This window comes from Candoia aspera, chromosome 5 (genome assembly GCF_035149785.1).
Source record: "Candoia aspera isolate rCanAsp1 chromosome 5, rCanAsp1.hap2, whole genome shotgun sequence".
NCBI lineage: Eukaryota > Metazoa > Chordata > Lepidosauria > Squamata > Boidae > Candoia > Candoia aspera.
In genome coordinates, this window is record NC_086157.1 from 116,915,068 (window position 1) to 116,985,021 (window position 69,954).

Below are 69,954 nucleotides of genomic sequence, written 5' to 3' on the forward strand. Positions count from 1 at the left end.
CCTCTGCAAGCGCCTGACAAGCTCCAGGGGAGGCAAGGCCTGAGAAGGGGCTGGCGGGAGGGGGGGGGGGATGTCTAAGCTCAGGACGCCTTTCCCCAAGCAGCCTTGCCCCCAGACTGGCGCGGGGGGGGGGGGGGGGAGATGCCAGGGATGGGAAGCCTCGGGCAGAGGGGGCTGGCATCGCGGCCTGATTCTCCCACTCTGCCCAGAAGTGGAGAGAAGCCAGCGGAAGACGGGGCAGCTCACCCTGCTTTGTCTCCAGCCAGCAGGCCTCGTCCCGACTTTACCGAACAGGGGGCTTCCTGGCCAGTTCTTTGGGCTGAGGGGCAATTTGGCTGGACAGGACTTGGCTCGATCCCCGAGAAGGGGCTCGCCAGCTGAAGCAGCCGCCCCAACGCTACAACGTGAATTAAGTGGCCACGAAGCGCTCCGCAGTCGGTGGTCGAGGAGAAAGTGCGGGGCTTCCTCCTAGCCACACCCGACCCCCGGAGCCTTCCTGGCCGGCGGCGAGGGGGAGGCGGTTTTCTCAGCGCCTCCTTCCTCCGGGCGTTTCTCCCGCTCCCCAGCCCAGCCGACAGCCCGGGCAGCAGCCACCAGGGTCGACCCCCCGAGCTGCAAACCCGGGTAGGCGCTGCCACCCGCTGCGGCCGCGGCCGCCCTACGGGCTGCCCCTCCGCTCCCAGCTGCGGGCGGGCGGGCGGGCGGGGGGGAGCGGGGGGCGCCGCGGCGCGGCCGGCCCCGGCTTGCTCCCCTCGGCACGTCCGGTTCCCGGCCCGGCCCGGCCCATCCTGGTGCCAGCGGCGTGCCCGCCTCGTGGTGACGCTGCCCCGCCCGGCCCGGGTCAGCCCCTGAAACAGCGCAGGTCCAGCGGATCCGCGCACGCCGCTCTCCGCGGGGAGGGAGGGAGGGCAGCCCCTCCCTCCCCTCCCCCGCATCACCGCGGCGCGGGCGGAGGACCGGCCGCGCTTCGGAGCTGCGGGGCGTCCGGCGGCGGCAGGCAGGCTGCCCGCGGAGGGGCCGCGGCCGGCTGTCCCGGCGGGACGGGAGGGCCGAGAAGCCGGGCCCGCCTGGGGGTCGCGGCGCGCGGCGGTGGGACCGCGGAGGGGCAGCGAAGCAGCGGGGAAGAGCCCGCGCGGGCCGAGGGCAGGCGGGGTCTCGCGGGCGGGCGGGCCCACTCTAGTCGGGGCGGGGCCTCCGCGTCTCCGCCCCGCCCCCTCCTCCGCGGGGCACGCCGGGAGCCGGGCCGCCCCTGCTCGTGATTGGCCGGGCGCGGGCGGCGCCGCCGTTTGAACGCCGCCGTCCCGCCCGCGCGCTTCCCCGATGGCGCCCAGCAGGAAGAGGCCGCCGGCCCGGAGCGCGCCCAAGCCCTCGGCCCGGGGCAGGCGGGTGGACGCCTTCCTGAAGGACTTCGACCGGGAGGGTGAGGGGCGGCGGCGCGGGCGGGGCCGGGGCACGGGCAGGGGCAGGGGCAGGGGCAGGCGGCCGGCCCTGGCCTGGCTTGGCCTGACCCGGCCTGACCCGGCCCCCGCATCCCCCGGCTCCGTCCCCTTGCAGTCCGGGCGCGGCTGGAGCAGGTGCGGGCGACGCGCGAGAGCCTGCAGAAGGAGGTGGGCAACCTGTACAACCTGGAGGTGCTGCGGCTGCCGGTGGCCCTGCGCGAGATGAACTGGATCGGCTTCCTGGGTAGGCGCGCCGCGCGATCCCGCGCCCCTCCCCCACCCCTCCGCGCCCCCTCCCGACCCCGCGCTAACCCGCCCCTCCCTCTCCGTAGCCCTGGGAAGCAGCGACAAGGCCCTGGAGAAGGTCGCCTCGGTGAGTGAGTAGCCCGGGGGTCTTCCGGGGGGTGGGGGAGGCGAAGCGAGCGGGCTCCGGGCGCGCCCGGCTGGGGCTGAGGAAGCCCGGCCCGCCCGTCCTTCTGCCGCGAGCTCCCCGCCCCTCTCGCCTTCCCTCCAGGCCGAGCTGGACATCGCGGAAATCACCCAGCTGGCCTCCAAGGCCATCCAGACCCCCCTCCGGACCGCCAGGAAAGGTCAGCCAGGGGCTTGGGGCCGGGCGGGCAGAGAGGGCCTGGAGAGCGCCCCCCCCCCACACTCTCTCTGCCCCCAGCCAAGAAGGTCAAGCAGGCCATCGAGACCATCGAGGAAGAGACGGGGACCCCGCTCCTTCCAGCGGGCAAGAGGTCCAGGCAGGAGAAGGAGCCTGCGGGAGCCCGGGAGGATCCGGAGACGCAGTGCCAGAGGCTGGGGAAGGTGAGTTTCTCCGTGAGCTTCTTCCTCCTTCACCGGGACACTCAAAGACGCTGCATCTGCCTGGGAACAGACAGCTCCCTGCCAAGTCCCCTGCAGCACAGGAGACCTAATCCTAACCCTAACCCTGCAGCCTTGAAAGAGGTGGAGCTTGCAGGCCCTGGGCGAGTCCCCTGGTCACCCAGGACGGTCCGTGGCTGAAGGAGGCTTAGTCACCTCTGCTTGTGTATTCCAGGCGCAGGCCTCAACCAAAAGGGCCCCAATTTCCAAGAGGAGCTGCCCCCCTTCATCCAGGTCTACGCATTTCCATAAAAGGTATTGAGGGCATCAGGACATTGTATTTATCTATCTATCTATCTATCTATCTATCTATCTTCTATCTCACCTTTATTATTTTTATAAATAACTCAAGGTGGAGAACATACCAAATATTCCTTCCTCCTCCTATTTTCCCCACAACAACCCTGTGAGGTGGGCTGGGCTGAGAGGGAGCGACTGGCCCAAGGGCACCCAGCCAGCTTTCGTGCCTAAGGCGGGACTAGAACTCTCAGTCGTCTGGTTTCTAGCCCAAGACATCCTTGACCTTTAGCCCACTCATTGTGATTGATGGAGTTTGTGTTCCCAAATGTCTGGATGGTGTCCCAGATTGCGGGTCTCTCTCTCCTGATGAGATCAGCCTGGATTCTGTAGGGCTTTGGATAAAAAGGTGGTGGGAATGTCTGTCAAGAGCTGCAGATTGGGTGGGTTAAGACGGAAAATCCAAAGCTGTCTTGCTAGAGCAGGTAAAAGGGCTGAAAACACAAGAAGGCAACTGAAGACTTGATAGATGCAAAGTTGTTCACTTGGAAACAGGTCACGTGCAGAGGGTTAGGGAGGGGGTATCTGCTTGGTAATAATGCTTGTGAAACAGATCTGGGGATGACTGAGTGCAAGCTGGGCACAAACTAGTAGTCTGTTATGACGCAGTTTAGGCAGCATCAACGGAGACAGTTTCCCAATTCCACTCTATGATCGACTGCAGTGAGACCCCTCCCCTTGAGGCTTGTTCCAGTTGTGAACTTTGCAGAAGTCCTGGTGAGACTGAAATAGGTTGAACAAGCCCTGCGAAGAGGGGTGGAAGGCACTGGCTGTGTTGACCTTCAGGGACGATCATTGAGGAGGGCACCGTACACTCTTCAAATCCCTTAAAGGATGTCAGGTAGAAGAAGGTCCACGTGGTACTTGCAAGGAAGATCTGGGGTCCTGGTAGCCCCCAGGTTGAGGATGAGGCAGCTGTGTGCTGCAGCTGCCAAACTGGTGGTTAAGGCTCCGGGCTCGAAACCAGGAGATGGAGAGTTCTAGTCCCACCTTAGACACAGAAGCCGGCTGGGTGACCCTGGGCCAGTCCCCCTCTCTCAGCCCAACCACCTCACAGGGTTGTTGTTGTGGGGGAGATAGGAGGAGGAAGGAGCGTTAGGGATGTTCGCTGCCTTGAGCTATTTATAAAAATAATAAAGGCAGGATAGAAAACAAATAAGCCAATGCTGTTTTGGGCTGCCTGCTAGAGGTATAGGGTCAAGATCACAGGAAAGGATAGAATTGCTTTATGCTGCCCTGGTCAGACCCCCTCTGGTATTGTGTGTCCAGCTCTGGTCACCACAGTGCAAAAAGGATGCCGAGGAACTGGGAAGACTGCAGAGAAAAGCAAGAAAGACAATTAGGGGCTTGGAGGCTTACAAAGAACAGTTAAAGGAACTGGGTTTGTTTGTTTGTTTGTTTGTTTATTTATTTATCTATCTATTTATCTATCTATCTATCAATCAATCAAGTTTATCACTGCCCATCTCCCAAAAGGGACTCTGGGCGGTTTGCGACAATTTAGAATTTAGCTTAAAGAAGAGACGGCTCAGGGGGACTCGGTAGCAGCCTGTCTCATGAAGGGATGTCACAATGAGTGGGTAGGTCTGTTCCCCCTGGCAACTGAGGGTAAGGCATGAACCAGCAACAAGCTCTATGGGGAGAGATCCAAGCTTGAACTCAAGAGGAATTTCCTGGCTGTGGCCTATTAAGCAATGGAACAGCCTGTCTCCCGGGGTTGTGTGTCCTCTGTCACTGGAGGGGCTCAAGACTGCAGCCATTTCTCCGGAGTGGGTGGAGGATCACTGCCCTGGGCCAGGGTTGGATAGAAGACCTCCAAGTGCCTTCCTACCCTACGATTCTCCGATCTCTTTCCTTTCCTTCTAGAGGGTAGAACAAAATCACAGATTTAAATTATAGGAAGTCCCTAGTAATAAATGCATCCTGTCCAGGGAACCAGGGCCTAGAGAGGCAGAGGGCTTATCTTCCCTGGCAGCGTTCAGCTATCTTGTGGGGGCGCCATAATTGGAATCCTGTACTGAGCAAGGGGTGGACTTGATGGCCTCAAGGCCCTTTCAAGCCAAGAATTCCAGTCTAGGGCTCTGGCAGCCAGCTTGGAGGCCTGGGCTCAAGCTGGCCATTGAGCCGGCTGCTGCTGCGGTATTTTAGCAGGTCCAGCAAAGTGAACCTCATCACTCCAGTTAGCTGTGGGGCCCCTGCGAAAGCTGCCAGTCCTGCGCCCACGCCCACTGCCAAATTTGACTCCAGGTGAGTCTGGTTGGTCTCTAGGACTCTGCCTGGTCTCTAGGGCTGCCTCGAGCGAGGGCCCTGGGTACTGGAAGCTGGAAGCTCTGGCTGGCCCCCTGATCTTGGCCCCTTCTGCCCCCAGCGTTTTCAAGACGCCTGGCCTGCGGGCCCCTGCCACCCATGAGCGGGTCTTCAGCGTCTCCGTGAATGGCAGCCCCCTGGCAGACAGCAGCGAAGTCTTCCTCACACTGCCTGTTGGCGGAGGAGAGGTAAGAGAGGTCTTCAGGCACCGGGGGGAGGGGGTGTGTGGGCCCACCTCTGCCCTGAGTGGCAGCAAGTGAGGAGGGGCTTTGCCCTCCCAGCTCTCCCCTGGGCAGGAGTGACTTCGGGGGCTGCTGTTTCTCAGGACAGAAATGCCAGCTTTGGCTTGGCAGACAGAGGGAATCAAATAGAGGTTCCTGCGTTAATCGGGTGAGTTGATGGGGCAAACTGGAAGCGCTGGGAATGCTTGCTTGGCCTGCAGAGAAGCTGTCCCATGCCCACTGAGCCCTGATCCTGCCCCAGAGTAACGGCCCTTTGTTCTCTGCGCAGAGCATCCGGGTCAGGGCCAGCGAGCTCTCGAAGAAGGACCTGATGGGTCTGAATGCCCAGACGCTGGGGAGCGTGAAGAAGTTGTCGGTAGGTTGCCTGTTTTTCCTTTCTGTGGTACTCCTGGAAACCCAGCAGCTTCCCCCTCTCCGGATTCCTTGGAACCTTGCCTGGTTTGACCAGCCTTCCCAAACCTCCGGTGTCTCCCTGGAGGTATCCTCTAATTCCCAGGGATGCCTGGATTGGCATTCACTGATTGATCCACTGTAGGCGGCCCCCATCTCGTATAAGCCGCTCTGGGCAATCCATGACTGTAACCATGGAATAACAGCAGAAATAAAGCGTGGCAGCCAGGGCCACCAACACTAATCGCAGTAACTCACAGGCTCACCTAACTGCCCCCCCCCCCAAGGACAGCCAGGTCTTAATGGCCTTCCAAGAGGCTGGCAGGGCTTGGGCCAACCTAATCTCGGAAGAATGGCACCCTAGGTCGAAATAAAGGGATCTGATGCGATGCTGACATTGGGCCTTGACAGCTGCAGAAGGCTTCGGATGTTTCTGGCCTCTGCAGGTTGGCAGATCAGGTGCAGCTTTGCTGGGTAGAAGGAGAGCTGGGGGGGCTTGTTGGGGTACCCCCTCCCTGAGGGGGCTGAGGCTGCATCCCCATCCTCCACCCTGCGCAGCTCCCTGAGCTTTCCTTCTTAAGTGAGGCAGCCCCCTCCATCCCAGCTCCTACCCTGGAGGAGGCAGGAGGGAGAGAGGGCAGCTTTCAGCCCAGCAGTTGCAGCCAGCCGTGCTGTGGGGTGAGGAAGGCCCTCTGGGTGTTCGTGCCAATCCGGCGGCATTTCCTTTGTGGAGGAAAGCGTTCTGATTACCTGCCGCTGCTCCTCTCCTTCCAGAGTCAACTTGCGTACCTCTGTAGCAGTGTGCGGAGCCATAAGTAGAGGCACCCTTCGACTGGCTGGCCCTCAGTTCAGTCCTGGCCCGGCGCAAGGACGCCCTCAAAGGCTGCAGGTGGCAGGAGCCGGACCTTTCAGGGTCTCCAATGAGTTTGGTTTCTTGCAGAACTTCTACGGTGCTTCTTCAAGATCTGTGGGGAGGCCTGCGGATTCTCGTTTTAATTTTCCCTGGTAGGAGGCCCACTGTTTCCTTGTTTCTCCCCCCACACGCCCCCCACCTCTCCCCGGTCAGGCTTTTCATCTTGCAAGAGATGAGTACCCCAGTTTCTGGAGCTGCAGGAGGGCAGGGTGGGTGGCTGGGACCTGCCCTCGGTTGTCCAGGCTTCTCCCGGCCGGGCGGGATGTGCCTTCCTTGGGACGAGGTGGAGCAGCCCCTGCGTCTGTCCAGCTCCTGGCTGATTCACCAAGCAGCAGGCAGGCCCCCACCTTTCCTGGGGAAGAGGCTGACCAGCACTGTCCTTTTCATGCTCAGGCTCCTGCTCCTTTTGTGCAACAGGGTGCCCACCTTCCTTTGTGGGCTTCAGAGTCTTAATTTCTCCAGCTAGTCAGCCTGGAACAGCCCGGAAGCTCTTCCTGCTGCGTCTCAGTTGCTTGGGTCTGCGTGCAGGCGGAGGGGGTGGCAGGCGTAACAGGCAGGTCAGAGGCTCTGAGCTGGAGTCGCAAGGCCTCGGTTCTTCACAGCCCCAGGTGGGGGCTGTCTGGGAACAGAGTCTCCCTGGGTGAATGCCTGCTGCTTATTCTCTTTATCCAGGGAATCCTTCCTTCCTTCCTTTCGAAACCCTTCTGTTGCTTTGTGTTCGTCGTCTTCCACAAAGGTGCAGCCTCACCATTTTATAGGCTGAATAAAGTTTGTTGTCTTGCTCAAGGTCTGTGTGGCTTCTTGAGATCATTCTGAGCCTGGGGACACCCCTCCTCCATCACTGCACCTCAGCTGGTCCCGCCCACCACTCAGAATACGGAGGTGCTCTTTCTCGGGCCCAGGAAACCTGCCCAGCGGCACAGTCTTCCTCAACAGGGTGGCCTCCCTGACCCCCCCCCCCATGCCATGGCGGCAGACCAGCATCCTGGAAAGCGGCAGATTGGGGAAGGGTGAAGTTGCTCATTGATTGGGGGGGGGGCGGTGCTTAAAGAAGGCAGATGAAATTGCGTCACCTAAATGGAACAAGTCACATAGTTTGCATTTGGCTTACTCGTGCGATGCGCTTGATGTCACTGCGGCTCACAGCAGAAGCGTTTGGTGGGCAGCCAAAGAAGCTGAAATTGTCGCTTTTGTTAGGAACAGAGCAGCAGTTTTGGCCTTTGCCAAGGCATACATTAATTTGGCTCTGTGAGTCCAAACTCCTTGGTGGAGGGCAGACAGGCTGCCACGTCACCCAGTCCTGGTTGGGTATGTTCAGCAATAGCTGTTTTCCAGCTGGGATGAGGAGGCTGCTCCACCCCACATTTCTTGGCTTCTTGTGGCTGAATGTGGGTCTTTGCCTGGTGAGCTTGGACCCCTCCTCACACAGTGTTCGAGAGGGTTGTGCAAGAACCACAGCCCAGCTGGTCTGGCATCAGTACATAAGGTTCTAGAGCAGGTCAGCAGGTCCCTTGAAAACGAAGTGGTGCCTACCAAAAGTCAGCAGGGATTTATCATGAACAGTGTTGTCAGGTAGTCTGATCTCGTGTTTTGCCAGAGAACATCCTAGTAGATCCTGGGAATGCTGTAGACGTATTTTGATCCTCGGCAAACCTTTGCCAAAGGCCCACCATGTGTTGATTACAAAGACGGCTGGATGGTATGGAGAGCGTATGGAAGCTTGATTCATTATGTGCCGTCAAGCAGATGCTGACTCTTGCCACACAGATTTTTGCCGTGACGATCTCTCCCTTTAGGTGTCCCCATCGCTATAACAGTCTACCCACCTTGCCGCTGGTTGTCCTCTTTCCTTCCAAAAATGGAAACTTGGCTCAAAATGATGCTCAGAGAGTGCTCATCAGCAGTTCCTCAAAGTGGCCCCGAGCGGGGAGCCAGAAACAGGTGGTGGTTGCTGGCCTGGAGAAAAGATGACTGCAGGCAACCATGATGCCTGGCTTGATAATAGTACTAGTAACAAAAGTCTTGGAATAGTAGTCAATTTTCAACCTCATATGAGTCCACAGTGTGAGGTCCATGAAAGAAAGGAAATGCAGTTTTGGGTTATATTAACAGATTTAGAGCTTCCAAATCATGGGAATTGCACTTTCAGACTTGCAAGATTCTGTTAATGTAGCTTTACAATAAAGTAGGATTAGCTTATCTTGTTTCCTGTCTGGTCTACCTGGTAAGGCTGACATCAATCTTGCACGTCTGAAAGGACAATTCTCCCCCTGTCTCCTTTACAGCCCGAGAAACGAGGGAGGGTCCCTTAGGAGCCCCTTGCCCCGCTCACTATCCAGCTGCGGGCTCTGACCACTCTTATCTGACCACTCCCTGGGCAGCATCTCTCCGCCCCGCCTCCCAAGGTCTTTTCCACATATTACAAATGCTGAGACTTATGTACTTGCATCAGACATGAGCAGGCTCATCCTCCTGACCTTTGCATGATGAAAACCCCTGCACGTGTTTCGTACCTATGGTGTCATTGTGGTTTCTGGAGGATGCCTCCTCCAGCTTTATAATTCTAGGGTTGCATGAAATTGGGCAGCCTTCATCCCTTTGCAGAGGCACGGACTCTTCATCAAATGCAGCAGGCCAAGCAAAACTAGGTGCTTGTTGATCAGCATGCAATCATCCCATCAGAAGGAGCTCCTCTTCCTCATGCAGCTCACCCAGTTCCAGCAAAGAAAATGGGACCAGTGCCTGATGCCCTCCTTGTAACCAGGGCTGGGGACAGTCAACGATCATCTGGATTCGTGGCGTATGGCAACTTTTGGCATTGGATTAGACTTCCTAGGCTTGGCAAAACAGGACAATTGGAGTCTCTGTTCCATTTCTGAGGGCACCTGATTACTCAGGCTGAGCAAGCAGGTTCCCTGGTGGATTGTTTTTCTTTTTTCTTTTGGCCCAGGCCAAAGAGTAACCCTTTGCAAAATTGCCTGCCCAATCCACAACTGGTTTAGAAGACTTGTGGTGGCTAAGAGCACTTTCTCCCCAATGTCACCTGGTCCCCAGCAGAGTCAGTCATCAAGAAACTCTAGAGGACAGAAGGGCAGTCAGTCAGCCAGTGGGGCATGTTATCCCCCCACTCATAGGAAGCAGCTGCCCTCTTGAAAGCCTTCCTGCGGGACCATACAAGCGATCTCTAACTGAGCACCTGGGAGGCTTCTGGCCTTGGAAAAAAACACCAGCGGGCATGGACAGAGTTGAAAAGCAGCCACACGGGAGACTGAGGTGTGTTCAGCTTCTCCATCACTTGGGGCAGAGGGAGCTGGTCCTCTCTTGCCGATTTCTGTCTGAAATGCCCTTGGAGTTCCCATGAAGGCTGGATAAATAATCTCCTTCCTTGCACTGCTGAACCCTTTCTCCGCACAGAAGAAGCTCCTCAACTCCATTCGAGAACTGCATCTCCCATTGCTGGTGAGTCATTTCTAGCCAGTGTATTGCCTTGGTGACCTTGGAAACACATCAGGCACCATCCTAAGAACCGATCCTGTAAATCAAAGGCTGATTTTCTTTGTGCCTGCCAGATGCACAAAGGAGATGATAACTCGGAAATGTTTGTTTATTGGACGTAGCAGTAAAATAATGTTTTACAAGGACTGGGGCAACCATGGTTGGAATATGGGACATCACTTTTCTCCCTTCCAGGCATAATTTCATACTCCTGGAATCTAGACAAGAGAGTCTCACTCACCTAAATAATCTATAGGAATCTCCGACGCAGGGAGATGCCTGTGTTTTTATGGGATCATCAAATGCAGTGATAGAAAGAATGTAAAACAGAAACTAGTGAGATTGTTGTTGTTATTGTTATTATGCAAAATAATTTTTTATAAGTGAATACTATTATTATACTATTCTTAAGAGCATAATAAGGCCAAAATTGACTGTACTGGTAATGGCAAAAAATGAAAGCTTTTCAAAATTTTGGGAAGGGCTGTTGAGAACCTTTACACCTGTGGAGAGCAGCCAAGAGGCCAGCGGCGTTTTCATTCTGAACTCCCTGAGCAACGAGCCTAACAGTTACAGGCAGGATTTTCAGAAGTCAGCAAGCAGGCAATTTCTCTTCTTTGGTCCGTATCTCCAAACAATAGTTTTTTGGGGGAAGAAATGAGCTCTGAACAAAACCCATCTTGGGTTTCTCCTCTTGATCATGGTATCTCTGGTCTAACTTCTTTATTAGCTGCTTTGAACCACTTCTCAAAATATCACCTCTTTTCTTCACTCGCTACAGCATCATATGGTAGAAATACTAGCAACATAATTTTTGCTGATCAAATAGCTGCCTTCCTTTTGATTCCCTCTCAATAAAATCTCTGGCCACGGTTAATCTTGAGATCTTGAGGTGGCCCCACTGCTGAGGAAGTCCTGTGTGTGTAACTTTTTTTTTTAGCATGACTGTGTTTGACACGTTTATTGTTTTATACTTTTTTTTTACTGTACACTGCCCAGAGTCACTTCTTGTGAGATGGGCAGCCATATAAACTTGATAAATAAGTAAATAAACTACAGTCCCATTACTTTGGCTGAAGTCACTGGGCCTTACTTTCAAGCCAGGATGTATAGGGCTGCACGGTCAGGCAAAAGGAGAATCGTTTAGGCAGACGGCTCAGTCGGTGAGAATGTTTGTAAAAGTCGAGAGCCCCAGCTGGACTGGGCTGGGGGACTTGGGGTCCAGCTCACCCTCTGCCTTGGCTGCTGCCTGAGTGGTGGGGGTCGAGCCAATCTCTCTCTCTCTGTCCACAGGGGGGTTGTTGTGGGGGGAAAATGGAAGTTAAATGGCCAGGTACCTCACCTTTTGCTTCCGGAGGTATAAATCAGGTGAATAGGTAAGTGTGTGGCTGATCATCTCTAGCAACCATTCCAGGAGTGTCTTGGAAAAGTTACACCTTTGGTAGTCTTACATCAGCTGAAGGATAATGCTTCCAGATGCAATTAGTTTCTATAAGTCATATTCTGCTACTTACTTCAGAAATATTTTACTGGGTCTTGTAGCCTTAGGTCTTTTTATATTTCTACTCCTTCATTATTCACCTTGTTTAATAGGTGTATCTTCCATTCCACTTTCTGGCCACTTTCTCCCCAGAGGGCTCTTTTCAAAGGATCTTAGCTGGCCATCCCTGCATCTTCTGATAGGGAATTCTACCTGGTTTGAGCCCCGGCTTAGAAAGGAATCCTGGATTGATGGCTGCCCAGCCTCCACTTGAACACATCCAGGGAAGGGGAGCCCACCTCCTCTTGGTCTATTGGATCTACTGTCCAACTGCTCTTCCTGGCTGGAAGATTTTCCTAACGTTCAGTCAGAATCTGCCTTCTTCTAACTTAATCTATTCTTCCAACAAATCTTCGTCTTCTATTGCAGTGGTTCCTAAACTTTTTGCCTTCACACCTCCTTTTACAGTAATCTTAATGTATACACCGCCCATAAAAATCCAAACACCAACATGAACACAAATGAACAATGAGAACAATACACTGAAACTTTGGAAAAGGTGGGTTTATTCCAACAATGTAACTGAAAGGTTCTTCGCAAGGGAGGTCCCCCTCACTGTTTGGGAAACCCTGTTCAGTGGTGACACCCTTTCAAGTATGTGCAGGATTCTCTCTTCCGGTCTCATGCTTCTTTTCCCATTGCTAGACATTCCCAGCTTCTCAATCGCTCTCCGGGGGACTTCGTTTCCAGTTTTTTGAACTTCATTCAATCACCATCTCTTTGCCCTTCTCTGAAGCTGCTCTGAAATCTTCCTAACTCTGGTGCTCCAAGCTGGGGAGAGTCCCTGAGATACTTTCTGACTAAAGGCACCAAAGTGAACTTTTTACTTCCCTTAACCTGGAAGCTATTCTCTGCTGATGCAAAATGAAGTTGCTTTTTAAAAAAAAAAAAATCAGCTGTGTCACCTCGCCCTCTCGTACTGATTACACAGACATACTGTAATTACTGGGTGTAACAGCAGGCACCACACATAAAAAAGAACTTCGTTAAATTTCATTTGGGTATTTATTTCTGTTTTCTAGAGTCTTAGTTAACCAACCTATCAACCCAATTTTGGGTCATCTTCAAATTGGACATGTCTTTTCTCCACCTTTTCACCCAAATTTTATTCATTTATTTAAAAGACTTGTATGGCCACCCATTTTAGAACCACAACTCTGGGTGGCTGACAACAGTTATATAAAACCAAAGATCATACAAAAAATAAAAACAAAGAACCAGAAACCAGAAACAGAAACAAAGAAATCTGGGGCCACAACCAATCTCCCTTGATGCAGCCAACAGCACTCTCTTCCAGCCTGAATTCCACCCTATTCCAACATCTGGGGGAAGAGCCAGCTCTTTACAGCTTTTAAGAGGGTGGGGTTCTGCCAGGTACCAAGGGGAAGGGTGTTCCATAGGGCAGGGGCTGCCACAGAAAAGACAGGCTGCCTGGGTCCCGCTAGATGGCAATATGTAGGGAGAGGGACTGGAACGTGCCCATTCTGTCCGATCTGGTGAAATAGCCAGGTACCCTCAGGGAGAGGCAGTCCTGCAAATAACCTGGCTCCATGCCCTCTAGGGCTGTAAAGGTGATAACCAGCACCTTGAATTACACCTGGAGAAAAACTGGAGGCCAGTGCAGCTTGCGCAGCAGAGGTGTTTCATGGGCAAACCTAGGGTCGCCAAGCACTGTGGGTGCTGCTGCACTCTGGACCAGCTGTAACTTCTGGGTGGCAGCCCCATGTAGAATGCATTGCAGTAATCCAACCAGGAAATCCCAAGGCATGAGTGACTGTGAGCAAGGCCTCTGGACCCAGGGAAGGGCACAATTGGTGCACAAGATGAATTTTTGCAAAGGCCCCCCTCTCCACGGCTGCCACCTTCTCTTTGAGCAGCAGCTGCGATTCCAGGAGGACCTTCAAATTGTGCACCAGCTCAGTCCAACCCATCTAGAGTCAAAGATGATGCATCACCAGCCCTGGCAAAAACTCAAAGCTACTCCATCTCTCCAGGATTGAGCCAGTTCCTCCCCATCCAGACCCTCACAGCCTCCAGGCACTCGGTCAACACTGCCACAGCATCACCTGCCCAGCTGAAGATGCAGATGTATAGCTGGTATCATCAGCATACTGATGATATTGTGTCCTGTTGGACTACCTCACCAGCGGTTTCGTGTAGACGTTAGAGGAGAGGTGAAAGACCTGAGCCGTGGGGCACCCCATATTGCAGGGGCCTAGGGCTCGACCTGTCCTTCCCCACTAGCACTGACTGGAACCAGCCATGGAGGAAGGAGAAGAACCTCTGCAAAACAATGCCTCCCACTCCCAACCGCAGAAGCCGGACCAGGAGAATATCACGGTTGATGGTACTGAAAGCCTCTGAGAGGTCAGGGATGGAAGCACCACCCCCATTCTGACTTTTCCAAAGGTCATGTGCAAGTGCAGCCAGTGCTGTTTCAGTCCTGTCCCTTGGCCTGAACCCAGACTGAAAAGGATCTAGATAACCTGCTTCACCCAGCGCCCTTTGTAGCTGAGCACCAGCCATCCTCCCAACAACCTTCCCCAAAAAAGGGAAGGTTGGAGTCTGGATGGAAGTTGTCCAACACTATTGGGTCCAAGGATGGCCTCTTAAGAAGGAGGCACCCACCACCTTCTTCAACTCGGGCGGTACCAACCCCTCCCACAAAGAGACAATTAAGTACCACTTGGACCTAACCACATGCCACCTTCAGGAAACCTTAACCAGTCAGGATGGGCAAGAGTCCAGAAAACAAGCAGCTGAGCTCACAGCCAAGATGATCCTGTCCACTTCCTCTGGACTGACTGGCTCAAACTCCTCCCAGATAACTAAGCTCAGACATGTCTTGGTCACTTCCAAAGGGCCTGCCCAGTCAGAGTCTGACTCTGAGTAAAGTTGAGCAACTTTGTCTAACAGTTGCTGAGAATATTCCTCACAGCAGACCTGCAAGGGCTTCCCTGGCACCACCTCACCTTGGAGGGGCCTGGTCATCCAAAACAAGGCCACCAGCCAGCTCTCTGCAGACACAATTTCTTCTTCCCACATCCCATCTCTTATCCATAAACAAATCCATAAAGCCTCATCAGTCCTGATGTCAGCAAAAGTCATGTGTATGTATGTATGTATGTACGTATGTAAGATAAAAATTAATCCAAACTAATTTATAGTAAGGAAGAAAAAAGAAAAAGAAAGAAATCAAAGAGAAAGCTTAAAGTGCAAGAAAAGAAACAAAAGTAAAAGAAAAATACAAAAGAAAGAAAAAAGATACAAAGAAGTGGCTTCCGATATTCTTCACAGCAGTTATAATCTAACCTCTCACTCTAAAGGTGCATTATGATTCTCTTCTTTCTGTAATTTATCTTATCTAATCATTAAAGCCATAAATCACAAGCTCATTTTTTTTTCATTTTTATGCAAAATGTCCATAATACAGTGGCTAGAAACTAACCCTAACCCACGCATACGACCCAAAGTAGGGATCCGGTACGTGGATGACACTTTCGTCATAATAAAGAAGGAGCAACTGGAGGAAGCACGCAAAACCACCACCAACGTCTTCAGTGGAATAGAATTCACAAGGGAAGAAGAAAACAGCCACGCACGACCCTTCCTGGACATCCTCATCAGCAGAGGGAAGGACGGCAAGGTAGGAACGCCAGTCTCCCGGAAAGCGACCCACACCAACCAAGCGCTCCGTTCCCAAAGCAACAACCCAACCTCCCACGAGAGGAGCTGCGTAAGAACGTTATTCAGACGAGCACGAATGCCCGGCAGCAACCCGGAACCCCAGAAAGAGGAAACGGACCGCCTATACAGCCTCTTCCAGCAAAATGGATACCCCCCCGCAACTTTATCAAAAAGATCTGTGGGCATCCATTTTGCTGCAAGCTGCTGTATAGGTGGTCTGTTTCCTTTATGAAAAAGCGCCTGACCCCTCAACCCACCACAGCCCAACCAACACAAGCTTTGAGAAGGATAACACTGCCATCCATCAGAAGTATCTCAGAAACCACCAACAGACTGTTACAACCACATGGCATCACCGTAGCACGCAAACCAACCAAAGCCCTCCAGAGCATCTTCAGTAAACCGAAAGACCCAGGAGCCCAAGAAGGAAAAACAGGCGTCATCTACACCATATGGTGCAAGGACTGTAGCAGCCACTGTGTAGGACAGACAGGCGGAAGACTAGCAGAGCACATCCATGAACACCAACTAGCAGCCAGAAAACAGGATGGAAACTCCTGAATCTCACAACACATGGACAGAGTCAATCACAGTTCCAGCTGAGGAACTGTGAGCATCCTAGACCAAGATGTCGATGAAGATTCTCAGTCATCCAGGTGGAATTGTCTGTAGGTGTAATGATTGCCTATTCTAAAGTATCATCAGACTCACAGGCAGAAGTTCAAGGATATCTGATTGAATAAAGAACAGCATGCAGGATCACAAAGAAAGCTAAGAATACTAAAAGCACGGGCAAATTCAAACTAAGAACCCTCGGTGAAAATGAAATCCCTCCCCCCTTAGAATCTTCTCAAGTCCATATCCACAGGTTCTCCTAACAGTTCCTGATGGTCTGCGGGAAAAGGCCTTGAACAGGCAAGATAACCCAAACACATTCCATTGTACTGATTTCACATACAGAGCTTGGTACAAGGTCTCACAGCAGCTCCCTCCCAAACAGAAACACACGTCAGCGCCATGGCATGGGAAACGTTACGATGTTTAAGATACATTGAAACAGTGAACATGACAGTAGGCTGAATCATGGCAACTGGATTTCTTTCTTTTGGGCTGAAATGTTTTGCTGCTTGTCCAAGCAGCTTCTTCAGTTGGTGAGGGGACCCCACATATGTCTTCCAGGGTGGCTGCATTGTCCCTGCACCTGAATGGCTGTTGATTGGGCCATGGAGGTGTGGATTGCCTTTGGGACGTCTTACTCCTAAAATCCCTTGCTCATCCCCAAGTGGATCATTAAGTGTGGCCTTCCTGGTGAACTTGTGAAGTGGTCTTAATCTTCCTGGGGACTAATGAAAGGGCAGCATGAAAAATGGGGGACAAATTGTGTCTGAGGCCTCTGCCTCTGTTGAGGGAAGGATTTTCCACTTGGGCATGAATGGATTCCTTAACCCCTCTCTCAAACCACCTATCTTCTCTGTCCAAAATGTGAACGTTGTTGTCCTCAAATGAGTATCCTTTTTCTTTTAGATGAAGGTAAACTGCTGACTCTGGTCCTGTGGTGTTGCTCCTTTTGTGTTGGGCCATCCTCTTGTGTAAAGGCTGTGAATTCTTCAAGTGAGCTAAGGCTTGTGTGGCTGAGTCTTGGGGCACTGGGTGGAACCACACTTTCCATTTGTAACATGTCCATCTTCTTTCTCCCTCCCTCTGTAGAGTCCTCCACCAGAGGATTGGACCCTGGACCTGGGTGCAATGAATCAACATGCTTCAGGACCCCCAACAGTCCAGCAACCAGACCAGTCTCTCTCCCGCTTCATTCACCCTGGTTGGCATCCCTGGCCTGGAGGAATACCACAGCTGGATGGCCATTGCCTTCTGCCTGATGTACCTCTTTGCGCTTTTGGGAAACCTCTCCCTGCTCCTCCTCATTAAAATGGAGCACAGCCTCCATAAGCCCATGTATCTCTTCCTGGCCATGCTGGCAGTGGCTGACATGACCTTATCATCCTCCACAGTGCCCAAAACCTTGAGTGTCCTCTGGTCCCATTCCAAGGAAATCTCCTTTGATGCCTGCCTTGCCCAGATGTTCTTCACCCACATTAGCTTCATTGCGGAGTCCACAATCTTGCTAGCTATGGCGTTTGATCGATACGTTGCCATCTGCAGGCCACTGCAATATGCCTCCATCCTCTCTCCCTCTGTGGTTGCAAAGACTGGGTTGGTGGCTCTTGTCAGGAGCTTTTGCGTGATGTTCCCAACCATCTTCCTCCTCAAGAGGCTGCCTTACTGTGGGCAAAGGGTGATGCCCCACTCCTACTGTGAGCACATGGGCATTGCCCGCATGGCCTGTGCAGATATTGCTGTCAACATCTGGTACGGTTTTGTAACCACCCTTTTGTCTCCAGGCTTAGACATTGTCCTCATTGCTGCTTCTTACCTCCTGATTCTTAGGGCTGTCTTCAGATTTCCTTCCAAAGACACCCGCCTTAAGGCTCTGGGGACCTGCAGCTGTCACTTCTGTGTCATCCTAATGTTTTACACACCAGCCTTCTTCTCATTCTTTGCCCACCGGTTTGGCCATGGCATCCCTCAGTCTGTCCTCATCCTCCTGGCGAACCTCTACCAGCTCCTGCCTCCTATGCTCAACCCTGTTGTCTATGCAGTAAAAACCAAGCTGATTTGGGAAAGGCTCTGTCAGGCCATTAGCAAGCGAGGCAGGGCTACTTAATCCCAGATCCCTATTGGACTGAAAAAAAGGGGTGGGTTGAGCATAGGGAATTCAATCAACTCGCATTTCTGTTGCTTGAATAGCGTTTTGTTTTGTTTTGTTTTAACAAGAATTTTATTAAGTTTCAAGCAAAGATAAAAGCTACAGAAAAACAAAAAAACTACAAAGAAAAAAAGAAAAAACTAAAAAAGTGTGGAAACACAAGATAATTTTTTTAAATTACAAAATTAGGTGACTTCTGACTTTCAACAGCAAGGATATACAACAATTTTCCTAATCAATCCCTTACTCTATATTAAACCAAAATCACATTATTTCTATAAAACATTCCATTGGCACATTATAAAAACCACTAAATACAGTTGCTTCCTCCCCTTATATTAAAAGAATATTAATGATTACTATAACTCCTAATCAACTTCCCCCCCAAAAGACAGCATTTATTTATTTCCTTCCTACTACTATTCTATAGATTCCTGTCTACTATAATAAATTGTCTGCCATTATACTTGATAATACAACAATTTTAATAATCTTAATGATATTAAAATCAAAACCAGACATTTATTATTTTTATTATACCTTAATAATCTTAATCCAAATTGTTAAAGGTAAATGAAGTCAGCCAAACCCTAAAAGCAATCCAGATAAATATTCTTAAACCCTTATCCTACTTCAAAATAAACCAGAGCATTTACATATCCCCACAGAGCACACAGAGCTTTCTTCTTTAAAAAAACTGAACAGCCCAACTGCCCCCCTCAAAAACTCCGACTTCTCTTCAGGAGACCTCCCATACATAGTAACCCCTTCTTTTCCATGGTATTCCATCAGAAGATCAATTTCACTTATGGCTTGCAACTCGATCTCTCCCTTTAATTTCTTCAACTCAACTATCTGATCTTCATCCAACATTTCAACAGAAGTTGAAGAGACATTTCTGTTGCTGTTAAATTCCTCAATTTCATCCATGACATCCCCAACCAGATGATACATTTTAGACCTCATATTTTCCATGATGTCCTGAATGCCTTGCATAAAAACTTGATAGAAATAAAAAATAATCTGTTTAAAATCTTGGTGGAAGTCAGAGAAAGTCTGTTTAAAATCTCCATGTCTCACGCAGTAGATTATGGCACAGCCTAGGAGCTTAGCCAGCAAAAGTTGAAGATATGAAAGAGTTCCAGAATGCATTTACACAAGCAAAAGTGAGATATGTAGACAGTTCCCCAGAGAAAGTAGAAGCAGAAAGCTGAAGGTTCAAATCAGCCCATTCAACGTGTAGGAAAATGCTAATATCTTCAAATTTGGTACAAAAATAATAACAGGGAGACAATTATTTACTCTCAATCCTCCTTAATATTTGGATGGAAAACAAAGTCCAAAACTTAAAAAGAATTTTTTAAAAAATCAATCCTCCCAAAATAACGATTAGCACCAAGAGAACCTGCTTCTCCTTGCTGTAGAAAGCCTCTCTTAGGGTATGCATCCTTAAAAGAAATATAAATTGGGTGATTTAGAAATGGGGTGGCTGGTCTTAGTGCCTCTTAAAGGCTGCAGTGCGGCTTGAAAAATGTGACTTCCCAGCCTGCTGGCTGCTCTTACCAGTTGAGCGTGAACACTGTTTGCAAACTTCTGGCTGCAAGCAGCCATCCAGAAGACAGATGGGGTGATTCCAAGTGTTTTCCTTTTTCTGGAAAAACATTCCTGGGCTTCAGGAAAAACCTGCCTGAGCCCAAAAAACTGCCATGTTGTCAGTTCTGTCCGCTGAGCCCACGGGCACAGCCGTTCAGTCCACCATTTCCCTACTGGAAGTCTGCTTGAATGGCATTTTGCACCATGAGAAAACCACTCCAGATGCACCCCACTCCATCATCTCAAATGCATTTTTATTGTCCTCTTCCTTGAAGTTTTTTTTTCCTCGGAGTTAAGGGCTGATAAATAATATGCTACATTTCTGCCAAACAGGTGATATTTCTTTGTTTTCTCTTAAAATGATGAGTCACTTTTTTCCTTTGCTTGCTTTTCAGTATTCAGAGTACAACATTCCAAAAGATTTCCAATTTTAGCTTTGAAAATGAAGCTTTTGAGGTGTTCTAAACTGTTTATTCGGATGCTGCTTTGAGGACTGATGCACGCTCTCCAAGATTAAGGCACGTTCACAATCACTGCTCAGGCCAAAACCAATTGTTCACAAATGTGTCCCCCCTCCCCTGCACCTCACAAAGCCATGCTGGGGAATGCAGAGGAGTCACAGATGCCAAAAGGAATCTCTGTTTGGACCCTGGATTCCAACTTGGCATCAGGCTGGGTTCCCTCACTCTGCACATCAGCCCGTCTGGCCAGTTGGACTCTGAGGAGACGCTGCTGGGCCTGGTTTCCAAGGGGATAGATGCTTCCAAGGTCCAAGGAGCAGCTGCAGCCCACTGGTAGAGCTCTCAAACACAACCAGATTCCATGTCCACTTCAAACATTTGGGTCTTTCTCAGAATCCCTGGGACTGATCGCCTGCTTTGGCCCCAAGTGTGTCAGCCTGCCAACCAGGAGAGCTGATGCTGGAGGCGAGGTGAGTCAGTGCTAGGCTGAAACCCTCCAAGATGGCAATTCCTGGCTCCTTTGCAAGTCGGAAGGAGGGGAAGGGGCCCCTGACCAACAGGAGGGACTTTCTCTCCCTTGGTACTGAGAGGAGTGCCACGTTTCTCTCTCTCCTGGTGGAGGTGCTTTATGGCCCAACGTGGCCTCCGGGAGACTCACTGGGATGGCCACAGAGCGCTTCCAATTCAGGGCATGTAAAGTAGTTTTTTGCCATTGCGTTGCACAACAATTCCCATAAAGCCCAACCAGACTCACATACGTCTGCTGAGGACTCCTCTCCCCTCCTCATTCAATCTCCTTCCTCCCTGTCCCCAAACCTCTCGCCCTACTTCCAGGTCGGCATATTTCAGGGATCAATTTCATTTTATTTTTAAGTCAATCCTACCTGCATTTTTTTTTACCCAGTATTTAAGGTCGGCCTTCAGTAAACCTTAATCCGACAAGCTTTAATTTGGCCTGGAATCTCCTTGCATTTTGCAAACCCTTCATGACTGAGCTGTTCCAGCCTTTCACCTTGGATTAAGGGGTTTGGTCTTATTATTTATTGCTATTTTATGATACTGTATTTTGTGCTGTTTTCTGTGTTTTGCTCCATTGTACACCAGCTAAGGTCACTACGATTGGGGTGGTTTATAAGTATGGTAAATAAATGATAGTACCAAATAGAAATTCTGCTTCTTTATTCCCAAAAAAGGATGCCTAATTTCAATACCAGCTGCTCCTGACTTGGACATCCACACGATCCCTTGAATGTGCCCGGCTGAAGATCTGAGTAGCCACCACTGGAAGACAAGTCTGATGTCCCCCACCCCCACCCCCATTCCAAGGAAAGCCCCTCCCCCATCCTGGACCCCTTACATGCTCTGAGCTTGGGTTGTTGTCCTGCAGTGGGAGAAGCCAAACCAGGAAAGGTGGTTTGCCCTTTTGGCACAAAGACCCTCATCTCCGTTCCTTCACCAGACCTTCTGGTTCAGTAGATCAGGATGGGGTAAGCAGGTCCTGAAAGCTGGCGGTCTTTTCGTGGACTGAGCACAGTGCATCTGAGCAAGCATCACGCAGGGTTTACCTTTACACTAGCCCACAAATGAGCAGAAGAGTGCATTTATTGGTATCAACAGGCCTCGTCCCATCCAAACATCAGCATAGGACATGGGCAGGCCTTCCAAACAATTCAGAGAAGAATGAAGCTCTGATTCAGAGTACTCAGGCAGGCCCGCAGCTAGGGTCTGTGTCACCTGGGCCAAACATGGATTCCGTGCCCATTTTGGCACCCCCCCACCACTCATTTTGGTGCCTCCCTAGCGCGGCACCCAGGGAACATGGCCCACTTGCCCCCCCCCCCAGTTGCGGCCCTGTACTCAGGTCATGTTTAGAAGCCACAAGTTTTCTTTGAGCTTTAGAGACATTGCCAAGTTCCTCCTTAGCCCTGTTTCATCTGAATGGGACCACTCAGAGGACCCATACAGGCCCTTTGCATATTTATTCGATCATAGAAGGAAGAGAACCCACCTTTCCCCATTGAACTGAGATAACAGGCCACGATTGCATAAAAAAGCCAACTTTGATTCCCTATATTTTCTCTTTCTACTACAGAGCAGAGCTGTTCCTGAAGATAAAGGCACAACTTGTTCTTTTTCTGATACAAAAAGGGATTTCTGTACCTTCATAGCCTATACCGCTTCAACATTAAACTTTGAATTGCAATTTTGCTTTGAATGACAGTAATGCATGAACAGCAGTTCATGGAGGATGTAAAATCCCATATCACAATTTTTGGAGTTCAGACTCCCATCAAGTTCAGGTGCTCACTGTACCCTCTCCTTCTGAAACCTCTTGAGGATCCGTGTGCGGATCTGTTTGGTTTTCACACTGTACACAATGGGGTTCATCATGGGAGGCACCAGCAGATAAGCATTGGCAATGAGGGTGTAAGCGATGTGGGGAGCGTGCTTCCCGTATCGATGGATCATGGTGAGGCCAAGCATGGGGATGTAGAAGCTGAGGACCGCACAGAGGTGGGAGATGCACGTGCTGAGTGTCCGAAAGCGTTCCTCCTTGGAGGCAACTCCCAGGACAGTTTTAAGTATCAGGAAGTAGGAGAGGACCAGCAGAAGTGAATCCACCCCTGTGGACAAGAGCATTGCTATCAGGCCGTAGACATTGCTGATCCTCCTGTCTGAATGAACTACCTTTAGGAGATCTGGGTGCAAACACATAGAGTAGGAAAGGACATTTATCTTTCCATATTCCAGATGCCTCAGAAGGATGGAACCTGGCAGGACAAGGCAAGCTGCCCGGATTGCAACCCCCACCCCGATCCTGATCACTGTCTCATTGGTCAAAACACTTGTGTACCTCAGAGGGATCTGGATGGCCACCAAGCGATCAAAGGCCATAGCCAGAAGAATGCCAGATTCCATAATGGAGAAAGTATGGATGAAGAACATCTGGACCAAGCAGGCATCAAAATGGATCACACGGTGGTTGACCCACAGGACGCTCAGCATGGTGGGCAAAGTGGCAAAGGATAAGCCCAGGTCTGAGAGCGTCAGCATGGAAAGGAAGTAGTACATGGGGGTGTGGAGAGATTGGTCCGTCTTGAGGACAAAGAGGATGGTGCAGTTGCCTGTGATGGCCACGAGGCACATGCAGCAGATGGGGAGGGAAATCCAGGAGTGGTGTTTTTCTAGCCCAGGAAAGCCCGCCAGCAGGAAAACCGGGGAGCTGAATTCCGAGTGGTTGCTGAACATATTTCTGTTATTCCTGGACTGCTTTGTTCACTGGGAAGCAAAGATACAATAAGTCAGATGGGCATGAGGACACATTTTATGAATCTGCACTCCCATCAGGTGCTTTTTCCTGGGTGCCAGATCTCCACTGCACAGTGTCCTGCATCTAGATGTGTTGGATTTCAATTCCTATAACTCCCACCTAGTTTGGCCAATGATGGGGGGATTCCATGGATTCAACTCCAACATGTCTGCAGGTCATCATCAGGTGTGGCAGGCTGCCATACCTTCTTAGTTCAGTACCTCCCTGTCTGGCTTCACTGCCTGATTAGACAGACAGGCATTCATGGACGGAAAGAGAGAACACCTGAGAAACGTGTGCCACAATGCACACACTGCCTCTTTTGTGCTTGTATCACAATATCATATACAAGTACTTTAGGGGGTGAGCTTGTGTCATGATGTCACAATGCACCCTTCAGGATTTGGGGGAAATCTCAGCTTGCTGCAGATGCCTTTGCACACATAAACCCACCAATAAATGTGCAGCAGTTGTTTTGAAAATCCACTAGACACACCTCTCTCCCCACAGATTCTTTACTGTAAAAATTCATCTCTCACCCTGGCCCTACCTTTTCTTTTTCATGAATCAAAGACTTGCCAGCAAAAGGCTCTTCTGGGTGCCTAACAACAAAAGGGTCTCAGGGCTGTGCCTCCCCCCAAGTTGGGCAATGCACAGACCCAAAGAGACACCTTCAAAGATACCCTTTTAGGATCATGTGAATGTCTCTTTGTTCCCCCAGACCTTTAAAATCTTGCTGTGTAATTGGATGCCCCTTTTATTTTGGATTCTACCTCCTTGTATTCTACCTAACTTTATTGCTGTATTAACTGGGATTTTTCACTGTCTTTTTTTTTTTTTTTTTTGCTGCTGTTGCTGCTACCAGTTCCCTTTGCACACCCAGTGCCCTGCCCCACTCACCAAACTGGAAATCATCCTGCCTGTTTGCCATTCTTACTTTCTGGCACCAGGGGCAGAATATTTATGGCTCATGGTTTCCTTCTCTCCCCGCCCCAGCTCTGGGGACAGCTGACTCAGCCGTGGTTCCTTGGACTTTCTCCCTCTGGATTCCCCCAAGCGCATCCCTCTATTTTCCTGAGCTAAATGGATGCTCTAGCATGGAAGCTCAGCAGTGGTTGGGAAACTCCAAGACATCTTCCCCGTGAGATGGAGGTACCTTGGAGTTCCCCAACCACTTGTCCCTGGAATCCGTGACCGCATGTGGGTCAGCACCATCTTGGCTGTGGGCCTTGTGGGGCAAATCATCAGAGCCATTGATGGGTGGGGCCTGGGGCCACAGCTCTTTGGCCAGAGAGCTCCCATACCTTCTGTCAGGGAGGCCATGACTAAAACCAGGACTGAATGTCTGGGCCTTGGAAATAGTTCCACTTCTCTGGATTAAGGGAGCAATAAATCTATTGGGCTTATCCCAAAGACATAAAGTTGGTCTGAGTTTGGTAAATGCACAAGCAGATAGCCTAGCGGACTTTGATCAAAGGGGGAGCAAGAGATCTGAAAACCAAGCAAGTCCGATATCCAGGGAAAGATTTGGGCTGTTTGGAGCTATAATTCAGAAATCTAGAAGGTCTTTTAAAATTAATTTTAATTGTTTTATAATTAATAACAGAAAAAAGAAAAAGAAAAAACAAAACACAATAATATAAAATACAATTAAAAAGTGCTATTACAAAAAAGTGAAGAAATATAACAAAAAACTTGTCATAGTATATCATTATAGTTACAAACCTATCTGTATATTTATCTAATGTACAGTAAATATTATTCAAATGCATATATATTTCTAATACATTTATATGACTACCATACACACACACACACACACACAATATATATATATCCTGCTGCATTTTGTATAAACGAGTCCCATATTTCATTCTACTTGCCAATACAAAATCTACACCTATAAGCAATCCGCTCATAAGTAGCAAGGGCAGCCTGATCTTTGATCCATTGAATAAAGGGGCCATAGATTTATCTTTCCAATGCTGAAATATCGATCTTTTGGCCACAGTAAGGGCATGGGGAATCCATTTACATTGTCCAGATGTCAAATTCCACATACTTGGTATATAGTTCAAAAGATTATCCTCTGAGAATAGGAATCCAGAAGGTCTTCAAAGATAAGTTGTGTATTGGCAGCCTCACTGAATCCAGGCAGCTCAAAAAAATACCAGGAGCTTCTATGTCGTGACTGTACACTCAAGCTTTCATTCAGTCACGACTCATAAGAGTTGCTTATAAATCACTTTAATGAAGCAAAGCATTCAGTACAGGGTAAAAGTTGCGAATGGCGTTTCCCACGCGTTCTACAATTTAAAATCACAAAGCTCCAGTCTTTCCCCCCCACTGCCCACCTAGGAATGCACCCCTCCTCCCTCTGTGCCAGCAGATGGCTGGAACGGTTTCTTTCCTGATGACCTTGGGGCAAGGAGCATCTAGCCCAAACAACACAATTCATTCTCCAGTCCATCTCCCCCTCCCAACTGGTGACTCGCAGGTTGACATGGGTTTTTTGAAGATGGATGCAAATCTGATAAGGTGTTCTGGGAACATTTGATCGGGGAGCGTGGCATTCTAACCCCTCTCAGGCATTGCTGGGATGGATGGATGGATTTGACAATATTTGTTGACCACTCCAGCCTCTGGGTGGCTTACAGCAAGGAGTAAAGAAGAATTGCGCTACCACAAACAGTACCTGTGTGCAATTTGGGAGTCCGCCTGGGCTCACAGCTCTCGTCTGAGAACAGTTGGCAGCCGTGGCCAGGAGGGCCTCTGTGCAACTTCATGTTTTGCACCAGTTGTTCCCATTTCTGGACTGAGAGGCTCTGCTCACAGACACCCATGCCTCGGTCACTTCTGAATGGATTATTGCAATGTGCCCTACATGGGGCTGCCCTGGAGAGCATCCGGAAACTGCAGCTGGTGCAGAATGCAGCTGCACAGGCATTTATGCATGCCCCTCCATCAGCTCACGTGACATCTCTGGTCTGTGAACTGCACTGGCTACCGGTATGCTTCCAGGCTCAGTTCAAGATGCTGGTGATGACCTAGGAAGCCCCACAGGGCATAAGGCAGGGCTCTTTGAGGGATCGCCTCTCCCCAGTTATATCCACCCATCCCCTTAGGTCCAGAGGGAGAGGCATGCTCTGGGCCCTGTCTGTTAGGGAATGCCACCTGGTGGGGCCCAGGAGGAGAGCCTTGTCTGTTGTGGCACACAGCCTGTGGAAGATCATCCCCCAAGAAATCAGATTGGCCCCAACCCTACTGGCCTTAAGGAGGTGGCTTTGCCCCAGGCCTGGGGATCCAGTTGTGCAGTACAGCCTGAACGACGGTTACGCTGAGTGTTGTGGACTGTTTTTTTTTTAATACTTCGGCTGTGGATTGTGTCATATGGGTTTTTTTTAAATATAGTTTTATATGCTTTTTATATGTTTTTACATTGTGCTCTGGTTTTTGTCTGGTTTTTAATTATTGTAAGCCATCCAGCTTCAGCAAAGGATCGTTACCGTGTCGTGGTGCTGGAGCTTGAGCACCTCAATGATGCCATGAGCTAAACCGTGAAGGGCCACCCAAGACGGGAAGGTCATGACAGAGAGGTCAGACTAAATGCGATCCCTGGGGAAGGTAATGGCAACCCACCTCAGTATTCTTGCCGTGAAAACTAAATGGATCAGTACAACCAGAGATATGTCGGTATACCATCGGAAGATGAGACCCCCAGGTCAGAAGATGGTCAAAATGCTACTGGGGAGGAACAGAGGATGAGTTCAACTAGCCCCAGACGTGATGACGCAGCTAGCTCAAAGCCGAAAGGACGGCTAGCGGCCGACGGTGCTGGTGGTGAACGGCGAATCCGATGTTCTAAGGATCAACACACCATCGGAACCTGGAATGTAAGATCTATGAGCCAGGGCAAATTGGATGTGGTTATTGGTGAGATGTCAAGATTAAAGATAGACATTCTGGGCGTCAGTGAACTGAAATGGACTGGAATGGGCCACTTCACATCAAATGACCACCAGATCTACTACTGCGGACAAGAGGACCACAGAAGAAATGGAGTAGCCTTCATAATTAATAGTAAAGTGGCTAAAGCAGTGCTTGGATACAACCCAAAAAATGATAGAATGATCTCAATTCGAATTCAGGGCAAGCCATCTAACATCACAGTGATCCAAATATACGCCCCAACCACAAATGCTGAAGAAGCTGAAGTAGAGCAGTTCTATGAGGATCTGCAGCACCTACTGGACAACACGCCTAAAAGAGATGTTATTTTCATCACAGGAGACTGGAATGCTAAGGTGGGGAGTCAAATGACACCTCGAATTACAGGTAAGTATGGCCTAGGAGAACAAAACGAAGCAGGACACAGGCTGATAGAATTTTGCCAAGACAATTCACTCTGCATAACAAACACTCTCTTCCAACAACCTAAGAGACGGCTTTATACATGGACTTCACCAGATGGACAACACCGAAATCAGATTGATTACATCCTTTGCAGCCAAAGGTGGCGGACATCTGTACAGTCGGTAAAAACAAGGCCTGGAGCTGACTGTAGTTCAGATCACGAACTTCTTCTTGCACAATTTAGGATCAGACTAAAGAGATTAGGGAAGACCCACAGATCAGCTAGATATGAGCTCACTAATATTCCTAAGGAATATGCAGCGGAGGTGAAGAATAGATTTAAGGGACTGGACTTAGTAGATAGGGTCCCGGAAGAACTCTGGACAGAAGTTCGCAACATTGTTCAGGAGGCGGCAACAAAATACATCCCAAAGAAAGAGAAAACCAAGAAGGCAAAATGGCTGTCTGCTGAGACACTAGAAGTAGCCCAAGAAAGAAGGAAAGCAAAAGGCAACAGTGATAGGGGGAGATATGCCCAATTAAATGCAAAATTCCAGAGGTTAGCCAGAAGAGATAAGGAATTATTTTTAAACAAGCAATGCGCGGAAGTGGAAGAAGACAATAGAATAGGAAGGACAAGAGACCTCTTCCAGAAAATTAGAAACATTGGAGGTAAATTCCAGGCCAAAATGGGTATGATCAAAAACAAAGATGGCAAGGACCTAACAGAAGAAGAAGAGATCAAGAAAAGGTGGCAAGAATATACAGAAAACCTGTATAGGAAGGATAACAATATCGGGGATAGCTTTGACAGTGTGGTCGGTGAGCTAGAGCCAGACATCCTGAAGAGTGAGGTTGAGTGGGCCTTAAGAAGCATTGCTAATAACAAGGCAACAGGAGACGACGGCATCCCAGCTGAACTGTTCAAAATCTTGCAAGATGATGCTGTCAAGGTAATGCATGCTATATGCCAGCAAATTTGGAAAACACAAGAATGGCCATCAGACTGGAAAAAATCAACTTATATCCCCATACCAAAAAAGGGAAACACTAAAGAATGTTCAAACTATCGAACAGTGGCACTCATTTCACATGCCAGTAAGGTAATGCTCAAGATCCTGCAAGGTAGACTTCAGCAGTTCATGGAGCGAGAATTGCCAGACGTACAAGCTGGGTTTAGAAAAGGCAGAGGAACTAGAGACCAAATTGCCAATATCCGCTGGATAATGGAAAAAGCCAGGGAGTTTCAGAAAAACATCTATTTCTGTTTTATTGACTATTCTAAAGCCTTTGACTGTGTGGACCATAACAAATTGTGGCAAGTTCTTAGTGGTATGGGGATACCAAGTCATCTTGTATGCCTCCTGAAGAATCTGTATAACGACCAAGTAGCAACAGTAAGAACAGACCACGGAACAACAGACTGGTTTAAGATTGGGAAAGGAGTACGGCAGGGCTGTATACTCTCACCCTACCTATTCAACTTGTATGCAGAACACATCATGCGACAAGCTGGCCTTGAGGAATCCAAGGCTGGAGTTAAAATCTCTGGAAGAAACATTAACAATCTCAGATATGCAGATGATACCACTTTGATGGCTGAAAGTGAAGAGGAACTGAGGAGCCTTATGATGAAGGTGAAAGAAGAAAGTGCAAAAGCTGGTTTGCAGCTAAACCTCAAAAAAACCAAGATTATGGCAACCAGTTTGATTGATAACTGGCAAATAGAGGGAGAAAATGTAGAAGCAGTGAAAGACTTTGTATTCCTAGGTGCAAAGATTACTGCAAATGCTGACTGCAGTCAGGAAATCAGAAGACGCTTAATCCTTGGAAGAAGAGCAATGACAAATCTCGATAAAATAGTTAAGAGCAGAGACATCACACTGACAACAAAGGCCCGCATAGTTAAAGCAATGGTGTTCCCTGTAGTAACATATGGCTGCGAGAGCTGGACCATAAGGAAGGCTGAGAGAAGGAAGATCGATGCTTTTGAACTGTGGTGTTGGAGGAAAATTCTGAGAGTGCCTTGGACTGCAAGAAGATCCAACCAGTCCATCCTCCAGGAAATAAAGCCAGACTGCTCACTTGAGGGAATGATATTAAAGGCAAAACTGAAATACTTTGGCCACATCATGAGAAGACAGGACACCCTGGAGAAGATGCTGATGCTAGGGAGAGTGGAGGGCAAAAGGAAGAGGGGCCGACCAAGGGCAAGATGGATGGATGATATTCTAGAGGTGACGGACTCGTCCCTGGGGGAGCTGGGGGTGTTGACGACCGACAGGAAGCTCTGGCGTGGGCTGGTCCATGAAGTCACGAAGAGTCGGAAGCGACTAAACGAATAAACAACAAAAGCCATCCAGAGTTAGGTTTTTGACATGGGCAGCTGTATAAACTGAAACAATAAAGAAATAAAAGAAATAAATTGAACAAGAACTAGAAATAAATAAACAAATTGAACAGGGTCTGAACTTCTGGAACACTGTGGACAATTCTGGTAAGCAAATCTCCATGCAGTGGAGCTAGAGAAGGTGCAGACCCGAGCAATGAAGAGGATCAGGGGGCTTGAACATCTTCTGCATCAGGACAGGAGGCACTGGCTGGGGCTACTTAGATTGAGGGAAATGCACTTACTAGGTGATGTGATTGAGGGTTATAAAATTAAGTGTAGTAAAGGAATGGTGAACAGGGAGAACATCTTCTCCATGCCCCATAACTTTAGAGCTGGAAGTCACCCAATGAAGCTGACTAGTAGAAGATTCGGAATGATGGGTGGATTTTTTTCCTTTTGCATCGTGTAAATAGCTGTGAAATGTCCGGCCACAAGAGGTGGTGATGGTGGCTAGTTTTGTTGCCTTTAGAAGAGGACTAACCCAGTTCCTGGAGGACTGGTCAACCAATGGCTCCCAGCCCTGAGGAGAACCAAGTGCTGCCTCTGTCCCTTTCTACTAGGTGTACGGGAGCAACGTGCAACAGGAACCACCTTAATCTCCTAGTGGTGGGTTTCACTGACTCATATGGTGGACTAGTGTATGAGACAGAATGCTGGTTAAAAGGGCCTTGCCTGTATCCCACAGGGCTCCTCTCCTGGTCACAAACCAACACCCGGGATCCATCCCATCTACATGTCAATCCTGGTTGAATCAGCAGCTGCAGAAATACTCAGCTGCATTGTTGAAACCAGTAAGCAAGTACGTGAATACACTCTTGTGCTAAATCTCACTTTAAGAATAAGTGCTTATGCTACAAATTTCGCTGGGAAGTTTTCTTAAAGTGCCCGCTTAGAGCTTGGAGAAGGGTAGTAAATGCAGGAGGTGCAGTGGCCTCACTGGGGGCTTTAGAGTTGGGCCAGTTCTATCTTCACAGCACAACTAGCAGGCCTGCATCAGCTTTGCCCCAGAGTAGTTTTTCCTACCAGTCAGTTACCAAGAAAGACAGTGGGAATGATCAGAGGTCTGGAAACCTCTGAGGAGCATGCAAAGGAACCGGGCATGTTGAGGCTTGGGAGGAGAAGGCTGAGATGGCCCTTTCCTAGACCTGCTGCAGAGCTGCCCTGCAGAAGGATGCCAAGAGCTGCTCTCTTGGGCAGGATACGAGACCACGGTCTTATCTGACAGGAAGGCAGATGTCAGACAAAGCACGTCAGCCTTTTCTGGAGGTGGGGAAACTTCCGCTTTCCTCTGCTCATCCCGCATGTCGTTGCTTCTTCGGGATTTCCTAGCGACACAGAGTGCATCGAGGTTTAGCCAGAATATCAGCAGGAAGGAGCGCTTCTTCTCACCTACCATATTTGAGATGTGTGGGTTTCCCTCTTCAGCATGTACACAACTTGTTTTCCATTGCATTGTTCTCTCCTTTTTAAAGCGCAGGCCACTCAGAGTCATCGGGAGTTGGGCAGCGTCTGAATCCTATAAACGAGCCAGCAACCGTTTCCCTTTATCTGTAGCCAGTCCGTCGCATTCGTTTGTTTCTTGCTTTCCATTTTTCCATACTGTGCAAAATGTCTCTTATCTCAGCTCCTACTCACCTTTTCGCTAAGCTAAAAAGCCCTGAATTGGGTAACTTTTCCTCCTTCCCTTTTCACAGTTTCCAGAGCTAGAAAGACACATCATTTACTGGCAACATGGTAGGAGGAAAGCTCTGTTATTCTATGGCAGCTGAAAATCAGAAAGAGCCTAGCAGCACCTTTCCCAACTAACCCATTTTATTAAAGGCATAAGGCCCCTCTTTTTTACCCCCCACCCCCGCACCCCAGTTCAAGTCCTCCATCAGTCCGGCCACTCCACACATCTGCTGAAGCAAGCCACGGTTCATGAAAGCATCTGCCTTTCCATAAACTTGACCAGCCTGCTGCCAAACTCCTCCTGAATTCTTGGTGGGATCACGTTAGGGATTTGCACCACTCCAGATTTCCTCATAATCTCTGAGCCCTTTTCTGGAGTGTGGATATTGGCCAGGACGGAGGCGTGGGCTGCAGCACGGTGGGCTTTGCTGTTGGAGCTGGGACTGTGAGAAAAGTGAGGGGCTGTTCCTCTGAGAAGGAGACGTTCCCCATCGGTGTGACGAAGGAAAGACAGGTGTAGCGTTGGAAGGGGAGATCAGGACAATCCCAGCCAGAAGAAGGTGGCGTGTTCAGCTGCGCGACCAGCAAAAACCCCTCGGTGGAGCCCAGCACAGCCACAGCGGCCGAGACACGTGAGGCTCCCTCTCCACTCCTTTCTCCCTCCCCAAGAAGAGTCCAGCAGCTGAGAAGGTACTGATAGTGGGCCAAGGAGGGTGGGGGCCCAGCCTTGCCTAGCAACAAGCTGAGGGGTCTGACTGACAGAGCAGTCTCTCACAGGGGAAGCAGAGAAGCGAAGGCCTGAGATAAGCAAGCGAGAAGGGAAGGTTTGCAGAAAGGGAAGAAACAAGTCAACAGAATAGAATTGGCAAGAGCAATGGAACTTGGAGCACTGGACACAATATTTCAGCCACTGCTGTAACACTCAACCCCACAAGTCTCTTGTAGCCTGCTGGGTTAGTAAACACGATTGCCCCACCAGATTTACCCAAGACCCCCACGGGACAGTCACCGCCCCTAAAATGACCTTAAAAACAGACCACAACGCGGGTCGATATCCTCCTTTCTGAGATCGCTTCCCCAGCAGAGCTACCCTAAACAAGCAGCACACTGAGAGTGTCTACTTACATGTTACAACACAAAGACAGACAAAATAACCCTAACCCTCTCCCCACCACCCCAGTGTATACCAGCCTGATGGGAAGAGTCATTTCAGTCCTGGAAAACAGTGTGCATAATGAGGTAAGAAAAAGGGAAAGACTTCAAATCCATTTGAAGGTCCCAACAAGAGTCCAGAATCAAACATAGAAATTTATAAAGGAAGACAAGGGTATCCCGCATCTTAAGGATAGCTAAAAACATAAACCTACAACTGAACTTCCTATTTTTCTATTTTTTTTGTTTGTTTTTTAGATATCATTCCAGATTCTGCTAAAGCTGGAACTGAAGCTACATCCCTCTCAACCTCAGAAGAAACTGAAAAGACATTTGACCTACAAAGGTTTTCTCAGGAGAGAGAATTTCAGAGCCAGCCTTCCCCCAGTTATCTCAAAGATCAGGATTCAATAATTATTTTTTTACCTTTCCTCCTTCTTCTGCAAGTCAGAGCTTTCCCTGAAGCCACATGTGCATCTTGTCCTCTCCCTGAAAGACCTGCTATCTTGCCATGGCTACAACATTTGCCAACATCTCAAACCATATTTTCTGATTGAATTACATGCACACCTCAGGGAGGAGGGGAAAACTACAGCCTATTTGTAACCAATAGTTGTGATTATATCCTTCAGTTTTTCACTGTTCTCTGCCCTTCTGAAACCTCTTGAGGATCCGTGTGCGGATCTGTTTGGTTTTCACACTGTACACAATGGGGTTCATCATGGGAGGCACCAGCAGATAAGCATTGGCAATGAGGATGTAAGCAATGCGGGGAGCATGCTTCCCATATCGATGGATCATGGTGAGGCCAAGCATGGGGATGTAGAAGCTGAGGACCGCACAGAGGTGGGAGATGCACGTGCTGAGTGTCCGAAAGCGTTCCTCCTTGGAGGCAACTCCCAGGACAGTTTTAAGTATCAGGAAGTAGGAGATGACCAGCAGAAGAGAATCCACCCCTGTGGACAACAGCATTACTATCAAGCCATAGACACTGCTGATGCTCCTATCTGAATGAACCACCTTTAAGACATCCTGGTGCAAGCAGAATGAATAGGAAAGCACATTTATCCTTCCGTATTCCAGATGCCTCAGAAGGATGGAACCTGGCAGGACAAGGCAAGCTGCCCGGATTGCAACCCCCACCCCGATCCTGATCACTGTCTTATTGGTCAAAACACTTGTGTACCTCAGAGGGATCTGGATGGCCACCAAGCGATCAAAGGCCATAGAGAGTAGAATACCAGACTCAGCAATGGAGAAAGTATGGATGAAGAACATCTGGATCAAGCAGTCATCAAAATGGATCACACGGTGGTTGACCCACAGGACGCTCAGCATGGTGGGCAAAGTGGCAATGGATAAGCCCAGGTCTGAGAGCGCCAGCATGGAAAGGAAGTAGTACATGGGGGTGTGGAGAGATTGGTCCGTCTTGATGACAAAGAGGATGGTGCAGTTGCCTGTGATGGCCACAAGGTACATGCAGCAGATGGGGAGGGAAATCCAGGAGTGGTGTTTTTCTAGCCCAGGAAAGCCCGTCAGGAGGAAAACTGGGGAGCTGAATTCTGAGTGGTTGCTGAACATGGGGATAGTTCTGGCTTGTTTTGTTCACTGGGAAGAAAAAACACAAGAGGTTATTCAGATGGCCTCAGCATATCTTTGATGAAGCTGCACACCCATCAGGTGTTTGTTTTCATAGCTGCCGGACCTGCAGAAGTTGGTGTCCTGCTCCCAGATGTGTCAAATTTGCCGTAACATGCACCCACTTGGGGAGATTTTCTGGGTTCCGCTCCAACATGTCTGTTGTGAACAGGTTGGGGAGGCTGAGATATATTCTTCTCCACTTACCTCCCTGTTTGACCTCATTACCAGCTTCTGCACAAAGAGGTTCACACACAGAGAGATCCAGATACAGAGAGAAATGCAGATTGCAGGAGATGTTTGCTTCCAACCCCCTTTCCAGAGTCCCCCCGCCCAGCGCCCCAGTCTTTACTGTTCTTTCTCTTCCCTCTGCTGATTAAAGCATTCACGAACCCACAACTTTCCTTCCTGGAGACCTTCAGCTCCAGCTCAGATGCACCAGTTTAGCTCACATTTTGGAAACAATAGTAGTAGCAGTGGAAAACTCACGTGGTCACTTGGAAGAATGCGGGTCTTTTGTCTCTCCTCTTCCCCAGGAGACGAATTCCTTATTCTGGACAGGCTCAGTGGTTCCTGCTGAATGTCCTTTCAGGACCTGCACTCAGATTTATTCTAATTCTACTGCTGCTCTACCTTTCATTACTTTGTGGGCGGGGAGGGCTGGTGGCAGTGGTGGCTGCTCCTGCTGCTGCTGGTAGTTGTCACCGTCCAGGAGAAGAAGCCAATCCAGTCTCCAGCCCCATGCTTGAGGCCAACCTTCCTTGCTCCCTGAAAATGGGAGGATATTTATGGCCGACATTTCCTGCCCTCCTTCCCTGGGGACGGCTGGCTCAGCTGCTGCTCCATGGAGCTCCTTGCTCTCGGCTCCCCCGGGGCTTCCCCTGCACTTGTGGAGATAGATTGGGTGGAAGGGCAGGGATCCTGCAGGCCAGCTCATGCTGGGGACCTTGTGATCTGCCAGTGCTGGACCTCACATGGCAGTTGTTCTCGTCATCCGTCCTACATGTAACCTGCCTCTGCCAAGCCCCACCTCTCCACCCCTCCCTGTTGAAATCCCACTTCGGTTTAGCCGCTCCATGCATCTGATCAAGTGAGCTGTGGTTCAGCAGAGTTTTGAATGCACACCTTGGTCAGAAAGGTGCCACCGGGCTCCTTCTGTGGCCTTGGGAGGGAAGGTGAGTGGACAGAGCCAAGGGGGGAGGGGTGCTCAGAGATGCCCAGTGCTAATGGGCCCAAGGGCACCCACTGCCTCTGCCAGGAGGATTTTTTTCCACTGAGTCTGGCCAAGGTACCCTCCTCACTTCCCAGTAGCCAAGGGTTGCTCATGCAGAACAGCCAAGGATCTTGCTTTCCTGACTTGATTGATTGATTGATTAAAATGTATAAGGCTGCCCAAAATAAAACAGCCATTGTAAAATACACAGGACCTGCCACCTTAAGAGCAAGGCCTGAAGAAGAGACAAGGCTGCAGGAGTCTTTCTGCACTCTAGGGTGCATCAGATGGCACTGATTCATGAACGGGACCTGGAGCATGCCAATTCTCCCTGATCGTAGAAAGCAGACAGAAAGACAGATGATTGTTTATACAACCAGACCAAATGCCATGAATATATCGGTGATGACCAGCACCTTGAATTGCAGCCAGAAACTTCCTGGTAACCAAGGTAGCTCATGAAGCAAAGCTAGTACATGGACATGACATGGCATGCCCATCATTGCCATTGCCACTGCATTCTGGACCAGCCACAGCATTGGAATATTTTTCATGGGCAGCCCCATCTTGAGTGCATTGCAATTGTCCATGTATGAGCTGACCAGAGCATGACTGACTGTCTGTCAAAAGTTTGGCCCCAGAAGTCATAAACCCCTTTCTGGACCTTTTCCTCTGTCATGGGTTGTAAAGGAGGGAGGGGGGAGACTTGATTGATGTGAGAGAGGGCCGGAAACATCACAGAGCCAGCAAGAATTAGAAACTTCACAGACTCAGCAAGTTGACACCAGTATGCTGTGGCTAAAGTGTTGTCTGCCAATAGGCAGTGAAGAATGTTGCTGAAGCCCATGTTGCAAAACAGAAGGCATTTGTAAATATTCAATTTCAAACAAAGGCAGGGATTTGGGTCTGATAAAAGAAGAGAACAGGGGGAAATACAATTACGTGAGTCTTTAGATGCAGAGGGCGATGGTACTGTATCTTTCATTAAACAAAATAATTAACTGAGACCTAACTGGTTCCAGAGAGATTTCTTACTATTGGGATATCTGAACCCATGTTCCTCACACTGTCTGAAGGACCCCTCAGCCCAGGGAAGAGTACAATTGGCACGCCAGATGAACATGTGCCAATGTGCAAGGCCTTCTTAGCCACAGCTGCCACCTGCTCCTCCAGCAGGATCTACCAGTCCAAGAGGACCCAAAACTGTGCACTAGCCTTGCCAGGGGAAGGTCAACTGCATTCAGCACTAAAAATTAAACCTCCCTGGCACAAGGGGTCCAAAACATGGTAGCCACTCAGTCTTGTCCAGATTGAGCTTGAGCCTGTTCCTCCCCAGGTCCTATAGCCACCAGACACTTGGACAGCTCCTTGACAGTGTTGTGTGGTTTGACTGGGGTTTTGATGTCTAACGGGGCATCTTCTACATAGGGTTGATACCTTGGGGTCATGGACGACCTCAGCCAGTGGTCTCCTGTTAAACAGAAAGGGCAAAGCCCCAAGGTATCCCACACGCTAGGGACCTCGGACTTGATCTTTCTCCTCCTGCCAAGAGTGACTGGAACCAGACACAGAGAAAGGAGGAGAACCATCATAGCGCTGCCTGCCTGCCAACCAGGAGCTGATGCTGGAGGCGAGGTGAGTCAGTGCTAGGCTGAAACCTTCCAAGGTGGCAATTCCTGGCTCCTTTGCAAGTCGGAGGAGGGGAAGGGGCCCCTGACCAACAGGAGGGACTTTCTCTCCCTTGGTACTGAGAGGAGTGCCACGTTTCTCTCTCTCCTGGTGGAGGTGCTTTATGGCCCAACGTGGCCTCCGGGAGACTCACTGGGATGGCCACAGAGCGCTTCCAATTCAGGGCATGTAAAGTAGTTTTTTGCCATTGCGTTGCACAACAATTCCCATAAAGCCCAACCAGACTCACATACGTCTGCTGAGGACTCCTCTCCCCTCCTCATTCAATCTCCTTCCTCCCTGTCCCCAAACCTCTCGCCCTACTTCCAGGTCGGCATATTTCAGGGATCAATTTCATTTTATTTTTAAGTCAATCCTACCTGCATTTTTTTTTACCCAGTATTTAAGGTCGGCCTTCAGTAAACCTTAATCCGACAAGCTTTAATTTGGCCTGGAATCTCCTTGCATTTTGCAAACCCTTCATGACTGAGCTGTTCCAGCCTTTCACCTTGGATTAAGGGGTTTGGTCTTATTATTTATTGCTATTTTATGATACTGTATTTTGTGCTGTTTTCTGTGTTTTGCTCCATTGTACACCAGCTAAGGTCACTACGATTGGGGTGGTTTATAAGTATGGTAAATAAACGATAGTACCAAACAGAAATTCTGCTTCTTTATTCCCAAAAAAGGATGCTGTAATGGTTGCCTATTCTAAAACAACATCAGACTCATGAGTAGAAATTCAAAGATATCTGATTTATTAAAGAATAGTATGCAGGATCACAGAGAAATCTGAGAATGATGAAAGCATGCCAAATTCAAACTAAAAACCCTCAGTGCAAATGAAATCCCTCCCCCCGTAGAATCTTCTCAAGTTCACAATCCCAGGTGCTCCTAACAGTTTCTGATGGTCTGTGGGAAAAGTCCTTGAACAGAGGAAATAACCCAAACACATTCCATTGTACTGATTTCACATACAGAGTTTGGTACAAGGTCTCACAGCAGCTCCCTCCCAAACAGAAACACGCGTCAGCGCCATGGCATGTGAAACGTTACAATGTATAAACTACATTGAATCAGTGAACATGACATACTGCCCCCCCAAAATGAAAAATACATTAAGCAGCAGGCTTCAAAGGTTAACTAAATCAGGAGCATTAACATGGTGGGCAGACACCCATTCAGGATGAGGAAAGTGTTTCCATCAGACCAGATACTGCAGGGTGCCCCGAAGCTTGCGAGAATCAACAACCTCCTTGACCTCAAAGTGCTGTTGGCCGTCAATCATAATCGGAGTGGGAGGAGGAGGTTGAGGGTGCCACCGTGGTGAGTGGTGCACAGGCTTAAGCAAGCTGCAATGGAAAACAGGGTGCAAGCGTTTTAAATTGTGAGGCAGTTCCAATTTAACAGTGACTGGATTGACAAGACCCACAATAGGAAAAGGACCAATGAATTTGGGAGCAAGTTTTTTAGAGGGTTGAGGAGATTTGATAAATGTAGTAGATAGATACACCTGATCCCCAACTTTGAAGTCGTGTTGTAAAGAACGATGCTTATCAGCTTGAGACTTGTAAGCAGCCTGGGCATCAGCCAAAGCTTGTTGAATTACTGGCCAGGAATCAGACAGTTTAACAGCCCAGTCAGATGCAGAACATGTTTGGGAAAGGGGCTGTGGCAGTTCAGGGATGGGAGCAAAGTCGTGACCAGAAACCATGCAAAAAGGGGTTTGTCCGGTACTGTGATGCACAGCGTTGTTATAAGCAACTTTAGCAAAAGGTAACAACTCCACCCAATCGTCCTGATGGTAGTTAATGTATGCTCTAAGGAACTGTTCAAGAGTGGCATTTAAAATCTCAGTAGAACCTTCAGTCTGTGGATGGGACGATGTGGACAGTGCTTGTTTAGTGCCAAACAATTTTAAAAATGATTTCCAAAATTGGAAAGTAAACTGTGTGCCTCAATCAGAAATTAAAAGGGAGGGCCTACCGTGGAGGCGGTAGATGTAGTGGAGAAATAGGTGCGCCAATTGTGGGGCTGACGGGATGGATGCACATGGAATGAAATGAGCTTGCTTAGAGAAAAAGTCCTTTACAACCCAAATGACAGTTTTCTTCTGACTGGGAGGAAGATCCACAATAAAATCCATAGAAATCTCGTCCCAGGGGCAGGATGGGTTGGCCACTGGCTGTAGAAGCCCCTGTGGTTTCCCCTCTTTTCATTTTGACATGGCACAAACAGGACAGGAAGCCACATAGTCTTTTACATCATGTCTTAAGGTTGGCCACCAAAATTGACGGTGAACCAAATGCAAGGTTTTGACAAAACCAAAGTGTCCAGCAAGTTTATCATCATGGGAACGCTGCAAAACATCGGTTCTTAACGTTTCAGGCACATAAAGGTGGTGTTCCACCCATGCCAGACCGTTTTCAAAAGAAACCTTGTCTCTATTAGCTAGCAACCAAGTGTCAGGTTTCAGTGCCCAGAGAAAGTCCTTCTGTAACTGACAAGGAACTTGCACTTTCTGCTTCCCAGACTGGGCTGGGGGCGGCGGTGCCTGTGCACGGGTCTGGCTCCGAGTGACAGCAACCAAGCCCAGTTGTGGTTCAGTGAGAACAGTCCCAACCACATCTGCCACCTGGTCAAGGTCCTGAGGTAAACATGACAAAGCATCGGCCAGAAAGTTTTTCTTTCCTGGAATAAATTTTAACTGGAAGATAAAGTGACTGAAAAACTGAGCCCTGCGAATCTGTTTAGGGCTGAGACGTCATGGGATGTGGAGGGCTTCCAAATTCCTGTGATCAGTCCAAACCTCGAAAGGGTATTTAGCAGTTTCAAGGAGATGGCGCCAGGTTTCTAAAGCTGCTTTTACAGCAAAAGCCTCCTTTTCCCAAACATGCCAATGGCGTTCTGTTTCAGAAAATTTCCTGGATAGATAAGTGCAGGGTTTTAAGCGATTTTCTGAACTCCTTTGTAACAAAATAGCCCCAACAGAGGAGTCAGAAGCATCAACTTGGACCACAAAGGGGCATTCAGGATCAAGGTGCTGTAGAATAGGCTCAGCAGTGAAAAGGGTTTTTAATTTCTCAAACGCTGCCTGGCATTCAGGTGTCCAATTCAGCACTGCCCCAGGGTTTTTTACTTTGCGTGTCTCCCCCAAGACCTTGGTATGGACTAAATCAGTGAGGGGCAAAGCAATCTCAGCGAACCCATGGATAAATTGCCAATAGAAATGACTGAAACCTAGAAAACTTTGTAATTGTCTCCAGGTGCAGGGACGTTCCCAACTTAGAATCGCCTGAATTCTTGCAGGGTCCATTTCTATACCCTGGTCAGACACTCGATAGCCCAGATAGTCAAGTTGGGTTTTGTGAAACGCACATTTGGAAACTTTGGCATAGAGTTTGGCATCTCTAAGTTTGCATAACACCTGTCCTGTGTTCCTCCTCGGTTTCAGTGTAAATGAGAACATCATCTAAATAAACCAGGACCCCTTTAAATAAATGATCATGTAATACTTCATTAATCAATTGCATGAACACTCCAGGCACCCCTGCCAACCCAAAAGGGAGGACTTTGTACTGAAACAATCCTAGTGGGCAATTAAAAGCAGTTTTCCACTCATCCCCAGCTTTTATGTGAATGTGGAAGTAGGCTTCACGAAGATCGAGCTTGGAGAAAATCTTGCCCTTTGACAAATGAGCTAACATGTCCTTCATGAGGGGCAGAGGGTACTTGTTGACAATAGATATGGAATGTAACCCTCGATAGTCCATACAGACTTCAGCAAAGGATCGTTACCTTGCCTTGGTGCTGGAGCTTGAGCACCTCAATGATGCCATGAGCTGAACCGTGAATGGCCACCCAAGATGGGAAGGTCATGACAGAGAGGTCAGACTAAATGCGATCCCTGGGGAAGGTTATGGCAACCCACCCCAGTATTCTTGCCATGAAAACTAAATGGATCAGTACAACCAGAGATATGTCAGTATACCATCGGAAGATGAGACCCCCAGGTCAGAAGATGGTCAAAATGCTACTGGGGAGGAACAGAGGATGAGTTCAACGGGCCCCAGACATGATAACGCAGCTAGCTCAAAGCCGAAAGGACGGCTAGCGGCCGACGGTGCTGGTGGTGAACGGCGAATCCGATGTTCTAAGGATCAACACACCATTGGAACCTGGAATGTAAGATCTATGAGCCAGGGCAAATTGGATGTGGTTATTGGTGAGATGTCAAGATTAAAGATAGACATTCTGGGCATCAGTGAACTGAAATGGACTGGAATGGGCCACTTCACATCAAATGACCACCAGATCTACTACTGTGGACAAGAGGACCACAGAAGAAATGGAGTCGCCTTCATAATTAATAGTAAAGTGGCTAAAGCAGTGCTTGGATACAATCCAAAAAACGATCAAATGATCTCAATTTGAATTCAGGGCAAGCCATCTAACATCACAGTGATCCAAATGTACGCCCCAACCACAGATGCTGAAGAAGCTGAAGTAGAGCAGTTCTATGAGGATCTGCAGCACCTACTGGACAACACGCCTAAAAGAGATGTTATTTTCATCACGGGAGACTGGAATGCTAAGGTGGCAGTCAAATGACACCAGGAATTACAGGTAAGCATGGCCTGGGAGAACAAAACGAAGCAGGACATAGGCTGATAGAATTTTGCCAAGACAACTCACTCTGCATAACAAACACTCTCTTCCAACAACCTAAGAGATGGCTTTATACATGGACTTCACCAGATGGACAACACTGAAATCAGATTGACTACATCCTTTGCAGCCAAAGGTGGCGGACATCTGTACAGTCAGTAAAAACAAGACCTGGAGCTGACTGTAGTTCCGATCACAAAAGTCTTCTTGCACAATTTAGGATCAGACTCAAGAGATTAGGGAAGACCCACAGATCAGCTAGATATGAGCTCACTAATATTCCTAAGGAATATGCAGTGGAGGTGAAGAATAGAATTAAGGGACTGGACTTAGTAGATAGGGTCCCAGAAGAACCATGGACAGAAGTTCGCAACATTGTTCAGGAGGCGGCAACAAAATACATCCCAAAGAAAGAGAAAACCAAGAAGGCAAAATGGCTGTCTGCTGAGACACTAGAAGCAGCCCAAGAAAGAAGGAAAGCAAAAGGCAACAGTGATAGGGGGAGATATGCCCAATTAAATGCAAAATTCCAGAGATTAGCCAGAAGAGATAAGGAATTATTTTTAAACAAGCAATGCATGGAAGTGGAAGAAGACAATAGAATAGGAAGGACAAGAGACCTCTTCCAGAAAATTAGAAACATCGGAGGTAAATTCCAGGCCAAAATGGGTATGATCAAAAACAAAGATGGCAAGGACCTAACAGAAGAAGAAGAGATCAAGAAAAGGTGGCAAGAATATACGGAAGACCTGTATAGGAAGGATAACAATATCGGGGATAGCTTTGACGGTGTGGTCAGTGAGCTAGAGCCAGACATCCTGAAGAGTGAGGTTGAGTGGGCCTTAAGAAGCATTGCTAATAACAAGGCAGCAGGAGACGACGGCATCCCAGCTGAACTGTTCAAAATCTTGCGAGATGATGCTGTCAAGGTAATGCATGCTATATGCCAGCAAATTTGGAAAACACAGGAATGGCCATCAGATTGGAAAAAATCAACTTATGTCCCCATACCAAAACAGGGGAACACTAAAGAATGTTCCAACTATCGAACAGTGGCACTCATTTCACATGCCAGTAAGGTAATGCTCAAGATCCTGCAAGGTAGACTTCAGCAATTCATGGAGCGAGAATTGCCAGATGTACAAGCTGGGTTTAGAAAAGGCAGAGGAACTAGGGACCAAATTGCCAATATCCGCTGGATAATGGAAAAAGCCAGGGAGTTTCAGAAAAACATCTATTTCTGTTTTATTGACTATTCTAAAGCCTTTGACTGTGTGGACCATAACAAATTGTGGCAAGTTCTTAGTGGTATGGGGATACCAAGTCATCTTGTATGCCTCCTGAGGAATCTGTATAATGACCAAGTAGCAACAGTAAGAACAGACCACGGAACAACGGACTGGTTTAAGATCGGGAAAGGAGTATGGCAGGGCTGTATACTCTCACCCTACCTATTCAACTTGTATGCAGTACACATCATGCGACAAGCTGGCCTTGAGGAATCCAAGGCTGGAGTTAAAATCGCTGGAAGAAACATTAACAATCTCAGATATGCAGATGATACCACTTGGATGGCTGAAAGTGAAGAGGAACTGAGGAGCCTTATGATGAAGGTGAAAGAAGAAAGTGCAAAAGCTGGCTTGCAGCTAAACCTCAAAAAAACCAAGATTATGGCAACCAGCTTGATTGATAACTGGCAAATAGAGGGAGAAAATGTAGAAGCAGTGAAAGACTTTGTATTTCTAGGTGCAAAGATTACTGCAGACGCTGACTGCAGTCAGGAAATCAGAAGACGCTTAATCCTTGGGAGATGAGCAATGACCAATCTTGATCAAATAGTTAAGAGCAGAGACTTCACACTGACAACAAAGGTCCGCATAGTTAAAGCAATGGTGTTCCCTGTAGTAACATATGGCTGTGAGAGCTGGACCATAAGGAAGGCTGAGCGAAGGAAGATCGATGCTTTTGAACTGTGGTGTTGGAGGAGAATCCTGAGAGTGCCTTGGACTGCAAGAAGATCAAACCAGTCCATCCTCCAGGAAATAAAGCCAGACTGCTCACTGGAGGGAATGATCTTAAAGGCAAAACTGAAATACTTTGGCCACATAATGAGAAGGCAGGACACCCTGGAGAAGATGCTGATGCTGGGGAGAGTGGAGGGCAAAAGGAAGAGGGGCCGACCAAGGGCAAGGTGGATGGATGATATTCTAGAGGTGATGGACCCGTCCCTGGGGATGCTGGGGGTGTTGACGACCGACAGGAAGCTCTGGCATGGGCTGGTCCATGAAGTCACGAAGAGTCGGAAGCGACTAAATGAATAAACAACAACAACCAAACCAATGCAAAGCTTGGTCTGAAAAAAGTGTGTGCATACATTAAACTAAAAACTCTCCCCCTCCCAAACATACAGCCATTCCCATACATCAAACGCCACGTCCTCCCTTTCTTGAATAACTGTCATGAGTACTGATGGCGAGCAGGAGGGGGCCTCTATCCAGGGGGGAAAATGCATGCGTAGTACTGAGGAATTAAGCAGCCATTCAAAGAGACACAGATCAGACCCGCCTTAACTTTCGGGGTTTATTGATCTGGGTTTTTCCCATGCTTCTTCGGTTTGTTAGGATTCTGTTTTATGTAGCAGTAATAAACACTAGAGACCTACTCCTTGTCTCAGCGTGATTTCTGACTGTTAGGACAACAATTCTAACAAACTCCTACTCCCATCAAAAGAGGGAGGAACAAAGAAAAATAAAGGATAGACATTTGGAAAATGTCTTCGGAAAACCAGGAAATTCAGCAAGCCATCCAACAATTGGCAGCAGCCCTACAACAACACCACCAACAAGTAGATCTCCAGATCAACACATTACAAGCTGCCATGCTACAGCAGTTACAACCACCAGGTCCAATTAACCCACAACCGGTGCCATCAGCAGCAGCAGCAGCTCCGCCAGTAGTCTTGAGATCCCAGGGCAGTCTACCAGAGAAGTTTGGAGGAGAAGCAGGACAGTTGAGAACCTTTCTCACACAGTGCACAATGTTTTTCTATGTCATGCGCTGCCTACTACTGAGTAAAACACAGACACTGATTCAGGGAAGAGCAGGTTCAGGTTTATTTCAGCATAGTGCATAGCTAGAAAAAGCTGAGAGTGAAGGGAGCGCGCCGGTGTGGGGTTTAAATAGCCTGCGCCGGTCAGCGCCCCCCCCCCACCTTGGGTTGTGTCATCCCCCCAAGTCCTGTATGCTTCATTGCCGGTAGGTGAGGGGTCGTGGGGCCCCTGCTGGTGCCCCGGGCTTCACTCATAATCGGTTTCTTCCCCCGGCCGGTGATTGCTGTCAGCTGGGCGATATCCGTTGCGTTCCTGCTGACAGCTTCAGGTGTGCCTCGTGATCCGCCCTGTCTTTGTCATTCTTTCTTCCCCCTTTGTGTTCTAATGGCTGGTTCATCTGGCTGGGGTCATTCCCTTCTCCTCGGGGTCTGTGTCTGTTGTTGTGCGTGCTTTGCTTATCTTTAAATCCCTTCCTCTAGTTTCCGAGGTATTGTCATGTGTGCCATTGTGCTGATGCATTCAGCTCAATGGTGCTCATGACATACTGCCCCCCTTTCAAATAGTAACACCCCCCCCGGCATTCCAGTTTTTCCCGAGAGAGCTGTCAAAAGTTTTTTTTTTCCCCCCATCAGAGTGCTTTTACCCCTCCCCTCGCTCCGCCCTCTACCTCGTGTCTATCTTTTGGGTGTGTTCCGAGTGCGCATGCCTCGACCACACCCTGCGAGTGCGCATGCCTCGACCACACCCTGCTTGTTCGTGCTCAGTTCATCCTGAGAGGAGGCGTGGCTGGTCGGGTGCTTTTCAGCTCCAGGTAGGATCCTTATCTTTTTGTTTTGTGCTTGTTTATGTTGATGTTCGTCGTGTTGTCATGTGTGCATCCTGGGTGTTTGCCCCCTGGCGATGCACTTATGACCAATCTTCTCTCCCCAGTGGGCCCGGGGAGGGCGGGGGGAGGGTGAGTCCCAGGGGGGAGGAGGTCTACTCAAGTCGCAGGCTTGGGGGGCCCCTTCCCCTGGGGGTGAGATGGGGGAGGGAGGCCCGAGGGGGGAAGTGTGTTCTAGGGGCTGGTTCGGCTGGGTGCCCCTTTGGTTTGTCAGGGTACATCGTGTGGAATGCCCGGTGCCTTGACGTGTTGGGCCGCCACCCATTCTGGGTGGGGGAAGTGTTTCCATTTCACTAAGTAGTGTAGTGTGCCCCGTTGACGGCGGGAATCGAGTATTTCTTTTACGTCGAAATGTTGTTGGCTGTCGATCATCACTGGGGAGGGCAGAGGCGTGCTTGGGTGCCATCGGGAGGTGGTTGCTGGTTTCAGGAGGCTGCTGTGGAATACCGGGTGGAGTCTCCTTAGATTGTGCGGCAGGTCCAGGTGTACTGCCACCGGGTTCACTATCTGTGTTACTCAAAGTGGCCCGATATACTTAGGCCCCAGTTTCTTCGAGGGTTGAGGTGATTTCATGAATTTGGTGGATAGGTAGACCATATCCCCTGCCTGGAATGTCGGTTGCTGGTGTCGGTGCTTGTCGGCCTGTTCTTTGTAGGCCAACCGTGCTTCCTTCAGCGCTGCCGTGATTATTGGCCATGATTCCGCTATCTTCCGTCCCCAGTCACTAGCACCCACTTGTGGTCCCGGGGGTTGCGGTAGCTCCGGTATGGGTATGAACTCGTGCCCGGAGACGACTTCGAACGGGGTTTTCCCTGTACTCGTGTGAACGGCGTTATTGTATGCGACTTCTGCGAATAGAAGCAGGTCGACCCAGTCATCTTGGCGGTAATTGGTATATGAGCGTATGAATTGTTCTAGGGTGGCATTGAGGATCTCTGTGGCTCCGTCCGTCTGGGGATGCCAGGCCGTGGATAGGGCTTGTTGGGTCCCAATCAGTTTTAGGAAAGCCCGCCAGAATTTTGAGGTGAATTGTGTGCCCCTGTCAGTCACCATGCGTACGGGACATCCGTGTAACCTGTACACATGTATAAGGAAAAGTTTAGCCAGTTGCTGGGCGGACGGGACTGATGAGCAGGGGATGAAGTGTGCTTGTTTAGAAAAGTAGTCTTTCACCACCCAAATGGTTGTTTTCTTCTGGCTGGGTGGTAGATCTACTATAAAATCGATGGAGATTTCCTCCCATGGTCGGGAGGGCTCCGCCACCATTTGTAGGAGTCCCGGGGGCTTACCTGGTGCCTGTTTGGCCATAGCGCATATCAGGCAGGACGCTACGTAGGCCTTCACGTCCCGTCTCAATGCGGGCCACCAGAATTGTCGTCGTGTTAGATGCAGGGTCTTTAGAAACCCGAAGTGTCCCACTTGTTTGCTGTCGTGTGATCTGCGCAGGATTGCCTGGCGCTGCGAGTCCGGGACATATATTCTGCCTTCACCCCATGCTAAGTCCTGTGCCATCGTCACCTTGTCGGGGTTTGCTAGTAGCCAGGGGTCAGTTTTGAGGGCGGTGGTGAGGTCCACGCGTATTCCTTCTGGCAGTCGCGGGTGGCGCCGTCTGGTCGCTGGTTGGCTTGTCGTTGGTTGAGACGTGGGGTTGAGCTGTTTCTGAGCACCGCTCCGGGTGGTCACAGCCATCCCCAGCTGGGAGGCGGATAGGACCATCCCAATCATATCTGGAATGGGCTCTTTGTCTTGGGGCAGTCGGGAGAGGGCGTCAGCCAGGAAGTTCTTTTTGCCCGGCATGAACTTCAGTTGAAAGTTAAAGCGGCTGAAGAATTGGGCCCATCTGATCTGTTTCGGGCTGAGGCGTCTGGGTGTCCGGAGGGCCTCAAGGTTCCGGTGGTCTGTCCAGACCTCGAATGGTTGGGTGGCTCCTTCCAGTAGATGCCTCCATGTTTCTAGTGCCGATTTTACCGCGAACGCTTCCTTCTCCCATACGTGCCAGCGCCTTTCCGTCTCCGAGAATTTCCTCGACAGGTAGGCGCATGGCTTCAGGATTCCTGTAGGGTCCTTTTGGAGCAGTATGGCCCCCAGGGAGAAGTCTGAGGCATCGGCTTGGACCACGAACGGCTGTTCTGGGTCCGGATGTGTGAGGATTGGCTCTGTGGTGAACAGCGCTTTCAGCCTGTTGAACGCTGTCTGACACCCGGGAGTCCAATTTAGTACTGTCCCTGGGTTCTTGGCTCACCGTGTGTCCCCAACTCCTTTAGTTTTGAGGAGGTCTGTTAGGGGGAGGGCTATCTCCACGAACCCCCGTGCGAATGACCTGTAGAAATTCGCAAAGCCGAGGAAGCTTTGGAGTTGGCGCCTGTTACGTGGGCGTTCCCAATTCACCACCGCCTCGACTTTTGCAGGGTCCATTTCTATGCCTTCGCCGGAGATTTGGTACCCCAGGTAGTCTAAGCGTGCTTTATGGAATTCGCACTTTGAGGGTTTGGCATAGAGTTTCGCCCTTCTTAGCTTCTCGAGGACTTGTCTGACTAGAGTTACGTGTTCTTCGTGCATCTGGGTGTAGATGAGGATGTCATCTATGTAGACTAGTACCCCTTTGAACAGGTGTTCATGCAGTACCTCATTGATGAGCTGCATGAACACTCCCGGGGCCCCTGCTAGTCCGAATGGCAGCACCTTGTACTGAAAGGCGCCTAGGGGGCAGTTGAACGCTGTTTTCCATTCGTCCCCCTCCCTGATTCGGATCCGGTAATACGCCTCGCGAAGGTCCAGCTTGGAGAATACTCTACCCGTGGACAGGTGGGCGAGCATGTCTTTCACGAGGGGTAGGGGGTATTTATTGGATAGGGAAGCTGCGTTGAGGCCCCGGTAGTTGGTGCAGAGCCGTAGGGTGCCGTCTTTTTTCTCCCGGAATAAGACGGGCGCTCCGACCGGTGAGCATGCCGGCTCTATGAAACCCCTATCCAGGTTTTTATCGATGAACTCCCGGAGGGTTGTCATCTCCTTCGGGGTCATCGAGTAAATCTTTGGCCTGGGTAAGGGGACATCGGGAAGCAGCTCAATTCTACAGTCCGTCTTGCAGTGGGGGGGTAGTTGGTCTGCCTCCTCTTCTCCGAAGACCTCTGAGAAATCAGCATATTGCTCAGGTAGGTCTTCTGGGGTTGCTGTGTTGTCCTGGGCTGCAGCCTCTGCCCATCCCAATGTGGGGTTGATCCTGCCTGCTGGAACTGGCGCCCGGTACGCGCCGTCGTCGAATTGGAAGGTGCGGGTCTTCCAGTTAATGCGTGGGTTGTTGGTCACGAGCCATGGTATTCCTAAGACTACGATGGGCCGCCCTATGTGGGTTACCACAAACGATGTTCGCTCGGTGTGGGTGCCCATTTGCAGGGTGACCGGCTCGGTCTGCATCGTGGCTGGTTTCCCTCCTGCTGTTGAGCCGTCCAGCTGGTGGAAAGCCAGCGGTGTGGGGAGGGGGAGGCAAGGCAGGTCGAGCTTGGTGACTATGTCGGGGTGGATCAGGTTCTTGGAGCACCCCGAGTCCACTAGCGCCGCGGCCGTGGTGGCTCTGTTGCTGACGGAAAGCCTGATTGACCCCATTATTACGGAGCTTTCGTCGCTCTGTCTATGTGTTTCGCGCCCCTGTCCCACCACCTGCCTCACGGCGCGTTTTAAGGTAGGCGGGGAGCGTTTCCCGCCAGCCGGTCTGGGACTTCGGTGTCCTCCCCCACCAAGTAAGCATCCCAGTCTTCGTCCGGTGTCGCTGTGGCTCCGGTCATCCGGCGGTGGGGGGGCGGCGGTGGGTTAGTTGGTTTGAACGTCGTTTTCGGTGCGGGTTTGGGAGCGCTAGTTAGTGTTCGGTTGGAGAAGCAATCTGCCGCTTTGTGCCCCATTTTTCCGCACTTCGCGCAGGGTCCGCGAGTAAACTTCTTCTTTTGGTACATGGGACCGGCCGGCCCCAAGTGTGGCGCGGGTACCTTTGGGCTGGTGTTTGTTTTGTCCTCTGCCGTCGCCATTAAGAAAGTGCGGTGCACGTGTTCCGCTCTCCCCGCTAGGTAGATCCAGCCTTGCAGTGTCTCCGGGTCGTCCCGGTAGAGTGCCCATTGGAGTATCTCGCGGTTGAAGCCCCTTTTGAACATCTCTAGCAGGGTAGTCTTGGACCAGTCATTAATCTTCCCTGCGAGGGCTTTAAATTCGAGGGCGTAGTCCGCGACAGTTCGTGCGCCCTGTTTGAGGGCTTGAAGCGCGCTTTTAACCCTCTTCTTGGCTAGCGGGTCCTCAAAATAGTGCTTCATCTCAGTGATGAAGGCGTTGAAGTCAGAGAGGGCAGGGGAATTGGACTTGTACATTTGGACGTACCAGTCCACCACCCTGTCTTGTAACTTGATCGCCACGGCTGCGATCTTGTCCGCTTCAGAGTCAAAGGACTGTCCGTGCCGCCCCATGAACTCCCTGGCGTTTGTGATGAAAAACGACAGCTTTGCGGGGTTCCCGTCGAAGAAAATGGGGAAGTCCTTTGGGGCCCTGGTATTCGGTGGATCCCCTCTCCTCGCTTCCCGTCCCATGGCTTCTTCCACCGGGGACGCTTGCTGGTTAGTATTTGGCCTATGGGGGTGCCAAGACCCGCTCGGGGTTTGAATAGGGGTGTGTATCTGCACGGGAATGTTCCTGTGAGGCATGGAGGACATCAGTGACTGCAGCATGGTCCCGAGGTCCCTTAGTTGGGCCTCCATGGCCGTGAGTCTGGCTTGCGTTTCTCGGTCCGAGGTCCGCGCCGCAGCTGTGATCGGACCGGTCGGCGTCTCCGCATAGTTGGGCCACCGGTGGGGTTCAGGTGTTTCCGTCCGCTGGTCAGCTCCCTCGACTTGGGAGCGAATCGGCTCGTTCGTCTCTCTGTCCTCCACCATGTTTGTTGCAGTTGGGCTGAAGCTCCACGCCTGTGGCTGGGGTGTGATGTGGGGTGGGGAGGTCTCCGCGGGTCTCGGGAGGTATGTTGCTCCCTCCCGTGGTCGGGTCACCTCCGCCTCCCTTCGGGGGTGGGGCTGAGGCTCGGGATGGGCCAGGAGGGTGTCCGTGGCTCCTGGGGTCCTCATTGCCTCTGGCCTCTGTCGGTCCTCCTCCGCTTCTCGCCGTGCGGCTCGCCCGTCCTGGCTGTGACACGTCGGCTCCATCGCTCTCCACTCGTGTTCTTCTCGCCGTCTGTTCCTCCCGCGGCTCATTGTTGTCCGGTGGGGCTTGGCGAGGCTGAGTTTATGACTCTCAGCTTTATGTCATGTGCTGCCTACTACTGAGTAAAACACAGACACTGATTCAGGGAAGAGCAGGTTCAGGTTTATTTCAGCATAGTGCATAGCTAGAAAAAGCTGAGAGTGAAGGGAGCGCGCCGGTGCGGGGTTTAAATAGCCCGCGCCGGTCAGCGCCCCCCCCCACCTTGGGTTGTGTCATCCCCCCAAGTTCTGTATGCTTCATTGCCGGTAGGTGAGGGGTCGCGGGGCCCCTGCTGGTGCCCCGGGCTTCGCTCATAATCGGTTTCTTCCTCCGGCCGGTGATTGCTGTCAGCTGGGCAATATCCGTTGCGTTCCTGCTGACAGCTTCAGGTGTGCCTCGTGATCCGCCCTGTCTTTGTTGTTCTTTCTTCCCCCTTTGTGTTCTAATGGCTGGTTCATCCGGCCGGGGTCGTTCCCTTCTCCTCGGGGTCTGTGTCTGTTGTTGTGCGTGCTTTGCTTATCTTTAAATCCCTTCCTCTAGTTTCCAAGGTATTGTCATGTGTGCCGTTGTGCTGATGCATTCAGCTCAACGGTGCTCATGACATTCGACAGCAGACCAGCAGAGTTTCCCACAGACAGAACCAGAGTCACCTTCATTCTAAGTCTGCTAAAGGGACCAGCAGCCAAATGGGCTATTCCCATGGTGGAGAACAACGACCCAATTCTCAACGACTACCAGAATTTTCTAGCAGGGTTCCGAGCACACTTTGACAACACGATCAGAGAGGTCACTGCCAGCCGGGAAATTCGGAAGCTCAAGCAAGGCAACAAGAGAGTGGGAATCTACATTGCTGATTTCAAGCTGTTAGCAGGAGATCTGGACTGGAATGAGAGTGCCTTGAAAGACCAATTCAAACAGGGACTAGATGAAGAAATTAAGAATGAATTAGTGCGCCAGGGAACACCAGCTACCCTAGAAGCCTTATATCAGTTGTCTGTGGTCATAGATGCCAGGCTAGAAGAGCTCAGACAGATGCAGCCAGGGAGAGGCAGGGTCCTCAGGACGCTTCCAGGATTTCCAGCAATTTCCACAGCACTTCCTTACTCAGGACCAGAGGAGCCAATGCAGATCGGGGCAAGCAGGAGGCTTACTTCCGAGGCTGAGAGACAGAGAAGGAGAGAGAGAGACCTCTGTTTCTACTGCGGAGTCCAGGGGCACATGGTGCGAGCTTGCCCAGCGAGAAGCCAAGCAAATTCCATAAGAGCCCCAGGGCAAGCAGCTGAAACAAGAGCCACCTCCGCCTCTACTTCCAACCAGGGAAACTCCGTCGGTCTCCCTCCACAGAGCTCAGCAGGGAGACCATCAATCAATTAAGAAGGGCTCATTCCGAGGATTCCAGGCAATCCTTTTACTCTTTACCAGTAATAATGCACATAAACCCAGAGCACCAGGTCAAGCTAGAGGCCCTCGTGGATTCCGGAGCTTCCACCAATTTTATTGATGTGCAGACTGTACAAGACTTCAACATCCCAACCATAGAATTGCCATGTCCCATAGAAGTGGAGACCATTGACGGCCAGCCCCTCAAGGCAGGGCTGATTAGAAGGTTCACAGAACTGGTGCAACTAACAATGGGAGACCACACTGAGTGGATCCAACTTTATGTTACGGCATCACTTAATGTGCCTATAGTCCTGGGCACACCTTGGCTGAAGATCCACAACCCATTGTTAAACTGGACTACGGGAGCAATCTCCTTCCCAGCTAAGGAATGCCAGCACCACAAGATTCAAGCCGCTCTCCTCTCTCCAGCAACCAACGCAGTCACGGAAGCAGGGGGGGTCCAGTTGCCAGCCAAGTATGCAGATTTCGCAGACATTTTCAGTGAACAAGAGGCCACAGCACTTCCCCCCCATAGGGACTGTGATTGCACCATTGAGTTGATACCAGGAGCCAAGATTCCAGCAAGGAAACAATATCCCATGTCCCCCAAAGAACTAGCCACCTTAAAGGATTACTTGGATTCTAATCTCCAAAAGGGGTTCATCCAATCATCTACTTCCCCAGTGTCTGCTCCTACCTTCTTCATACCAAAGAAGCCTGACCCATTGGCACCGGCAACTCAGGAGGCACCCATGAGAGTGGTCCACGACTTCAGTTTTTTAAATAAACTCACAATAAAAGAAAATTATCCCATGCCATTAATATCTGATCTGCTGGATCGCTTACAGAAAGCACGCATTTTTACTAGGTTGGACCTCAAGAATGCGTACAATCTGATCTGGATGAAAGAGGGGCATGAATATCTGACTGCCTTCGACACCAGGTTTGGTAAATTTGAGTACCTTGTTTTGCCCTTTGGCTTGTCTAATGCAGGAGCCATATTTTCCCGATTTATGAATCAAATTTTCTCTGATTTACTAGATAAGTATCTGGTCATTTATCTAGATGACATATTAATTTTCTCTGAGGATGCTACAACTCATGTAACCCATGTACGTAATGTCTTACAAAGACTGACAGAGAACAAGCTGTTCGCCAAGCTAGAGAAGTGTGCCTTCGATTTAACTGAATTACATTTCCTGGGCTATAAGGTATCAACAGAAGGCATATCCATGGATCCTTCTAAGGTCCAGGCAATTCTCTCTTGACAACCCCCCTGAAATGTGAAAGATATACAAAGATTTCTAGGGTTTTGCAATTTTTACAGGTGGTTCATAAAAATCTTTAGTGACAGGGCTAGACCCCTCACACAGCTTTTGAAGAAAGGATCAAAATTCATTTGGGGGGAGAGGGAGCAAGCAGCATTCCGAGAATCCAAGCAATTCTTTGCATCCCAGCCACTGTTAAAACACCCTGATCCCACGAAGCAATTCATAATGCATTCAGATGCTTCCGATATTGCCATTGGGGCAGTGTTATTGCAATATACAAACAAAATTGAGAATACATTACTTCCTTGTGACTTTTTTTCACGCATGCTCTCACCAGCAGAGAGAAACTATGATGTTTTTAACAAGGAGTTGCTAGCAATTAAAGCAGCATTCCAAGAGTGGAGGCACCGGCTAGAAGGTGCAGCCTTTCCTGTGAAAGTTTGCACCGATCACAAGAATTTACAGCTTCTACAAAATGCCAGATCCCTCGTTGTTGTTGTTGTTGTTTATTCGTTTAGTCACTTCCGACTCTTCATGACTTCATGGACCAGCCCACACCAGAGCTTTCTGTCAGTCATCAACACCCCCAGCTCCCCCAGGGACAAGTCCGTCACCTCTAGAATATCATCCATCCATCTTGCCCTTGGTTGGCCCCTCTTCCTCTTGCCTTCCACTCTCCCTAGCATCAGCTGGCAGAAAGGTTAACACAGCTCTGGGCTGCATCGAAGAATCATTGTATGAAAGACGCATGAAGCAGAAGTGTGTCTTTTCATGGGGGTGGGACAGAAATATGATTGGTTGATTGATTGACTGATTGATTGATTAATAAGTAACTAAGTAAAGCCGCCCTTGTTTCCCTCTACTCAGTGATGGTGAGCCCACAGCTAGAGTAATGGGTATAGCTCTGAGAACCACAATTCCAGAAGGTTATCGACTGGTTGGTTCAGAGGAGGGTGGCAATCATGCAGCTGTAGAAGTGGATTGACTCACCTGCTTGCCAAGGATGGATTAATCTGGGGGGAAATTTGGGATGGCTGTGTCTGACAGCAAGGAAGGACAATGGTCTGCACTTGGAATCTATGGGGTTTCTGAATATGGGGTGGGGGAGTGGGGGGTTTGCAGGCATAAATCCTGGTGGTTCTGGTGAGATCTTGGTCTTGCTCTTTAAGGGTGCCAACTGCCTTGGAGGGGGCTGTGGTGCACCATCTCCCGGAGGGACCACAACTGTCCAGCTGCAAACCCTTCTTTCCTGGCCAAGGTGCTGCTTGGACAGAGCCACCCCTGCAAGGCAGTCGAAGAAGCCAGTTACTGAGGTGGCCTTCTGTATGGCTTCCCTCTGGCTTCTGGCTGGGTGAATCGTCAGGTCTCCTGCTGGATGACCTTCACTGGGAGAAGAACAGGCTGGGTGGGGCTACTCTGTTGTTTCTCCTGGATCACTCCCTGGCCTTTGACACCCCTGATCATGGGCTATTGTTGGGGTGGCTCACTTGGGGATTGGATGCATGGGCGACAGAGTCCCATTCTCCCCTGCCCGGCCATACTCTTAGCATGAGAATGAGAGTTTCTCTGTGGCCCACTTGGTTCTATCCTTTCCCCCCTGCAGCTCAATATCTCAATTAACCACTGGTGGCATGAGCCCCACGCCTGGCATGCTGAATTTCCTGGATTGAATGCAGCCCCCCATTGCAAGCTTTCTATCAAGTAATCAACTGATTGTCTGTGCATATTTATATTTGCCAATCCTCGGAGGCAGATGTTCCACCTGGTTTGTGAGCCAATATATCTACATCTAATTAGCAGATCACTTCAGCTTAGGGGAAGCAGCTTTATAATCATCTAAGAAAAAAGGAAGCCCCTTCAGTGCCATTCAGAGGACCCTAAAGTCCCAACACAAAGTCCAGCATCAAGCACAGAAAGATACCAAGAGGCCTCCCTTCTTAACAGCAACAAAATCCTAACCCTGAAGATGACTCTTGTGAATTGAGAGACTTTGCCTGATTCTACTTCATCTGAAATTGGGGCGGGGATGGGGAGCATTGCAGCTATGTCCCTCTCCACCACAGAAGAGGCTGAGAAGAGATACAGCCCACCAGGTCTTCTCAGGAGAGTGAATTTCAATGCCAGCCTGCACTGAAATGGCTTTCAGTCCTCTTGACTTCGTTCCATCGCAAAAAGGGGGGTGGGGCAGCAGATAGCCTCCTTCCACAGTTCTGGAATGCCAGGTCATGATTCCATTAAAAAGCCTCTTCCCATTTCCTAAATTTCTTCCTTCTTCTGCAAGTTGGACTATTCTCTAAAGCCACATATACAACCTGCCCTCTCCGGATAGAACATATATTGTCCTGGCAGCTTCGTCCTTTGCTTACACCTTGCACTGCCTTTTCTGACTGAATTCATAGCACATCTGGAGAACATCTCAGGAAAGGGGAAAAGGAAAACAGCCCCATATGTCCCACAGTTCTGGTTCTCACCTCGAGGTTCTCACTGGTTTCTCCCCTTCCGAAATTTATTGAGGATCTGTGTGCGGATCTGTTTGGTTTTGATGGTGTACACAATGGGATTCATTAGAGGAGGCAACAAAAGGTAGACGTTGGCAATAATAATGAAAACTATGGGGGAAGCATGCTTCCCATATTGGTGGATCATGCTGAGGCCAAGCATGGGGACATAGAAACCCAGAACAGCACAGAGGTGCGAAAAGCAAGTGTTCAACGTTTTGAAGCATTCCTCCTTGGAAAAAGCCCCCAGGACAGTCTTGAGGATCATGAAGTAGGAGAAGACAAGCAGCAGTGAATCCACCCCTGTGGATGAGAGCATAACCATTAACCCATAGACATTGCTGATCCTCCTGTCTGAGAGCCCCACTTTCAGAATGTCCTGGTGCAAGCAGAAGGAGTAGGACAGCACGCTTATCCTTCCATACTCTAGACGCTTTAGGAGGCAGGAAGCTGGAAACACAAGAAAAGCTGCCCGGATTGCAACTCCCACTCCAATCTTGATCACTGTCTCATTGGTCAAAACATTTCTGTATCTCAGGGGGTTCCTGATAGCCACCAAACGATCAAAGGCCATAGCCAGAAGAATGCCAGATTCCATAATGGAGAAAGTATGGATGAAGAACATCTGGACCAAGCAGGCATCAAAATGGATCACACGGTGGTTGACCCACAGGACGCTCAGCATGGTGGGCAAAGTGGCAAAGGATAAGCCCAGGTCTGAGAGCGCCAGCATGGAAAGGAAGTAGTACATGGGGGTGTGGAGAGATTGGTCCGTCTTGATGACAAAGAGGATGGTGCAGTTGCCTGTGATGGCCACGAGGTACATGCAGCAGATGGGGAGGGAAATCCAGGAGTGGTGTTTTTCTAGCCCAGGAAAGCCCGTCAGGAGGAAAACTGGGGAGCTGAATTCTGAGTGGTTGCTGAACATGGGGATAGTTCTGGCTTGTTTTGTTCACTGGGAAGAAAAAACACAAGAGGTTATTCAGATGGCCTCAGCATATCTTTGATGAAGCTGCACACCCATCAGGTGTTTGTTTTCATAGCTGCCGGACCTGCAGAAGTTGGTGTCCTGCTCCCAGATGTGTCAAATTTGCCATAATATGCACCCACTTGGGGAGATTTTCTGGGTTCCACTCCAACATGTCTGTTGGTGAACAGGTTGGGGAGGCTGAGATATATTCTTCTCGACTTACCTCCCTGTTTGACCTCATTACCAGCTTCTGCACAAAGAGGTTCACACACAGAGAGATCCAGATACAAAGAGAAATGCAGATTGCAGGAGATGTTTGCTTCCAACCCCCTTTCCAGAGTCCCCCCGCCCAGCGCCCCAGTCTTTACTGTTCTTTCTCTTCCCTCTGCTGATTAAAGCATTCACGAACCCACAACTTTCCTTCCTGGAGACCTTCAGCTCCAGCTCAGATGCACCAGTTTAGCTCACATTTTGGAAACAATAGTAGTAGCAGTGGAAAACTCACGTGGTCACTTGGAAGAATGCGGGTCTTTCGTCTCTCCTCTTCCCCAGGAGACGAATTCCTTATTCTGGACAGGCTCAGTGGTTCCTGCTGAATGTCCTTTCAGGACCTGCACTCAGATTTATTCTAATTCTACTGCTGCTCTACCTTTCATTACTTTGTGGGCGGGGAGGGCTGGTGGCAGTGGTGGCTGCTCCTGCTGCTGCTGGTAGTTGTCACCATCCAGGAGAAGAAGCCAATCCAGTCTCCAGCCCCATGCTTGAGGCCAACCTTCCTTGCTCCCTGCAAATGGGAGGATATTTATGGCCGACATTTCCTGCCCTCCTTCCCTGGGGACGGCTGGCTCAGCTGCTGCTCCATGGAGCTCCTTGCTCTTGGCTCCCCCGGGGCTTCCCCTGCACCTGTGGAGATAGATTGGGTGGAAGGGCAGGGATCCTGCAGGCCAGCTCATGCTGGGGACCTTGAGATCTGCCAGGGCTGGACCTCACACGGCAGTTGTTCTCGTCATCCGTCCTACATGTAACCTGCCTCTGCCAAGCCCCACCTCTCCACCCCTCCCTGTTGAAATCCCACTTCAGTTTAGCCACTCCATGAATCTGATCAAGTGAGCTGTGGTTCAGCAGAGTTTTGAATGCACACCTTGGTCTGAAAGGTTCCACCGGGCTCCTTCTGTGGCCTTGGGAGGGAAGGTGAGTGGACAGAGCCAAGGGGGGAGGGGTGCTCAGAGATGCCCAGTGCTAATGGGCCCAAGGGCACCCATTGCCTCTGCCAGGAGGATTTTTTTCCACTGAGTCTGGCCAAGGTACCCTCCTCACTTCCCAGTAGCCAAGGGTTGCTCATGCAGAACAGCCAAGGATCTTGCTTTCCTGACTTGATTGATTGATTGATTGATTAAAATGTATAAGGCTGCCCAAAATAAAACAGCCATTGTAAAATACACAGGACCTGCCACCTTAAGAGCAAGGCCTGAAGAAGAGACAAGACTTCAGGATCTTAAACGTGGCCATGGTGGGGCCTGAAACCTGAATGAAAGAGGTCCAGGTGATGAGATCTAGCGACTTTTGTAGCTGCAGCCCAACAACCTTCTCAGCAACCCTGAGAAGTTGGAAACTGGACACAAGTTGTCCAGTACCGATGTACAATTGTCCAGAGGAGGGGACATGCCCCTGCTTCCTTCAAGGTGACTCCTCCCCAATCCTTTCTAAAAGGGAGAGGTCAGTGACAACCCAATCCAAAACTCTCAGATTTAGTGGTGAGTGGGGACCTGTAGATCCACTAAAGGAAGAAGAGGAACTCCATGAAGATCATCTACTTAATGCAGGAAACTGAAGAGAAAGTGGGAGATCAACTGCCAACCAGAGGAAGATACAGACAGTTGGGGAAAGAGAATGATTTTCTTACCTCCAGCTAGGAAGTAGAAATACAATATAGAAGTAGCAAGACTTACAATTAGCTGACATGCTAGTCTTCCTGTTCCTGGTCAACTTTGCCAACAACAGGAAGCACTAAAAGTGTAGTAAAGCACTCACACACATACAACCCAAAATATGGATCTGTTACCCAGATGATTCCTTCATCACAATATAAAAGGAATAGAGAAGATACTTGAGACGATCAACAAAATCTTTAAAGGAATCAAATTTACAAGAAACGAAGAAAACAACCTACTCTTCCTGGATATTCTCATTAGCAAAGGAAGCAACGGTAGACTACAGACCCAGGTTTATTGAAAAACAACACACACTAGACAAATGCTTCACTACCAGAGCAACAGCCCAACTGTCCACAAGAGGAGCTGTGCAGGAGCATTATTCAGATGAGCAAAAGCACACTGCGGTAACCCAGAGTGCCAGAGAGAGGAAAGAGACCACCTATGCAGCATCTTCCAACACAACGGTTAATAACGCATCTTCATTCAGAAGTTCACTACATAACCGGCTGCAATGCAACCATCCCAACCCAGGAAAAGGGTACCGCTCCCAAGCATCAGAGGCGGCTCTGAGACAACCAGCAGACTACTGCAGCCTCTTGGCATCCCCACAGCAAACAAAACAAATCCCTCCAAAACACCCCAAGTAACCAAAGGGGAGGGGGGAGCAAAAGTCATCTGCAATATACAAGTTAAGGGCCGTAACAGGCCCTAGGTAGGGGAGACAGGTAAAAGATTGAGAGGTTGCATCCACAAGCATCCACTGGCAGTCAGAAGACATGCTGAAAATTCCCTAATCTCACAATGCCTAGATAAATTCAGCCACAATTTCAGCTGGGAAACTGTTGAATTTTAGCTTGAGCCTAATCCCAAAATGCTAGGGAATTCCTGGAAGCTTGGCATTCCAGTAAATCAGTCATTAACAGACCCACAGAGATAAACCCCACCCACATACCATCTAAAAGATACACCCATGACTCAAGGCAGGAAACCAACAGCCCAGAGCATATTCCCCCTAGCAGTGAACACCCAGAGAAGCAGAAAACGGCACCAGATAAGTAGGGAAGAAACCATGGCCCAATCAAGGAACCACCAAGGAGGAAACAAACCAGGCCCCACCAAGACTGGCTGGGCAAGCTCCTAAACAGCCAGCAGACCTCACTCTTCCTCGCACTGATGATGTTACCTAACCTGGTAACGACACACCTACAGGAAAACAGCCAAACTCAGGCGTGCAGTAGGGAAAATGCCCACTAGATAAAAAACAAAACATCTGGAGATAAATGCAACAAAGTTCCTTTATTCAGGTACATGACTACAGTGACCACTGGGCTCCCAGCCAAAGGTCCAAGAACCCAGGGTCTTCAAAGGGTAAACAGGGCTGGCAATGTACTCAGGAATGTCAAACAAGAGCTGGGTCAACGTTGGCAGCCAGTCCAAGGAAACACTTACACAGCGACCACACCTGAGCTAGACGTTGTTTTCTGCAAAGAGAGCAGAGGTAGCCAAGCCTCTTATATAGGCTGCAGCCAACTGTTAGTAATCAGAATGTTTACTCTGTTGCTTGGCAAATAACCTAATAGAATAATATAAACCTAATGAAATAACCTCTGTTCTGTTCTCTTTTCTACTTAGCCGTGACAGGCTCTACTCTCTTGCCTCTTCGTTTAACAACTGAATGAAGCCGCTGAGTGAGGTCATTCATTAACAGGTACACTGATGACACCCAGTTGTATACCCTGGGCCAATTAAGTGATGCTGCCAAGGTCCTTTCCCAATGACTGAAGGCTGTAAGGGTCGGGGGGGCGTGGGCAGGGGGAAACAGGCTCCAGATCTATCCTGGCAAAACTGGGTGGTTGGGGGTTTCAAGGCCCTGGCTCCAGAGATTTTCCATCTTTAACCCTGGGAGCAGGTTTCAGAGAGATGAAGAGGCAGCTGGGATAGACAACAGGCTGAGCCTGGTTATCACATTAACCCTTTCCTTGGCTGGATTCATGCAACATATTCAGCCCCACCAAAGGAGTGTTCAATAAACAGGAGTGCCATAAGATTCTATCCCAGGTCTTCCACTCTTCAATATTTTCATTAATGACTTAGATGAAGAGAGGGAGGAGATGCAGGTCAGGTTCATAGACGACAGAAAAGTAGGAGGGAGAGAATATTCAAAATGACTGGGTGGTTAGAGACGTAGACTGACAATAACAGAACAAACTTTAGCAAAGGTGAAGCCCACCACTTAGGAAGCACAGATCAAATGAGAAGGTGCAGGATTTGAAAGGATATGCAGAACTGGTATGCAGTCTCAGCCTGTGTCCACAGAAGTGGAGTCTCCAGATCCTTCTCTCCACTCTGTGTTGGTCAGTCCACACCTGCAATATTGCATCTGGTTCTGGGCATCAGCTTCTAGGAAGAACATTGACCAGCTGGAGCACATCCAGAGAAGAGCATCCAAGGTGATAAGAGGATGGATGCAAAAATGTATGAAGAAGTGGGGTGGTCTGTTTGGCTTAGGAAGGAGAAGGCTGTGGGGAGACATAACTGGGATGTCATGTAGAAGAAGGGAAAAGCTGATCCGAGCTGTTCCAGAGGACAGGGCAGGAGACAAGGAGTTTAATGGACAAGGAAGCAGATTTGGGGTTTATTATTTCATTTATTTATTTGTCTATCATTTCAATTTCGAGGCCACCCAACTCCATAGTGACTCTGGGCAGTTTATAGGAAAAAAATTAGAATTTACCTTGTTTAGAAAAAAGATGACTGATCAGACCAAACCCAAAGAACCAGTCAGCAAACAAGGAAGGAAAACTCAAACCAAAGAGCTCAAGCACCACCCTAAGCCAAGGAGCAGAAGAATGGGCCTCATGACGAAGTCCTCATGGTAAGAGCCGCTCAACAGTGGCTTAACCCTAACCTTTTGCTTTGTCCAGAACTTGGGCCTGGGGCCAAGGAGATACGTTGGGAACCAGAGTTTCTCAGGCAGGATTCTGAGGGTGTCAATAAGCAGCTACCTCTTGGTGCACTGCTCAGGAAGCATAAAGCAGGTTTTCTATTGAGCTGTGGGAAACGTGGGAAGAAGAGGTGCCAGAATTAGATCCAAGAGGCGATAAGGTAGGGCAACAACATGAACTGTCAGAAGCAGTCAGTCTACCTATTTACTGGATTCCTATCCCAACTGACTTCTAGGAGCTCAAGGCAGCGTACCTGGCGTGTCCCCAGAATAACACCCTGGCAAAGTACATTGGGCTGGGAAGACTGACTGGCCTAAGGTCAGCCTGTGAGCTTCCATGGAGGAGGTTGACTTTCATCCTGCACGGCTGGAAACGCTTCCATTCCCAGGTTGAGTAAGAACCTGTTGATGGCTTTGCCATGTCAGGTACCCAAGAGGGGCCAGCCAGGTTGAAGCTGGCTGAGGAGGGTGCAGAATGTTGGGTGGGGGGAATTGCTGAGTTGGGTCTCAGGTGGTCAAGCAAATGTGCTTGCCGCAAATGAGCTACCAAGGCAGGTTCAAAGGTTTGCTTTTGGCACATCACATCCTCCACGATGTGAGATCAGCTGATCACTGAGATGCTCAGGTTGACGGTGCCAGCCAGAGGTGCTCCCTCCCCCCAGTTAATATGGCTCCTCTTGAAGGCCTCACATCACCCTCCAGATAAACGGCCAACGGTTTTTTCCTTATGGGTCCCACCGCTTTCAGTTAGCCCTTAATGCTGTTTTTATTTATTGCTTATTATGCATTTTATATTTGTAAACCCTTCAAGATGCTTCAAGAGGTATAAAATAAGCTAACTCATAGGAAGAACTTTGGCTGTTCAGTGATGAGGAAGCAGCAAAGAAGGAGGGAGGTTGTAGAAGCCCCAGTGGGGCCCACAGGCCTACAGCAGTTGAGAGGCTGCCTGCGCAAGGCAGGGAGAGAGTGAGGGCAAAGCAGCTGCCCCCTCCCCTCCGGTCTCGCCAGAGGCCCAGCAGAGCGGCCCAAGAGGCTTCCTCAGACAGAGCCCCTGGGAAAGCTCTTAGCCAGGGAGATAATGCCTGCCTGCCTCTTGGGCTCAGCACTGGAGAGGACCCAGGGGAGCACCTTCTGCCGCAACCCCCCCCCCCCGGAGGTAGGGCAAGGAGCACACAATGCGGACATCGCTGTGGGGTAAGAGGTAGCTGTGACTTTCCTCTTGAGCCCTGGCTGTAAGAGCAGCTCTTCCCCGGCTCCCAGGGAGCAGGGCAGAAGGACGGTTGCCAGCCGAGCAGCTGCCCAGCCAAGGGACACGCCCCGAGCCTGGAGCTCCCCAGGCCTCTTCCACTCCTTCCTGCTGGGAGATTTTCTTCCTGAAGCTAAAGTCGCATCACATTTCTTTTCTTACAGAGGTTTTTTTTAGGCTGTTTTAAGCAACACGGAGGGGGGAAGCAAAGGAGTGGCCAGATAAGGAGAGAGAATTATAAACCCTAAGAAGAAGGTGTGGTGCCAGCAGGGAGGGCCCGGGTCTCTGAAGAACCAGCCTTTGACCCAGTGGTCCAGGCGATCCTGAAAGAGCTGCGGAGCTGTGAAGGCACATGTTCCCCCGCAAAGGACAGCACAATGGCCAGTTCACAGGGGAGTGGACAGTTGCATGGAGCTGTCTGAGAGCGGAACTGAGTGGCCTGTGGCCCAACACCCCTTGGCAGAAAACAGAGAATGCTCCTGTGTTTGGCTATGCCACGCTGCCACTCTTGCCGCCGCTCCTGCCTGCCCCAGATCCCTTCTCCTTTCCAAAGACTTCCATGCCAGCCCCACAAACTAATGGGCGAAAGGATCACCTCAAAGTGGCCTTGGCTCTTTCTAAGCTGCGCTGCTCAAAGACCAGGGAAATCTGCAGAGCCCTAGGAAATAGGGAGTTGTAGCATGAGGGAGCTCTGTGATCAGGATCCCACCTTTTAATACAATCATGAATAGCTACGGAAGGGAAGTTCTTCCTTGCTCCCAGGATCTTTTTCTGGACGCATGAATGCCCCCAGAGCTGCAGCTGGCCCTGTGGGAGGAGCGGAAGAGAGCAGACCTGAGCACCTTCTCTCCCTGTCAGGCCAAATGGCGAAGAGGCTGGGCCTACACGGCTTCTGGGTGGTGTCGAGAAAGCGAGAAAGTTCCCTTGTGGCCGTGGCCACAGCTGCCCCCCACCCCCACCGACTGCTGCTTTCTTCCCCTTGGACAAAGTACGTGAGGCACCCTGGTCCTGATCCGACCAGATGACCCACCCGGTCTAGCCTTCCCCCCCCCCCACCCCGCCACTTGCTTTCACAGCTCTTGAGCCGAGCCAGCAAATGACCCGCCTTTAGACAGGGAGGTAGGGGGCGTGACAGTTGTGGCCACCACGATCCAGCATTCCCCAATTCTGCTGGCAGGTTAGCTAAGACCTCCCTTCTTTCCATCCCTAACTTGAAGACTTGTATTACAGCCGTTTCCTCTTCCTCGGGGGAGGCACATTCAGACAAATGGCCCAGTGCTGACTTAAAAGAGAGCAACAGGCCTGACTGCCCTGGGGGTGCCAGGCTCCCCTTGGCTGGAAGGGTGAAGCAGAAGCCGGGTGGTCGGGGATGCTGGATGGGGGGGGGGGTTGAGCTAAATGACCCCCCAAATCCTGTCCAGCTCTCCCATTCTGTGCTCTTCTGGACTCAGCAGCTCCGACCTCTGGGCACCTTAGGAACAGGTGATCCCTGATAGAGAGGGCAGAATTGTTCACTGTTCTTCCAGAAGACAGGACAAGAAACAAGAGGCTTAAATGACAAGGAAACGGATTTAGGTGGACATCCAAAAAAGCTTTCTCATGCTAAAACTGTTCCGTAAGAGACTAGACTGCCTCAAGAGGTGGTAGATGGACAGCCATCCATTGCAGCAGAAGCTATAGCAGTGGATGGACTAGAGGACGACTTTGGACCCCACCCAAACTCTCCCCAACTCCTACATTTGAGACAACTGGAGAAGCACCAGCAGAGCTGGTTCTGGCTTCTTTCCCTTTCAGTGAGGAAGCAAAATTCTCCACTGGCCAGTGTCATGAGTGCCGTTGAGCTAAAGTCATCAGCGCAATGGCACTCATGACAATGACAAGGAAATAAGTGAAGGGGCACAAGTTAAGTAGCCATCAACCCACAACGACTAACGGCTAACAAACAATAGCTAAACGAATCACGGAGCCACCCAAGCCATCAGCGGCAATACAACGGGGATCGCCCAGCTGAAAGCAATCAGCAGAAGAATGGAAACCTGAGGATGGGCGATCCTGGAAACCCTCAACCAATGGCAGGGCAACGCATGGGACAAAGGGGGGTGACGTAACCGTGAGCGAGGGGGCGCTGACCGGCGCGGGGTATTTAAACCCCGCACCGGCGCGCTCCTGTCACTCTCAGCTTTTTTCTACCAACGTTGTACCTGCCCTGAAATAAACCAGAACCTGATTTGCAAACCAGCGTCTGAACGTTATTCAGAGGTAGGCAGCGCATGACATAAAGCTGAGAGTCATAAACTCAGCCTCGCCGAGCCCCACCGGACGACAACGAGCCACGGGAGGAGTAGACGGCGAGAAGACCAGCAAGATGAGGCCGGAACGGCGCGGGCAAGGAGGGCGAGCCGCGCGGCAAGAGACAGAGGAGGACCGACCGAGGCCAGAGGCACCGCGGACTCCCGGAGCCATGGACGCCCACCCCACCCGACCCGAGCCTCAGCTCCAACCCCAAGGGGAGATGGCGACGGAGGCAACCCGACCGCGGGAGGGAGCAGCATGACTTCCGAAACCAGCGGAGGACCCCGCGCCCCACATCGCACCCCAGCAACGGGCGTGGAGCGACAGCCCCACGGTGCTCAACACGGAGGAGGACGACGGAGACACCCATCAGACGGAGGAGGAAGCGGACCCGCGGTGGAGGGACGATGAACCCCACCGGCAACCCACCCCCGAGGACGCGCCAACGGAACCGGCCCCAGCGGCGGCGCGGGCTGTGGACGAGGAGGCACGAGCTGAACTCGCGGCCATGCGGGCTCAGCTGACGGAACTCCGGACCATGCTCCAGGCGCTTCTGCCCCCCGCGCCACCCAACGACGTCCCCGCACAAGCCCACACCCCGAGCGAAGCACCGAACCCACACGGGCCAGCGGAGAGCCAGCAGACGGCACAGGCGGCCGACACCACACCCCGGGAAGCGAGAGGCGGGGCCGCGCAAAACGCCCGGGCCCCAAAGGACTTCCCCATCTTCTTCGATGGGACCCCCTCAAAACTCTCGTTTTTCGTTACCAACGCTAGGGAGTTCATGGGGAGGCACGGACACTCCTATGACTCCGAGGCCGACAAGATCGCCGCCGTGGCGATCAAACTCCAAGACAGGGCGGCGGACTGGTACGTCCAACTGTACGAGTCCAGCTCCCCCGCCCTCGCCACCTTCCCTGCTTTCATCAAAGAGATGAAAAACTACTTCGAAGACCCCCTAGCTAAAGTACGGGCGAAAAGCGCACTCCAGAGACTTAAACAGGGCACACGCACGGTCCCTGACTACGCCCTGGAGTTCAAAGCCCTCGCGGGAAAGGTCTGCGACTGGTCTGAGACCACCCTGCTGGAAATCTTCAAAAGGGGGCTCAACCGCGACGTTCTCCAATGGGCCCTCTACCGCGACGACCCAGAAACGTTACACGGGTGGATCCACCTCGCGGGGAAAGCCGAACACGCGCACCGCACCTTCCTTATGACAACCACGGAAGACACAAACTACGTCGGGAAAAAGGTACCCGCACCACACGGGGGGATGGCCGGCCCCATATACCCAAAAAAGAAGTTCAACCGGGAGCCCTGCAGGAGGTGTGGCAAATTAGGGCACAAGACGGCGGATTGCTTCGCCAACCGACCGCCGACCAGCGCGCCCAAGCCCGCCCCGAAAATTAGCCCCAAACCACCCAACCCGGGGCCGCCCCCTCACCGCCGAATGACCGTGGCCACAGCGACACCGGAAGAGGGCTGGGACGCTTACTGGGGAGAAGAGGACAATACCGACCCCGACCAGCCGGCGGGAAATGCTCCCCGCTTGCCCTGAGACGCGTGGCGAGGCAGGCGGTGGGACAGCAACGCGGACCACCTCAACGAAACGACAAAAGCTCCGTAATATTGGCAGCAATTCAACTCTCTGCCGGCAACGGAGCCACCACGGCCGCGGCACTAGTGGACTCGGGGTGCTCAAAAAACCTCATCCACCCCGACCTAGTCACCAAACTCGACCTCCGCTGCTTCCCCCTCCCCACGCCGCTGGCATTCCATCAGCTGGACGGCTCTACAGCGGGAGGGAAACCAGCCACGCTACAAACCGAGCCGGTCACCCTGCAAATGGGCACTCACACCGAGCGCACATCGTTCGTAGTCACGCACATCGGACGGCCCATTGCAGTCCTGGGGATGCCATGGCTCGCGAAAAACAACCCGCGGATCAACTGGGCGACCCGCACCTTCACATTCGGCGACGGCGAGTATCGAGCACCAGTACCAGCTGGCAAAAGCAACCCCACGGTAGGACGAGCGGAGGCGACCACACAAGACAACGCCGCTACCACAGCAGACCTACCAGAACAATACGCCGACTTCTCCGAGGTCTTCGGAGAGGCAGAGGCAGACCAACTACCCCCCCACCGCAAGACGGATTGCCGGATCGACCTACTGCCCGACGTCCCCCTACCTAGACCAAAGATCTATTCGATGACCCCGAAGGAGATGGCAACCCTCCGGGAGTTCATCGATAAAAACCTAGACAGGGGATTCATAGAGCCAGCATGCTCACCGGTCGGAGCCCCCGTCTTATTCCGGGAGAAGAAAGACGGGACCCTACGGCTCTGCACCGACTACCGGGGCCTAAACGCGGCTTCCCTGTCCAACAAATACCCCTTACCCCTGGTGAAGGACATGCTCGCCCACCTGTCCACGGGCAAAGTCTTTTCCAAATTGGACCTTCGCGAGGCGTACTATCGCATCCGAATCAGGGAGGGGGACGAATGGAAGACGGCGTTTAACTGCCCCCTAGGCGCTTTCCAGTACAAGGTACTGCCCTTCGGACTCGCGGGGGCCCCTGGGGTGTTCATGCAGCTCATCAATGAGGTACTGCATGAACATCTGTTTAAAGGGGTCCTGGTCTACATCGACGACGTCCTCATTTACACAAAAACACACAAGGAACACGTAACCTTAGTCAGGCAAGTCCTCGACAAGCTCAGAAGGGTGCAGCTCTATGCAAAGCCTACAAAGTGCGAGTTTCACAAAGAGCGCCTAGACTATTTGGGGTATCGAATCTCCGGGGACGGCATCGAAATGGACCCCGCAAAAGTCGAAGCGGTGCTAAACTGGGAGCGGCCCCGCAACAGACGGCAACTACAGAGCTTCCTGGGATTCGCGAATTTCTACAGGTCCTTCGCCCGGGGGTTCGCTGAGATAGCCCTCCCCTTAACGGACCTCCTCAAAACCAAAGGGGTGGGGGACACCCGACGCGCCAAGAACCCAGGCACAGTGCTGAATTGGACTCCCGCGTGCCAGACCGCATTCGACAAGCTGAAAGCGCTGTTCACGACGGAGCCAATCCTCGCGCACCCGGACCCAGAACGGCCGTTCGTGGTCCAAGCCGACGCCTCAGACTTCTCCCTGGGAGCCATCCTGCTACAAAAAGACTCCACGGGGCTCCTGAAACCATGCGCCTACCTGTCAAGGAAGTTCTCCGAGACAGAGAGGCGATGGCACGTCTGGGAGAAAGAAGCCTTCGCGGTGAAATCGGCACTAGAGACATGGCGTCACCTACTCGAGGGAGCCACCCAACCATTCGAGGTCTGGACGGACCACCGGAACCTCGAGGCCCTACGAACGCCTAGACGCCTTAGCCCAAAACAGGTCCGATGGGCCCAATTCTTCAGCCGCTTTGATTTCCAGCTGAAGTTCATGCCGGGCAAGAAGAACTTCCTGGCCGACGCCCTCTCCCGGCTGCCCCAAGACGAAGAGCCCGCCCCAGACACCATTGGGACGGTCCTATCCGCCTCGCAACTGGGGATGGCCGTGACCACCCGAAGCGGCGCACGGAGGCAGCTCGACGCTACGGCGCAGCCGACGGCGGGACAACCGGCGACGGAAAGAAGCCAACCGCAACTACCAGGGGGAATGCGCACGGACCTCGCCGCCACCCTCAAAACCGACCCCTGGTTCCTGGCAAACCCCGACAAGGTAACGATGGCGCAAGACCTGGCATGGGGGGAAGGCAGAATCTACGTCCCGGACTCGCAACGCCAGGCGATCTTGCATAGGTCACACGACGCCAAGCAAGCGGGACACTTTGGGTTCCTCAAGACCCTACACCTAACACGGCGCCAATTCTGGTGGCCCGCGCTCAGGCGAGACGTAAAAACCTACGTGGCGTCCTGCCCAACGTGCGCTAGGGCCAAACGGGCACCAGGCAAACCCGCGGGGCTATTGCAACGGGTGGCAGAACCCTCCCGCCCATGGGAGGAAATCTCTATGGATTTTATAGTGGACCTCCCACCCAGCCAGAAGAAAACGGCCATTTGGGTGGTGAAGGACTACTTCTCAAAGCAGGCCCACTTCATCCCCTGCACGTCGGTCCCATCCTCACAACAACTAGCCAAACTCTTCCTCATCCACGTGTACAGGCTACACGGATGTCCCGCACGTGTGGTGACCGACAGGGGCACACAGTTCACCTCC

The 69,954-nt window shown here is 50.5% G+C and overlaps 5 protein-coding genes across 6 annotated transcripts; 2 read left to right on the forward strand and 3 right to left on the reverse strand.

Moving 5' to 3' along the window:
• Positions 1-1,283: 1,283 nt before the first annotated feature.
• Positions 1,284-6,548, forward strand: CDCA8 (cell division cycle associated 8). Of its 2 annotated transcripts, none has more exons than XM_063306055.1 (10): positions 1,284-1,420; positions 1,555-1,683; positions 1,772-1,812; positions 1,954-2,029; positions 2,107-2,249; positions 2,482-2,561; positions 4,755-4,850; positions 4,972-5,098; positions 5,421-5,507; positions 6,317-6,548. In XM_063306055.1, the coding sequence occupies exons 1-10, from the start codon at positions 1,321-1,323 to the stop codon at positions 6,359-6,361; spliced, it is 924 nt and encodes a 307-aa protein (XP_063162125.1). In that variant the 5' UTR covers positions 1,284-1,320; the 3' UTR covers positions 6,362-6,548. The 2 variants fall into 2 exon arrangements, with proteins under 2 accessions (XP_063162125.1, XP_063162124.1); XM_063306054.1 differs by having other exon boundaries at positions 4,752-4,850; positions 6,317-6,547.
• A 10,385-nt stretch (positions 6,549-16,933) lies between these two features.
• Positions 16,934-17,899, forward strand: LOC134498627 (olfactory receptor 52B2-like). The gene has a single exon (XM_063304787.1). The coding sequence runs from the start codon at positions 16,934-16,936 to the stop codon at positions 17,897-17,899; it is 966 nt and encodes a 321-aa protein (XP_063160857.1).
• A 4,400-nt stretch (positions 17,900-22,299) lies between these two features.
• LOC134498628 (olfactory receptor 51G2-like) lies at positions 22,300-23,293 on the reverse strand. The gene has a single exon (XM_063304788.1). The coding sequence runs from the start codon at positions 23,242-23,244 to the stop codon at positions 22,300-22,302; it is 945 nt and encodes a 314-aa protein (XP_063160858.1). The 5' UTR covers positions 23,245-23,293.
• A 10,216-nt stretch (positions 23,294-33,509) lies between these two features.
• LOC134498629 (olfactory receptor 51G2-like) lies at positions 33,510-34,454 on the reverse strand. Its single transcript, XM_063304789.1, has one exon. The coding sequence runs from the start codon at positions 34,452-34,454 to the stop codon at positions 33,510-33,512; it is 945 nt and encodes a 314-aa protein (XP_063160859.1).
• Positions 34,455-56,339: 21,885 nt separating this feature from the next.
• LOC134498630 (olfactory receptor 51G2-like) lies at positions 56,340-57,284 on the reverse strand. Its single transcript, XM_063304790.1, has one exon. It carries the CDS (start codon positions 57,282-57,284, stop codon positions 56,340-56,342), a length of 945 nt encoding a protein of 314 aa, XP_063160860.1.
• Between the last annotated feature and the right edge of the window lie 12,670 nt (positions 57,285-69,954).

Bases quoted from the DNA above. Each gene is read 5' to 3' on its own strand.
- LOC134498627 (XM_063304787.1), top strand. From the start codon at position 16,934: ATGCTTCAGGACCCCCAACAGTCCAGCAACCAGACCAGTCTCTCTCCC.
- LOC134498628 (XM_063304788.1), bottom strand. From the start codon at position 23,244: ATGTTCAGCAACCACTCGGAATTCAGCTCCCCGGTTTTCCTGCTGGCG.
- CDCA8 (XM_063306054.1), top strand. From the start codon at position 1,321: ATGGCGCCCAGCAGGAAGAGGCCGCCGGCCCGGAGCGCGCCCAAGCCC. The intron at 1,684-1,771 runs GTAGGCGCGCCG...CCCTCTCCGTAG, and splicing joins GAACTGGATCGGCTTCCTGG to CCCTGGGAAGCAGCGACAAG. The intron at 2,562-4,751 runs GTATTGAGGGCA...GCGGTATTTTAG, and splicing joins TCTACGCATTTCCATAAAAG to CAGGTCCAGCAAAGTGAACC.
- LOC134498630 (XM_063304790.1), bottom strand. From the start codon at position 57,284: ATGTTCAGCAACCACTCAGAATTCAGCTCCCCAGTTTTCCTCCTGACG.
- LOC134498629 (XM_063304789.1), bottom strand. From the start codon at position 34,454: ATGTTCAGCAACCACTCAGAATTCAGCTCCCCAGTTTTCCTCCTGACG.